The sequence below is a fragment of the Triticum dicoccoides genome, chromosome 5A, assembly GCF_002162155.2.
Source record: "Triticum dicoccoides isolate Atlit2015 ecotype Zavitan chromosome 5A, WEW_v2.0, whole genome shotgun sequence".
NCBI classification, from domain to species: Eukaryota; Viridiplantae; Streptophyta; class Magnoliopsida; order Poales; family Poaceae; genus Triticum; species Triticum dicoccoides.
In genome coordinates, this window is record NC_041388.1 from 671,335,821 (window position 1) to 671,407,909 (window position 72,089).

Consider the following 72,089-nt stretch of genomic DNA (forward strand, 5'->3'; position numbering starts at 1 on the left):
AGATTCTCGCGGAGTGCACTGTACGTCTGTCCGCCACCACCCACACCAGGGGCGGCGCCGTCGCACCGTGTAATTTATCCATGCAATCTGTCGAACACAACACTGTGCTCAAAATTCAGGCACACGATCAAAACGTGCGTGCGTGTCCTTATACTCCTTGTATGTCAGCACCCGCAGGCTAAATCGCATGAATGCTGGAATAGCTGGTGTGGTTAATTAGCCCTGAAATTTTAGTTGGGTGGATTCAAGCAAATCAGACCATTTTGATATTGATATCCGCGTGTCTGTTCAGGTACGTACCGTGCCATTTCAGGGCAGCACAAAGATTAATTAATGCGTAACGGAAGCAAAAACATGACGCTTAACTAAAACGAAAGCTCTGCCCAAGCTTGCAGCGGCCTGAAAGATTAGGTCAGGACTTAAGTGCATGCTAAATTAAGCCCTAGCGTGCAGCATCAAGCGATCGATCGATGCTAATTGAGGGTGCAACATGTGTAGCCGTGCAGTGCGATCGGTGGGGCGCGGTGCTAAAAATTTGATTAAAGACGGACGAGGAAACGAGGCTGCAGGAATGGAGTGCGAGTGAGACGCCGAGCCGGCCCAGCGGCGTGATTCGCTGTCGCTTCACGGCCGATGTTTCAGTTGCGAGTTGAGTATTATCCTTCGCCTGGACTTTTGCTATCGTGTGTTTAATACTTGTATACATATTACCGTGTGCGCCTTTGACGACAGTGACTCCATCGGGTCTCTGTACTTCTCGCGAGTGATCCAAATGGACAACTGATTTTAATCCACTACTAACTTATTTATGGCCGGTTCTTAGTTTCTTACTATGTCTCTTGTACTCTTGCTGTTCCCAGACGCACGCAGAGTATATGCTGATGTACAAGTGTAGCTCCGGTAGGTAGTCCAGCGAAATGGTTAGCACATGTAAACTGCTAAATTAAGGGCAGTTGCAAAGTGTTTTCCTTGGTCACATCACGATCGAGTTCAGACGTGAGACGTTCGAGAAGATGGAGCCAGGGCAAAAACTAATCAAGGGCGTACGTACGTGTCTGCAGGTTCGCTGCACCCAACTGCACAGCTGATCAATGCCCTGATTCTGTTTCTTTTTCATTAGATTAGATAAGCAGATATGCTTAAGGTCGTAGTCGTGTGTGTATTTTATGTAGGCTCATTATATCTCCCAGCCTCTTATCCGTTGGGCCTGTGACAGGTCAGCTAACTAAACGGAGGGTCAGCCTCCATGATGGGTTGATTTATTTGTTTGAGAGACGTACGTGAGCTCCATCTTGGTGAGTGACCAACCCTAAACCCAACGGTCTTGCCATCGTGCGTCAGGCTTAGCTGCAGAAATCAAATAGGTTAAGAACTAACAGACATAGCAAGACAGTAACATGGTTCCAAGATCTTTTGGATTGCTGGTTGTTCACTTTCTTTGGACAGACGAGTCACAAACGCATTCACAGGCAGTCTGTATGTAGTTTACTGTGTACAATCATATCTGCCTGCCGACGTAGTTGTAGTATTCATGCACAAGTTTGCGGAGATGCTAGTATATGATGCAAAAGACAACATAATACTAGTATTTGAGCATCTCCAGCCGTTTGGCCCCAGGAGTTTGAAATAGCGCCGCCTGGGGGCAACCAGCGATAAAATCGGTGTAAGGGCGGTCGGGTTCCCAACCATGACCCCGGGTAGGCCCCCAGACGCCGTTATTAGAACTAAAATTCGGCTAGAATTAGACGAAAAAGACACGAATTCGGCTAATATTCGGCGGTTTTCATTCATATTTATACATACTTAAAGAAGACATAATAAAACACACAAAAACTATGCCGCCCGCCGCCGTGCGAGCCTTCTACATGCCGAGGAGCCTGTAGAAGTTGATGTAGTCGCCGCTGTCGTTGTCGCCGCCGTCTTGCATGCCGTCACCGTCCTTGCTGCACCCCTACCCTAGGTCACCGTGGCGGACGGGGTCGGACGGCCCGGGCGTCTCGTCATTGCTATCGTCGAGGATGACGACGCCGCCCTCCTCGCGGCGGCGGCGCCGGGCGTCGATCTCCTCGAGGGCGTGGCGCTGGCGCTCCATCTCCTGCCGGACGTAGTCGTCCCGCACCCATTTGAGGCCGGTCTCCTCGTCGGTGGCCATGGCCTCATGCTCCTTCTTCACGGGAAGGAGCACCGGCTCGGTCTTCGGCTTGACGAGGCGGGAGGAGGGAGGAGAAGGGCCACGGCCGCCCTCGTTGATGATGAGGGCGCCGACACGGGTGCACCGCCCGACCGGCTTCTCCCTCGGCTCTAACTTGACGGGGAGGAGCGTCGGCGCCCTGGAGGAGTGGGAGCCTGACGAGGACGACGACGACGACGACGTCTCCATCCGCCTCGGCGTCCAGGAGTTGCCGCAGCGGCGAGAGAAGGAGGGGGCGTCGGGTACTCCAGTCGCGGCGAGTTGCCGCCCTCAATGTACTCGAGGATAATTTCGAGGGTCCGCCCGGGAATGCTCCACCATTGGCGCCGCCCCTCGGAGTTGAGGTGCCCGCGGGGTTTGACGCCGTTCGTGGCAGCCAGCTGGTCGGCGTGGCGGTGGTCGAAGTACGCCGTCCACAGTGTGTGGCTGTCACGGGGCGTACCTCGGCTGCTGCCGCGCGTGCTCCGGCAGCGATGATCGGATGCGCGCGATCTCCGCGCGCCATTCTGCACAGAAGGGCGGCAGTGGACCGGGACGCCGCCGGTGCTCAGCCTCCATGAGCCCGACACCCGCATGTCCGGCGGCGCCGGGTAGTCCGCCTTGTATAGGAGGTGGGCTTCCGCCTCGTGCAGGTGGTGGCGACCTAAGCCATTGGCCGCCGCTCCGTCGCCGGGGTAGCACTCGGCTGTTGTCACGGAGAGAGGAAAGAGAGAGGAGAGGGGCGCCGTCGGCGAGAGGGCGAGAGGGGCGTCAACGACGAGAGGGGCGTCAACAGCGAGAGGAAGAGAGGGGCTGTGGCGAGGGAGTGTCCGGCCACCGGCGAGGGAGGGTGGCTTTTATAGCTGTGGGTGGGCGGCGAGCGGGCGGCAGCCGTGTGTACGTGACGAGCATCGGCGCGCCTTCACTACGCCGCCCATGAGAAATCAATGGAAGGCTAACCGGCGGCAGCCTTCGCATTGTTTCCTGCGGGCAACCGAGGCGATGAGGACGACGAAACCGTTTCCCCCGACGCCCCCGCCGGGTTTGGCCTGGGTTCGCCGGCGCCAAATTCGGCCCTAACCGGCGAAAAATGTGCTTCTGGGGTGCGACTGGGCCAATTTGTTCACGCCAGCGATAAAAAAGAGGCTTGAGGGGGGGGTGGGGGGGGGGGGTTACAATGCTTCACAGCAAGAAAAGAAGAAAAGTTAAGACCATGTTCATTTAATAATAGCAAGATTTTACAATCCCGAAAGACAACAAAAGTGCCTACCACCCGAGAAATATTACAGAAATGTTTTGCCCCATTCTTTCGCCTCGCTGCAGATTTTAAAGATGATGATGTGGGGAGGTATAGAAATGTTATTGAACACTGCCTTTGTTTTTTAATATAAAATGTTTTGCAGTTCAATTTAAACCGCAAAACATCTTAACATTTAGGAACAAAGGGTGTACTTTTGAATTGCGCTCGTTCCAGAGCTCCCAAGAGACTAACATGATGCGGGAAGGCGTCGCTTTAAAATCTGCCATGGCTGCTGTGCACCGTGCCGATCCACCAAGTTTTGACGTCCTTGAAGCCACGTCAAGAATTTAGCGCAATCGCTTTCGCGCTATCTGTTGCTTGTTTCAGTCCCTTGAGAAAGAGCGGATTCAAACTAACAGTCGTTAATCGTATGTGTAAGTGCCTATTTGAATTCCTGTCTGAGATATTGACCCACTGAACTCACTCAAGAAGTGGAGACAGCCCAATAAAAACAGTTTTTTATTAAAGATATGTCCGCGGCACAAAGTTTTGTGAGAAAAGTCTTTTTATTTTGTCACTGTAAAAAGGATAAATTTTAGTGCTTTTAAATAGCGTTCCGCGACACAATGTTTTATCTTTTTTGCGCAGGCCACAATCAAAGTTGTTTTTCCGTGAAATTTTGTGCACGCACATAGAATATGGAGATGTCCACGCGCACCTTTTTCCAAAGCCTCTTTCCCTCATAAAGAAATGCACCACTTCTACTAACAAAAGAAGAGCCATCAAAAAGAAAGTCCAGGTGGTAGCGAAATCTTCGAACATGCATCAACTGCGAAATCAGACAAATTAGACAGTTCTTCGGTAACAAAAGAGGGCTGCATCAAGGCGAATCTATCTCTCCCCTCCTTTTCGACATTGTGGTTGATGCCTTATCATCCATGCTTTCAAACATTTGAAAAGATGGAACCAGAACGAAAACTAGTTCAAGGACGTGTTTGGTTCAGTGCACCCAACTGCGTTGCTGATCAATGCTCCTGATTCTGTTTTAGATAAGCAGATATGCTTAGGGTCGGAGTCATGAGTATTATATGTGCAGACCTCCGTGCCTCTTATCCGTTAACACAGGGCAGCTAACTAAGCAGCGGGGACAAGTACTAATGTACCATCCATGCATCGGCCTCGGTCGTGAGTTGATTTATTCCAGAGACGCGAGCTCCCTCTTGGTGACCAACCCTAACCCAGCGGTCACGCTAATGTGGAATGAGTGTTGCTACGCGTACGATGACATTCATCCGAAGTTGTGTACGATAAGACTGATCTGGGTTCATGGGTCACATCAGATTGAACCAAGCTTCTCTCTTGTCGTACAGAATCGGATGAGAGAAGATCATATGTAAGGCAATTCCGATGTGAAATCGTGAGTTCTGATAGTACTATCTTAGTGCATAGCCAATATTAGGTAATCTTTTTTTTGCGTCATGGTTAGTAGCAGAAATCAGATAATTGTACGACTAAAAAAGAGTTAGTAAGACAGTAACATAGTTCCAAGATATTTTTGGTTCACTTTTGTGTAGCAGACGAGTCACGGACGCACATGCAATATATACGTAGTTTAGTGGGCCTGCCGACGTGGTTGTAGTATTCAGGCACAAGTTTGCCAAGATGCTAAATGACATAAGGATATGATAACAACGTTACTGTATTAGTTAGACTATTGAGGGGATTGATGCTTGATATATATATAAGAAAAGGAGAGCGGTGATGCCTCTTTTTGAAGGACACGATCTACATACCGCGAGTCACTATTCTTCCAAGAACAATAAGTTGGTGGCTACTGTTTTTAACAAATGAACCATTTTCTTTTGTTGCGAACATTTAACAAACGAACCTAGAAGGAGAGCAAGAATATATGACAACACGGGAACAGAGTACTACCATGTCAGCGTCAGCAAACCGAGAAAATAACGCGATGATTCAGAAGAAACGAAAACGCAAGTTTGAAAAGTGTGTACCATTTTCCTTTTTGAAGTTTCAATGTTGCTCAAACGATTCCTATGACGACACGTGTGACCACACGGTGGTTTTATGTTCAGACCCTTTTCGATGTTCATAGCTTGTTTGAGTGATACTGGTGATGTAAAAGTGTCAATTTTCTGTTATGCAAATACATGCATGATCACATGATTCTAGCTAGGTCCGTAGGCAACGGCAAACTGTATGCAAGGCATTGTGAAAGTTCATTCTTATTCATACGTGTACATCACTGACGCGCCATTATTGCATAGTCATCACATCATAGCATCTTCTTCGCCGGAGCAACTAGTTAACGGGTACCCCGCGGGAGCAACTAGTCAACATTATATGTTCATACCCTTCTCAATGTATCAAGCGGTGCGTCTCGGTGTCGCATGTTGGATGTGCCCTGCACGAGAGTTTTTTTCCTGGCTTTTTTTCACTTTCCTGTTTTTTTTTCATTCCTTGGTTTTTTTTTTTTTAGTTTTTTCTTCTTCTCTGCATGCAAGGTGTGCTCTCCCGTGGATCGTGGGTGTGCTTCACTTGACAGCACATGTGTGCTCCCGTGGGTGTGCTTCACTTGACAGCACATGTGTGCTCCCGTGGGGAGTATAGGAGTGTGATTCCTTGTGAAGCACATTTCTGCTTCACCCATGCTTCTTTTGGGAGCACTGCACGTAAGGAGATAGGTTAGAGTTAGGTAGAAGTACACGTGTTAGTGCTAGTTGAAAGCACACGTTGGAAAACACAGCTTAGTTCAAATTGAAAGCACATGTTAGTGCTGGAATTTTGTCTACTTTGGACCTAGCCCAATAGCAGTTTCAGAAATTCTTAATAAATCCTAAAGGCCCACGCAGCCCATTCGTGCAAGAAAGAGGTGAAACTAAAGTTTAGTCCCACAATGCTAGTTTAGAGGGAGTTGGACCTCTTTATAAGGGAGGTTCTTTCCCCACTTGTATGAGCATGAGAACAAGAGGGACATCCACGCACGTTCCTCCGCCGCCGCCCGCCTCGCCACGCCTCGCCACGACGTGCCGCGCCACGCCGCGGAAATGAGCCGATGTCTAAATTTTTGCCACGCACTACGGGTATACGAAAGGTCACACGGAAGCTGAAAAGATTTTTGCGAAAGTGGAGTTCGAATGCGAACGGTGCAGCCCTTCGGCTGCTGGCTGTTCGCTTCATCTCCGTCTCTTCGTTTCACCTCCCATCGCTGCCCTCTCGCCTCCTTCTCTTGCGCCTATAAAAGGGAGGTCGCTCCTCCCAGAGAGACGCACCAGAACTACTCCTTCCCTCGCCATCGGTTCCATCTCTGAGCTGCTGCTGTCTTCCTCATCCCGGCTTGCGGCGTGCATCGCACGTCGGGACAGTAGGCCTCCGAAACCGCACCTTTTGAGTCCTGTACGGGAGAAGGGTGATAAGGTTTTTGGGGAGCGCTCAGCGCGACTACTGACTGCTTCATCACGGACGATCCAGTCGCCGACGACTACTTCCCCGACGACGACTTCTTCCCCGACGTCCACGACCTCCTCGACGACATGGCAGGCGAGGACACCGACCCCAAGTCCAACGCTTCTGCTGCTGCTGTCCCGTACGTGTTCTTCTCCTTTCTATTAGAGGTCCTGCTACAGTTCCTTGTTCTAGTATTTGCTCTAGATATGTTAGACTCTATTTCATATATGCAACTTGCTATACTGTCTGCTCTACATATATTTAGTTACAGTTCATATATGAAGATATTGTTTACCTTCTCTTTGTCAAATCGCATGGCTTGTTTTATCACTACTATACTGGTCATGCTTTATCTAGTATTTCTGTTAATAAAATCATTCGGTAAATTGCTCATATTTCCAACAGTTAGTACTAGCTAGCTGAGAGCATAGAGTTGTTGGATTTTATTTTTGTTGTAACCTATCAAAATGCATCATAGGTCCTAAAACCACTGGAGGCGTATCAGAGTCCTATAACTTTGAAACTGTAGTTTTTGGTCCTAAAACTATTGAAGGTGTGTCATTTTAGTCCTATAACTTCGAAACTGCAGTTTTGAGTCCCAAAACTATTGGAGGTGTGTCAGTTCAGTCCTATAACTTCGAAACTGCAACTTTGGACGCCAAAACTTAGTAAGTTTGTTCATCTCAGATCCTAAGCTTGCATGCCAGCATCTATGATGCATTTTTTTTCAAATGAGCCCTTTATATGTGTTTACTTCCCCAAAAGTGGTATATACCTTCCACGGCGCAGTGTGTGTTGCAACCAGCACACCCACCACCTGCATGGCCATGAGAAACAGGGCAGCCTTGCTGAGTGGTTTGGTGCGGCCGTCGGGGAGACCCCGGTCCAGTCGGCATGGAGGATGACATCCCTCTCCCTCTGTGTCGCCGCTGGGGAGACCCCGGGCCAATCGGGATGGAAGGCACACTTCTCTCTCTCTCTCTCTCCCACTCACACACACACAGACACACACATGACATCGTCGTTGCCCTACACCCTTCCATAGAGCCCGTCGTGTAAGTTCTTGTTTGGGCATGACCATGACCACAAGTGAGGAATTGTCGTTGTCGTCGGACGATGTAGAGAAGTGTGCGAAAACTAGGAAGCCGATGCAAAGGTCGGCGAGAATGACACCACCCCAGTACCAGCCCGTGATAGCTTGGCTTATTAGGGATGATAGACTACTCATATCAATAAGGAATTCCTTCTTTTCCGGAAGCCCATTCGGAAAGAACTCCAAAGTTAAGCGTCCTCAGCTTGGAGTAATTTTAGGATGGGTGACCGACCGGAAAGTTGCTCTCGGATGCGCACGAGTGAGGCCAAAGTGCGCAGAAAAGACTAGTATTGATTTGTGGGGCCAGTCTAGATCCCGCCAGGAGTAACGACCACCGGCGGGTGTGTCCGGGGCGTTACACAGCCACATGTAGGTAGCAATTGGACGTTGTGCGATATATCATTCTGCTACTGTGGGGTGAGGCTGAGATGACCTATCTACTCTTCTCGCTGGAGCTCAAGCCATCATGCCACTGCTGGCCTGTTGTTTCGAAGTAATAGGACTAAACTGACATACCTTCAATAGTTTTAGGACCTAAACTGCAGTTTCAAAGTTGTAAGACTAAACTGATACACCTCCAATAGTATTAGGATCAAAAAGTGCAGTTTCAAAGTTATAGGACTAAACTGACGCACCTCTTATAGTTTTAGGACTTATGATGCATTTTACTCTTTTAAAAATTTCGATGCGAAGTACACAAAGATAAAAACAGTTAGTAATTTGAATGCATGGGAGATATTTTTTTTTGATAAAAGATCTATGGAAAAGCACAAATAAACCTACCAATTCCTCCTGCACAGGAAACCAAAACTTCTAGATGTAACTCAAGAAGACGAGACGGCGGCGGCTTCTTGAAGATGGGATAAGGTTCTCCTTGCCTAGCCCCCATCTTAAGTGTGTCTAGCATCGTCGGAGGGCGTGTGGAGGTGTGTCTTCGGCGGATCTCGCGAGATTTGGTCGGTGATTGTCTTTGGTCGATCCAGTCGGATCCGTTCCTTGTTTGTCTTTGTTCATGTGTCTTCAGGTTGGATCCTTTCGATCTAAAAATCTCTTCATCGGCGGCGGTTGCTGTTCTGAGACGTTGGTCCTATGGGATCTTAGCATGACGACTTCCTGACTGTCTACTACAACAAGTTGTGTACGGCTCCGACGAGAGAGGGGCAATGACGGCGGCACGCCTTCGCCTCGCTTTAGTGCTTGTAGTCGTCGCTAGGTGGTCTATGAGTCTGGATGTAATTTTTATTATTTCTGGTGTTTGTTGTACTTCCATGATTGAAGATGAATAGATCAACAATTTTCCATAAAAAAACTTCTAGATGTAACTAATGGCACATATGCAGTACAACATTTTTCACCACGGTAAAGGGTAAGAGTGACCACTAGTGATTTCGTTTTTTTTTTGAGACAATCTCTCGCGAGGCCCATAAGCGCTAGTGGGCCAAATGGTGGTGAAGGATTGCAAGCATGCGCTGTGTGGGGTGCTCCCCTACCAATGTTTTAAATGGCCACTGGATCTCGTTTTTCACAGAGAGTGACTATTGTGGTCTTCAGAGCTCTATATGTCCAGGACATTGGCAGGTGTTCTTATCCCTTATTGTCTATTTAGTGTGTTTTTCAAGCTTTGGTGCACGACGAGCTAGCGAAGAAAGATGATGGACAATATGATTTCAATGTAATTTTATTTTTTATAGGTTGTTTTGTGTATTGTCCTCGATTGTACTGTCTACTCTATTTCTTGATAAATATTACATACGAGATGCCCTTTGGGTGTCTCTTTTCAAAAAAAATATGCAAAAAATGTTCAGATACTTAAATATACATGATTATAGTTTGAAATAAAATGTTTATCGCATATACAAAATATATTTTAATATACGGAGAAAATATCGATGTGTTTTCAAAAAAACATACATATCTTTTGGAAAAAAAGTGTTCATACATGCCAAACTATAAAGTCGTTGTACCATTGTACGTGCCAGAGTATAAAGTCGTTGTACAGTAACGATATCATGATGAACACGTGACTAGACGTACGACAACGATATACGAATTACTTTTGTGCAACTTAAGCTACTGGTGTGCGCGTGGGCTCGTGTAGAATTTCACAAATTGAACTAGCACACTACTCTCCAGCTACACCCAAGTTTCATCTATTTTGAATAGGATGCGGGCCAGGTCGGGCGCCACTCTGCACCGATGCATCGATTCTGACGGGAGGATGGATGGGTGCGACTTTGAGACCGGGATGGCTGGAGCCGGAAGTGAAGTGGAGGTGAAGTGTCGTAGGGGTAGAGACAAAGGTGGCGGAACATTCACATAGCTGCATCTTATATGTTTTCCTATTAAAAACATGCGCAGGTATGTTGATTTGAATGGAACTAAGCTAGGATCCAGCATGCATGGCTCCATGTTACGGTGCATTCAGCATTGATCATTCGTCCTAGACTACTTAATATAGATGTCTGACCCACCCCGCGCGTGAGAAAGATGCGTTGACCTACAGCAAACCCTATGTTAAAGTCGGTATCGTCTCACGCAAACATAACGTGACTAAGAGCATCTGAGAAAAAGGGTTTTCCCCGGCTTTGTATTACAAAGCAACCATGCGATACAACCAACGATAGATGCTGGGGCGGAAGCAGCACAATCACGTCCAAAAGAAAAGAAAGAGAAAAAAGAAAAGAAACAAATGCCGATAACGGTGGACCGACAAAAACGACGAAGCCTCGCGGCCGCTGCGTCCACCGGAAATCGCCCCCCAAGCTCCGAGACTCCGAAGCGCCGGTACCCATCAACACCTCCAAGAAGGGACGCGACGATGACGACGCTGCTGCCAAGGGTTTCCCCCAGTACGCGGTGAGGAAAGAGGAGGGGTAACCCCGACGCCCTCCAGGAAGGTCCGGTGGTACCCTCAGGCGCCACCGCGTCGGTGTTGGCCAAGCCAACAGGGATTTCTCCCGATCCCATCCTCCACTTCAGGCACTCCGGAGCTCGCCACCAAACCGACCACCACCCTGCGCCAACACGGACACGAAGCTTCCCACGCTGTCTCACCACGGCACCGCGAAGATGGCCTGCACAACGAAGAAGGGGAGCCGGGACTTGGGCAGCCGCACCGTCAGCATACTGGAGGGCCCCACCTCCATCATCCACGACGGTAGCCAACCGGACGCCAAAGCAGGAGCCTACCGGGCCCGTGGCCCCACAGGACCGGCCGGACCCTCAGAGGCCCAGACAACTCCCGCCTCTGCGCCGTAGCTGGCATGCCGTCAGCGTCGCTGCCCGCCGTTCGAGCTGCTCCTCCTCCTCACCACACAGACGACGACGAAGCCACGCCGTGGGCCGGCCCGCAAGGACCCAGATGGGGCCCGCGGGCCCCGGTCTGGGCCGGGGGCGCGCCACCAGCCAACCTGCGCCACCACGCCGTCACGCCGCCAAGGAGCCGCACCACCACCGCGTGTGCCGCCGGCCACCGCAGCCGGGACGCCGGGCCGTCATCAAGCCGAGGAGCACCGCCGCCGCCAACACCACCTGGCCAGCGCCGAGGGCGCCCGTCGACGGCGGCAGGGAGGGGAGGAGAAACGGGGGCGGCCAAAGGAGGGGGCGGGGCTCGCGCCGCCCCGGCCACCTCCCAGGGAGGCGGCACGGAGCGGATCCGGGGAAGGGAGAGGGGGGAAGGAGGGAGGAGGGGAGGGGGCGGGGACGGCCGGTGGTGGCGGCAGGGCCTAGGAAGGCCGGCGGCGGCGGGGAGGGGGGAGGGAGGAACCCTAGAGGGAGGGGCCCATCACTAAGAGTATCTCCAGTCGTTGGCCCCCCCAGGAGGCATAAAAATCGCCCACTGGGGGCAAGCCGGCAATACAATCGGCGCTGGGGGCGGTTGGGCGTCCAGTCGTCGCCCCCGGGCGCTGAGATTGGCCCAGTTTTCGGCCCACTTTCGATGAATAAAGGCCTCATATGGACGATAATCGGCCCATATTCGGCGTGGTTACCGTGGCTCGGCGTTCAATTATGAACATAAATATATTTTTATCACATAGTTCATCACAAAAAATCAAATAGTTCAACAAAATAGTGCAACAACAAATAGTTCAATACAAATTATATATTTCAACAAATAAAAACTCATATTTCATCACATGTCGAGCCCAGCGTCGCCCTTGAGCCTCCATAGGTGCTCCACCAGATCCTGTTGTAGTTGATGATACACTTGTGGGTCTCGGGTCTCCTGACGCATACTGAGATAGGCAGTCCAGTTTGCCGGTAGTTGGTGATCACTTCGGCTAGAGGACCCTGTCAGTAGTATGGTTCAGTGTCAAACACTTGCTCTTCCTGCTCGCTTTCAATGATCATGTTATGCAAGATGACACAGCAAGTCATGATCTCCCATATTTGATCTTTTGACCAGATCTGAGAAGGATAGCGGACAACAGCAAATCGAGATTGGCGCACACCAAAAACCCGCTCGACATCCTTCCTACAAGCCTCCCGCACCTTGGCAAAGTGGGACTTCTTGCCTCCTGGCACAGCGTTTGAGATAGTCTTCACAAATATAGACCATCTCGGATAGATGCCATCAGCTAGGTAGTACCCCTTGTTGTAGTGCCGCCCATTGACCTCGAAGTTCACCGGAGGAGAAAGACCTTCAACAAGCTTGGCAAAGACAGGGGAGCACTATAGCATGTTGATGTCATTGGGACTGGCATACCAAAGAAGGAGTGCCAAATCCAGAGGTCCTGTGTGGCCACCGCCTCAAGTATCACACTGCAACCGCCTTTGGCGCCTTTGTACATCCCCTGCCAAGCAAATGGGTAGTTCTTCCATTTTCAATGCATGCAGTCGATGCTTCCAAGCATCCCAGGAAATCCTCTTGCTGCATTCTATGCTAGGATCCGAGCAGTGTCTTCCGCATTGGGTGTTTGCAAGTATTGCGGTCCAAACACTGCCACGACTGCCCGACAGAACTTGTAGAAACACTCAATGGTGGTGGACTCGGCCATGCGCCCATAGTCATCTAGAGAATCACCGGGAGTATGCAAGCATCCTCATCGCTGTCGTGCACTTCTGGATCGAGGTGAATCCAAGTTTGTCGGTGCAATCCTTCTTGCACTTGAAGTAGCTGTCGAACTCCCGGATGGAATTCACAATCCCGAGGAAAAGCTTTCGGCTCATCCGATAATGGTGTCGAAATGTGTTGTCGCCGCGCAGTGGGGCGTCGGCGAAGTAGTCGGAGTAGAGCATGCAGTAGCCTTCGAGACGATGCCGGTTCTTTGCTTTCACCCGCCCCGGCGCCGAGCCACCTCGCCGCGGCTTTTCATTGCTCACCAGCAGCTGGGCGAGGGCGGCGAGCACCATGAGATGCTCTTCTTCCTGGATGTCGGCCTCGGCTTCCTTCTCCGGCGGCGCGGCGAGCGCTTCCTCGTCATCCGAGTCCATCTCGCCGAGGCAGGCAAATCGCCGAACACCTTGCGCCCGGCGGGCGTGTACCCGCCGCTAAACTGTCCCTCCTCGGCCGGAAACGCCCAGCTGCTGGTGGAGGGGCTGCCTCGGCGAACCTCTGCTATTTTTCCGGCGAGGATTGGCTATCTAGCGGTGAAGGGCGGCAGGCGGCGCCGGGATCCAACTAGTGGCGGCCGAGGGCGCGGTGGGTGGGAGGCGAGTCGGGAAGAAAAACTTGACTTTTCACCTGACGGTATGGGCCAGCCGTGCTTTTCCCTTGCGTCGAAGCCCCCGATCGCCTCCCGGTGCGCCGGGTTCGGCCTGCAACCGCCGAGCCCAAAAACGGACCGAACAGGCGCTTTTCGACGTTCTAGGGGCGTGACTAGGAATTTTTTTTTACGTCGGCACTCAAAAAATGGCCTGGAAGGCATGTTAGAGGCGCAACTAGAGATGCTCTAAGCTTTGAGTCTCCTAAGCTTTCCAGCTGGAATACGCGTGCATGTGAATTTCATCGAGGAACAACGTACTTACGTATTATCTTCATCTTGGTTCATTGCTTACCTTCGTATTTAGTGTTAAATTTTAATTATAGATTTAATTAACAAAATATCAATACATGTCATAAAAAATTATTTCATGATAAACTATGTTCAAATATGTATCCAACGATACAGTGGCGGAGCCAGCTCGGCCGGCGAGCCGGGGCAAAGTACACGGAGCTGCTGTCTATCAGTTGTTTACCCCTATAATATGATGATTAGCTCTCCATTTACTGCTATTATTCAAACTAGAGTGCATGGCTGAGCCCGGGCAGCTGCCCCGGGTAGCCGGGAGGTGGCTCCGCCACTGCAACGATATAATCTTTGGTGACATGAATTAACATTTTGTTAGTTAATGTACAATAAAAAATTAACATAAAATATGAAAGGGGCCAATAAATCAGGACGAAGATAGTACATAGCTAATCAGGTGTTCTTTCTTGCTGTCCAGATGGGCTGGGATGTCGTTCTTTTTCAGAGGTGACACAGCCCCTTCCTCTTTCAGTCTTTCTTGCGTCTGCTTATGCCATCCCTGCCCACAATCTTGTAGGCTTCGTCGTAATTTGATCCTTTGCAGCATATACCTCCACTACTTTCACTCTTCCTACCAGCAAAGCTTTTGCTTATTCGTGAAAAAAAACAAATACTCAAACTTGATCTTTACTGCTAGTCGGCTACAGTATATATTAACTACAACTAGGACTTGTAATCCATGGTACTTACGGAGTTAATTACGCTCAGACAGTTTTAGCATTCTAGACTCAGTGGCCCGTTACTATACATGTCATTTCCGACAGTTCTCAAGTCTGAACAGCGTGGTCTTGAGCTATCATTTGTTCAACTAGATCGATCTTCCTGCAAAAAAAAAAAAAAAAACACTAGATCGATCTGATACTTGGTTAATTCATCCATCTTGATGCGCTCCCATTGATACCTAATCGGCAATGATGCTGAATGGATTTATTGGTCCATTTCATTTGCTTTTTGTTGAGTCAATTTCTGACTTGTTCACCCTCAGGCGATCTAGCTCCTGAGATATATATGGTTTTCTTTATTCATATCTTTTTTTGGTCTTCTCGGCTGCAAAATTATAAGGACGCCGATAAGTGCCACACGTGTGGGCGTTAGGGAGTCCGCCCACACATTTTGTGTGGTATATAAGAGGAACAACCCACACACCTACGTGTGGGCAAAACAATTAGCGCCCACACGTTTCTTTTTTTTTCCTCCCGATCCCTCTCACATGCGTGCGTGTGGGCGAAGTTGATAACGCCCACACGCCCGTATGTCAGGCCTCGTACCTCCTGGCCCCGCACGCCACGCGTGACGGTCACCGCGCGCCCGCAGTTGCCATGGTCCAGACCCTCGTCCATGTTCGTTTAATTGCAGTTGCCATGTCGCTGAACTACGGTTGCCATGTCGGACAACTGCAGTTGCCATGGTTGCTCAACTGCAGTTGCCATGTATGGTCTGATCTAATGTAGTTGCCATGATTTTATAACTTTAGGAGTTGCCACATACTAACACTAGGCAGTTGAGAGAGTTGCCATGTGCTCACAAACATGCTAGGGCAGTTGCCATTTAAAAAGGAAGAGTTGCCATCTGCTTACGTGCACGTTAGGGCAGTTGCCATGTACATGCACGTTAGGGCAGTTGCCATGTAAAAAGGAAGAGTTGCCATCTGCTTACGTGCACGTTAAGGCAGTTGCCATGTACATGCACGTTAGGGCAGTTGCCATGTACCATGCAAAAACATATGGCAACTCGGTAAAAGAGAGTTGTCATCTGCTTACGTGCACACTAGACAGTTGCCGTGTACCCTGCAAAACACATGGCAAACTCGGGTAAAAAAGAGAGTTGCCACCTGCTTATAAACACACACTAGGGACAGTTGCCATGTGCAGTGCAAAAACACATGGCAACTAGCAGCTTGGGTGTGGGAGAGAAGAAGGGTGTGTGGGCAAGATGCCAAATGCCCACACACTAGCCCTTGTGTGTGCGTGCAAAGTAGCGTGTGGGCGAACTGCTGAACGTTCACACACCAGCCCTTCCTGTGTGGTGAAACGGCCGTGTGGACGACCGGCTGAACGCCCACATACCAGACCAGTCCTACGTGGCACTAGAAACATGATAAGATTCGTGCGCTCACGAACGGATGCGGATCCACGCGTGTAGGCAAGATGCAAATACCCACACGTGTGGGCGTTAACATTTGCGAACTATAAAGATTGTGTCCCGAACCAAAGACTATATGTCACACCCGAGAATACATCGAGGAACGGCGGACACTTCCAATACAGGCAGCTGCTCCGGATGAAGCAATTGTCGCAGCTTCTATTCTGCCAGAACAACAAATAGGTATCCACTCCGCCTCTTTTAGACAAGAAGCCTACTATAGTGAAAACTCATGGTCAAGGGTAAGTTTAGAAGACTGTGTCAGTATAAAAGAGACGTGTATTGTGATACAGAGGAAGTGCTAGATTAGTGTAGGAGGACAAACGAAAGACTAAAGATTAATTTGCACATGGCATCACATTAACATAAAACCTAGACAACACCGTAGCACCATTACAGTTTATTACGCCATAGTTAATTCCATTGTTTTTCCAGAAGGCAGCAGCTTTGGACACAAAATGATGCTAAACATTACAATTTTCACATATTATTTCTAGGCCAATCATTATGCCGATTACATTAACAGATCGATAGAGTCTTGAGGAACAATTTAGTTGGCCTTTACAATGACCATGGAGATGTTGGCATTACGACCGAACCTAGGGACCTTGCAGTCGGTGGCGAAGATGTCGGATGAGACAAAGCTTGCTACACCCCCATTACCGGCATGCTAGAACTCACGTTGAACTTGTTTACATAGTCGGGGCGGTAGGTTTGGCCGAGAACAACGTGAACATCACCTGTCAGGTCGTAGAACTTGAACCCAATGTCCAGATGCGCGAGACTATCATCCTCTGTCACACCGTAATTGTGAGCACGTGAGTCTTCCTTCGTGACGGGCACCACTTTAGTCATGATGTCGAACACACCCTTAAGCTCAACCCTGGCCTTCGACGGAGCACCGATTGACGTTGCTGGTGACATCGGTGCACAGTGGCAGTCCACTGATGTGCATGGCCTGACCGTCACGAGGACCTCCATGACCAAGAACGTCATTGTTCCCCTTGGCGGTCTTCTTGGCACCCACGTAGAGGCGGTGGTCCACGAAGTGGACACCTATGGCTTGTATCCATGTGAAGTCGCGGCTCATGGAGGGGTTGCGTTTGCCGATGAAGTGGGCGTTGATATTGTTGGAAATATGCCCTAGAGGCAATAATAAATTGGTTATTATTAAATTTCCTTGTTCATGATAATCGTTTATTATCCATGTTAGAATTGTAATGATAGGAAACTCAGATACATGTGTGGATACATAGACAACACCATGTCCCTAGTAAGCCTCTAGTTGACTAGCTCGTTGATCAATAGATGGTTACGGTTTCCTGACCATGGACATTGGATGTCGTTGATAACGGGATCACATCATTAGGAGAATGATGTGATGGACAAGACCCAATCCTAAGCCTAGCACAAGATCGTGTAGTTCGTATGCTAAAGCTTTTCTAATGTCAAGTATCATTTCCTTAGACCATGAGATTGTGCAACTCCCTGATACCGTAGGAGTGCTTTGGGTGTGCCAAACGTCACAACGTAACTTGGTGGCTATAAAGGTGCACTACGGGTATCTCCGAAAGTGTCTGTTGGGTTGGCACGAATCGAGACTGGGATTTGTCACTCCGTGTAACGGAGAGGTATCTCTGGGCCCACTCGGTAGGACATCATCATAATGTGCACAATGTGACCAAGGAGTTTATCACGGGATGATGTGTTACGGAACGAGTAAAGAGACTTGCGGGTAACAAGATTGAACAAGGTATCGGGATACCGACGATCGAATCTCGGGCAAGTATCGTACTGATAAACAAAGGGAATTGTATACGGAATTGATTGAATCCTTGACATCGTGGTTCATCCGATGAGATCATCGTGGAGCATGTGGGAACCAACATGGGTATCCAGATCCCGCTGTTGGTTATTGACCGGAGAGTTGTCTCGGCCATGTCTGCATAACTCCCGAGCCCGTAGGGTCTACACACTTAAGGTTCGATGACACTAGGATTATAGGGAATAGATGTACGTGGTTACCGAATGTTATTCGGAGTCCCGGATGAGATCCCGGACGTCACGAGGAGTTCCGAAATGGTCCGGAGGTAAAGATATATATATGGGAAGTCATCATACGGTCACCGGAATAATTCGGGGGGTTACCGGTATTGTACCGGGACCACCGAAGGGGTTCCGGGGGTCCACCGGGAGGGTCCACCTGCCCCGGAGGGCCCTATGGGCTGTGTGTGGAGAGGGACCAGCCCCTTAGTGGGCTGGGCGCCTCCCCCCCTAGGGCCCATGCGCCTAGGGTTTAGGGGGAACCCTAAAGGGGGGCCCCCTTGCCTTGGGGGGCAAGGCAACCCCCCTGGCCGCCGCCCCCTCCTCAGATTGGATCTGAGGGGGCCGGCCCCCCTCTCCCTTGCCCCTATATATATATGTGGGGGGTGGGAGGGCAACCGGACCCAAGTTCTGGCGCAGCCCTTCCCCTCTCCCAAGTCCTCCTCTTCTCCCGCGGTGCTTGGCGAAGCCCTGCAGGATTGCCACGCTCCTCCTTCACCACCACGCCGTCGTGCTGCTGCTGGATGGAGTCTTCCCCAACCTCTCCTTCTCCCCTTGCTGGATCAAGGCGTGGGAGACGTCACTGGGCTGCACGTGTGTTGAACACGGAGGCGCCGTTGTTCGGCGCTTAGATTGGAATCAACCGCGATCTGAATCACTGTGAGTACGACTCCTTCTTCCGCGTTCTTGCAATGCTTCCGCTTAATGATCTACAAGGGTACGTAGATGCACTCCCCTTCCCCTTGTTGCTAGATTACTCCATAGATTGATCTTGGTGATGTGTAGAAAATTTTAAATTTCTTCTATGATCCCCAACAGTGGCATCATGAGCTAGGTCTATGCGTAGTTTCTATGCACGAGTAGAACACAAGTTGTTGTGGGCGTTATTTTGTCAATTTACTTGCCGTTACTAGTCTTATCTTGATTCGGCGGCATCGTGGGATGAAGCGGCCCGGACCGACCTTACACGTACTCTTGCGTGAGACAGGTTCCACCGACTGACATGCACTAGTTGCATAAGGTGGCTAGCGGGTGTCTGTCTCTCCCACTTTAGTCGGATCGGATTCGATGAAAAGGGTTCTTATGAAGGGTAAATAGAAATTGGCATATCACGTTGTGGTTTTGGCGTAGGTAGGAAACGTTCTTGCTATAAACCTATAGCAGCCACGTAAAAATTTGCAACAACAATTAGAGGACGTCTAACTTGTTTTTGCGGCATATGCCTTGTGATGTGATATGGCCAAAAGGATGTGATGAATGATATATGTGATGTATGAGATTGATCATGTTCTTGTAATAGGAATCATGACTTGCATGTCGATGAGTATGACAACCGGAAGGAGCCATAGGAGTTGACTTAATTTATTTATGACCTGCGTGTCAACTTAAACGGCATGTAATTAATTTACTTTATTGCTAAACCGTTAGCCATAGTAGTAGAAGTAATAGTTGATGAGACGACTTCATGAAGACACGATGATGGAGATCATGGTGTCATGCCGGTGACGATGATGATCATGGCGCCCCGAAGATGGAGATCAAAAGGAGCAAAATGATATTGGCCATATCATGTCACTATTTGATTGCATGTGATGTTTATCATGTTTTACATCTTATTTGCTTAGAACGACGGTAGCTTAAATAAGATGATCCCTCGCAATAATTTCAAGAAAGTGTTCCCCCTAACTGTGCACCGTTGTGAAGGTTCGTTGTTTCGAAGCACCACATGATGATCGGGTGTGATAGATTCTAATGTTCGAATACAACGGGTGTAAGCCAGATTTATACACGCAATACACTTAGGTTGACTTGACGAGCCTAGCATGTACAAACATGGCCTCAGAACACGGAAGACCGAAAGGTCGAACATGAGTCGTATAGAAGATACGATCAACATGAAGATGTTCACCGATGATGACTAGTCCGTCTCACGTGATGATCAGACACGGCCTAGTTGACTCGGATCATGTATCACTTAGATGACTAGAGGGATGTCTATCTGAGTGGGAGTTCATTAAATAATTTGATTAGATGAACTTAATTATCATGAACATAGTCTAAATTGTCTTTGCAAATATGTTGTAGATAAATAGCTCACATTGTAGCTCCCTGTTTCAATATGTTTCTAGAGAAAGACTAAGTTGAAAGATATTGTAAGCAATGATGCGGACTGGGTCCGTAGTCCGAGGAGTGTCCTCACTGCTACACAGAAGGCTTACGTCTTTGATGCACCTCTCGATGTGCAAACCCCTACAACGTCGTCTGTGGATGTTGTGAACACCTGACAGACACATCCTGATGACTACTTGATAGTTTAGTGCACCATACTTTACAGCTTAGAATCGGGATTCCAATGACGTTTTGAACGCCATAATACATATGAGATGTTCCAAGAGCTGAAATTGGGATTTCAGGCTCATGCCCGTGTTGAGAGGTATGAGACCACTGACAAATTCTTTTGCCAACAAGATGGAGGAGAATAGCTCAGCTAGTGAGCATGTGCTCAGAATGTCTGGGTGCTACAATCACTTAAATCAGGTGGGAGCTAAACTTCCAGATAAGATAGTGATTGATAGAGTTCTCTAGCCACTATCACTAAGCTACTAGATCTTCGTGATGAACTATGACATGCAAGGGATGGAGTTGATCCCGGAGCTGTTCGCGGTGCTTAAGACCGCAAAAGGTAGAAATCAAGAAGGAGCATCAAGTGTTGATGGTTTAACAAGACCACTAGTTTCAAGAAGGGCAGGGGCTAGAAGGGAAACTTCATGGATGGCAAACCAGTTGCCGCTCCAGTGAAGGAACCCAAGGTTGAACCCAAACCCGAGACTAAGTGCTTCTATTGTAAGGGGAACGGTCACTGGTAGCAGAATTACCCCAAATGCATGGTAGATAAGAAGGCTGGCAACTTCAACAAAGTATATACGTGTTATTAATGTGTACCTCACTAGTACTCCTGGTAGCACCTGGGTATTGGATACCGGTTCAGTTGCTATTATTGGTGACTTTAAGCAAAAGCTACGGACTAAACGGAGACTGGCTAAGGGTGAGGTGACGATGTGTGTTGGAAGTGTTTCCAAAGTTGATGAGATCACCATCGCACGCTCCATCTGCCTTCGGGATTAGTATTGAACCTAGATAAATGTTATCAGGTGTCTACGTTGAGCATGAATATGATTAGATCATGTTCATTGCAATATGGTTATTCATTTAAGTTAGAGAATAATGGTTATTCTGTTTACATGAATAATACCTTTCATGGTCATGCACCCTATGTGAATGGTTCATTGAATCTCGGTCGTGGTAATACGCATGTTCACGCCAGAAGATGTAGAGTTAATAATGATAGTACCACTTTCTTGTGGCACTGCCGCTTAGGTCATATTGGCGTAAGATGCATGAAGAAACTCCATGTCGATGGATGTTTGGAGTCACTTGATTTTGAATCGCTTGACACATGCGAGCCATGCCTCATGGGCAGGATGACTAAGACCCCGTTTTCAGGTACAATGAAACGGGCAAGTGACTTGTTGGAAATCATACATGCTGATGCGTGTGATCCAATGAGAATTGAAGCATGCGGTGGATATCGCTATTTTCTCATCTTCACTGACGATTTGAGTAGATATAGGTATATTTACTTAATGAAGCACAAGTCTGAAACGTTTGAAAAGTTCGAGCGATTTTAGAGTGAAATTAAGAATCATCATAACGAGAAGATCATGTTCCTATGATCTGATCAAAGGGGGATTTTCTGAGTTATGAGTTTGGCAATCACTTAAGACATTGTGGAATTGTTTCACAATTGAAGCCACCTGGAACACCACAGCGTAATGGTGTATCCGAACGTCATAATCGAACCTTATGAGATATGGTGCGATCTATGATGTCTCTTACCGATCTACCGCTATTATTTTGAGGTTATGCATTAGAGACAGCTGCATTCACTTTAGATAGGACACCATATAAGTCCGTTGAGACGACGTCGTATGAACATTGGTTTGGCAAGAAACAAAAGTTGTCGTTTCTTAATGTTTGGGGCTACGATACTTAAGGTTCAGCCGGAAAGGCTCGAACCCAAAAACGGACAAATACATCTTCATAGGATACCCAAAGGTAGCAGTTGGGTATACCTTCTACCTCAGATCCGAGGGTAAATTGTTTGTCGCTAAGAAAGGGTCCTTTCTCGAGAAGGAGTTTCTCTCGAAAGAATTGAGTGGGAGGAAGATAGAACTTGATGAGGTTGTCGAACCTTTACTTCAACCAAAGAGTGATGCAACACAGAAAGATGTTTTCTGTGGCACCTACGTCTGTTGAAGAGCATGTTAATGATAGTGATCATGAAGCTTCAGGTCAAGTTTCTATCGAACCTCATAGGTCGACAAGGATATGTACTACTCCTGAGTGGTACGGTAATCCTGTCTTAGATATCATGTTGTTGGACAACAATGAACCTACGAACTATGGAGAAGCAATGGTGGGCCCGTATTCCAACAAATGGTTAGAAGCCATGAAATCCAAGATAGGATCCATGTATCAGAACAAAGCATGGACTTTGGTGGACTTGCCCAATGATCGGCAAGTCATTGATATAAATGGATCTTTAAGAAGAAGCCAGACGTGGACGGTAATGTTACCGTCTATGAAGCTCGACTTGTGGAAAAGAGTCTTTTCACAAGTTCAAGGAGTTGACTACGATGAGATTTTCTCACCCGTAGCGATGTTTAAGTCAGTCGGAATCATGTTAGCATTAGCTGTATTTTTTTATTATGAAATGTGACAGATGGATGTCAAAACAAGTTTTCTTACCAGTTTTCGTAAGAAAAAGTTGTATGTGATACAATAAAAGGTTTTGTCGATCCTAAGGATGCTAAAAGGTATGCTGGCTCCAGCAATCCTTCTATGGACTAGAGCAAGCATCTCGGAGTCGGAATATATGCTTTGATGGAGTGATCAAAGCTTTTAGGTTTATACAATGTTTGCTAGAAACTTGTATTTACAAGAAAGTGAGTGGGAGCACTACAACATTTCTGATAAGTATATGTGGATGACATATTGTTGATTCGAAATAATGTAGAATTTCTGGAAAGCATAAACGGTTGTTTGAAGAGTGATTTTCAAAGGAAGAGCTGGATAAAGCTGCTTACATATTGGGCATCAAGATCTATAGAGATAGATCAAGACGCCTGATGATACTTTCAAAGAACGCACACCTTGACATGTTTTTGAAGGAGTTCAAAATAGATCAGTCAAAGAAGGGATTCTTACCTGAGTTGTAAGGTGTTAAGTTGAGTAAGACTCAAAGATTGACCACGGTAGAAGAAAGAGGAAGGACGAAGGTTGTCCCCTATGCTTTTGTCATAGACTCTATACGGTATGCCATGCTGCGTACCGCACCAGGTGTGTGCCTTGCCACATGTCTGGCAAGAGGGTACAAAGGTGATCGAGGAGTGGATCACCAGATAGCGGTCAAAATTATCCTTAGAGGAATAAGGAAATGTTTCTCGGTTATGGAGGTGATAAAGAGTTCGATGTAAAGAGTTACGTCGATGCAAGCTTAACACCTATCCGGATAGCTCTAAGTAGAGATACCGGATACGTATAATGGAGCAACAATTTGGAATAGCTCCAAGTGGAACGTGGTAGCAGCATCTATGATATGACATAAAGTTTTGCGAAATACATAGGGATCTAAATATTGCAGACCCGTTGACTACAACCTCTCTCACAAGCATAACATGATCAAACCCGGAACTCATTGAGTGTTAATCACATAGTGATGTGAACTAGATTATTGAGTCTAGTAAACTCTTTGGATGTTGGTCACATGGAGATGTGACCTGTGAGTGTTAATCACATGGCGATGTGAACTAGATTATTGACTCTAGTGCAAGTGGGAGACTGTTGGAAATATGCCCTACAGGAAATAATAAATTGGTTATTATTATATTTCCTTGTTCATGATAATCGTTTATTATCCATGCTAGAATTGTATTGATAGGAAACTCAGATACATGTGTGGATACATAGACAACACCATGTCCCTAGTAAGCCTCTAGTTGACTAGCTCGTTGATCAATAGATGGTTACGGTTTCCTGACCATGGACATTGGATGTCGTTGATAACGGGATCACATCATTAGGAGAATGATGTGATGGACAAGACCCAATCCTAAGCCTAGCACAAGATCGTGTAGTTCGTATGCTAAAGCTTTTCTAATGTCAAGTATCATTTCCTTAGACCATGAGATTGTGCAACTCCCGGATACCGTAGGAGTGCTTTGGGTGTGCCAAACGTCACAATGTAACTGGGTGGCTATAAAGGTGCACTACGGGTATCTCCGAAAGTGTCTGTTGGGTTGGCACGAATCGAGACTGGGATTTGTTACTCCGTGTAACGGAGAGGTATCTCTGGGCCCACTTGGTAGGACATCATCATAATGTGCACAATGTGACCAAGGAGTTGATCACGGGATGATTTGTTATGGAACGAGTAAAGAGACTTACCGGTAACGAGATTGAACAAGGTATCGGGATACCGACGATCGAATCTCGGGCAAGTATCGTACCGATAGACAAAGGGAATTGTATACAGGATTGATTGAATCCTTGACATCGTGGTTCATCCGATGAGATCATCGTGGAGCATGTGGGAACCAACATGGGTATCCAGATCCCGCTGTTGGTTATTGACCGGAGAGTTGTCTCGGCCATGTCTGCATGACTCCCGAGCCCGTAGGGTCTACACACTTAAGGTTCAATAACACTAGGATTATAGGGAATAGATGTACGTGGTTACCGAATGTTATTCAAAGTCCCGGATGAGATCTCGGACGTCACGAGGAGTTACGGAATGGTCCGGAGGTAAAGATTTATATATGGGAAGTCATCATACGGTCACCGAAATAATTCGGGGGGTTACCGGTATTGTACCGGGACCACCGAAGGGGTTCCGGGGTCCACCGGGAGGGTCCACCTGCCCCGGAGGGCCCTATGGGCTGTGTGTGGAGAGGGACCAGCCCCTTAGTGGGCTAGGCGCCTCCCCCCTAGGGCCCATGCACCTAGGGTTTAGGGGGAACCCTAAAGGAGGGCTCCCCCTTGCCTTGGGGGGCAAGGCAACCCCCCTGGCTGCCGCCCCCTCCTCAGATTGGATCTGAGGGGGGCGGCCCCCTCTCCCTTGCCCCTATATATATGTGGGGGGTGGGAGGGCAACCGGACCCAAGTTCTGGCGCAGCCCTTCCCCTCTCCCAAGTCCTCCTCTTCTCCCGCGGTGCTTGGCGAAGCCCTGCAGGATTGCCACGCTCCTCCTTCACCACCATGCCATCGTGCTGCTGCTGGATGGAGTCTTCCCCAACCTCTCCTTCTCCCCTTGCTGGATCAAGGCATGGGAGACGTCACCGGGTTGCACGTGTGTTGAATGCGGAGGCGCCGTTGTTCGGCGCTTAGATCGGAATCAACCGCGATCTGAATCGCTGCGAGTACGACTCCTTCATCCGCGTTCTTGCAACACTTCCGCTTAGCGATCTACAAGGGTATGTAGATGCACTCCCTTTCCCCTCGTTGCTAGATTACTCCATAGATTGATCTTGGTGATGCATAGAAAATTTTAAATGTCTGCTATGATCCCCAACAGATATGGAGGTCGACATCAGAGACGACACAGAAATCATGGTCCTTCTTGTCGTGGAAGTAGAAGTTATTGCCATTAGCGCCATTGAAGCGGGGGTCACCGCAGATAAACCCAGGGAAGATTTCACACACTTGAAGAAGGTTTTGTCATTAGTATCATCAAAAAGGACGTCACTGCCGGTCTAGAGCATTACAATTGCAATTATTCAATGTCGTGCATCTTTAGATAGATGGAGAAGTCTAAGGTCGAATTGTCATCGATCTACCATGCATCACTTAAAGAAAAGGGCATGCATGGCTTGAGACTAGGGCAAGATTGTGGATGTCTTACAACAGTATGTCTTGCAGCTAGTGTAGACGACAAGGCACTCCTCGGGGCAACTCTTGGGGCAGGTGGCCACGCAGGGGGCACTCTTGTCGGTGGGGTGGCGCAGGTGAGAGTCTGCGCCCTCTTGCCGAACCGTCCATGGTGGATCACGACGGAGTTCGGCGGCAGCGGGCGGCGCGGCTGCGCGGCCGCAGAGGACACGGCGGCGCACAGCACCAGCACGGTGGCGAATGTTCCCATGCACGACGCTGGCTTGGCCATTTCTGCATACCTGGGGCCTGCCTGTGCTAGTATGTAGTAGGCCGATTACATTAACCGATTTTGTGTTGAGCAATAGTTTAGTTAGCCCTGACTGTGATCATGGAGATGCCACCATTATGGCCGAACCTAGCGACCTTGCAGTCGATGGCGAAGATGTCGAAGGAGACATAGCTTGCTACACCACCCATCACCGGCATTCTAGAACTCACGTTGAGCTTGTTGACGTAGTTGGAGCGGTAGTTTGGCCTAGAATGTCATGAACATTGTCGGTGAGGCCATAGAACTTGAACCCAATGACCAAATGCGCGAGGCTGTTATCCTCTGTCACATCATGGTTGTGGATGCGGGAGTCCTCCTCCGTGATGGGCACTACTTTAGTCATGATGTCAAACACACCCTCAAGCTTGACCCTCGCACCATTGGTCATGGAGGTCCTCGTGACGGTAAGGGCAGGCAAAGTGTTGGATTGCCACTATGTGCTAATGTCAGTAGCGATGTTGATCGATGCTCCATCGAAGGTCAACTCGAGGCGATCGACGTCATTACTCCACTTGGAGGTCTTCTAGGCACCAAAGTAGAGGTGGTGGTCTGCGAAGCGGATCCCAAGGCCTGGATCCATGTGAAGTCTCGGCTCATGGAGGGGTTGCGTTTGCCGATGAAGTGGGCGTTGATATGGAGGTCAGTATCAGAGACGACACATAAGTCTTGGTCCTTCTTGCCATGGAAGTAGAAGTTGTTGCCATCAGCGCCAGTGAAGCGGGGGTCACCGCGGGACATTCCAGGGTAGAAGTCACACACTTCAAGAAGATTTTGTGATTAGTATTGAGGTAGCTGATCTAAAGCATTAGTACCATTGCATTCATTGGGCTTTGTGCATCTTCAAAAATATAGGGAGGTGTCTTTGATCGTGTGTCACTTAAAAAGTTAAAAAAGAAGGGCATGTATGGCTTGAGACTAGGGAAAGATTGGTGATGTATATATGCGTACAGCAGTATGTCTTGCAGCTGGGGCAGAGGATGAGGCACTCGTTGGGGTAGCTCTTGTCACAGGTGGCCATGTAGGGGTTCCTCTTGTCCTTGGTGTTGTCACAGGTGAGAGTCCACGTCTTCTTGCCGAACTGTCTAGGGTGGATCACCCGGGAGTTCAGCGGCAGCGGGCGACACGGCTGCGCGACCGCAAAGGACACGTCGGCACACGGCACCACCAGTATGATGGCGACCACTCCCAAGTAGGATGCCGACCTGGCCATTGCTACATACCTGAGGCCTGCCTGTGCTAGCTTAATCCGCCGATCTGTGTGTTCAGTATGTGGGCAGCTCGGTGTGAGTTTGGTAAGATGTATGGCTGTGTTGCATGGGAATTTATAGGATGCGCGGGAAGAGGTGACTAATCTTTTTTTGAAAGGACCAGTTGGTGGCTGGCATATATTGATTAATAGTAGGAAGTAGATGACAAAACAAAAGGTGGTGTTCGATATTGCGATCAAGGAAGGAAAAAGAAGAGATAAAAACAACAATAACCGAAGGGCTAGACCACTGAGTTAACTACTCATGGTGGATCCCAGAACGGGTGCTCTAGGTGGGTTGCTCCTGCCTGGCGCCATAAGTCAGAAGTTCTTCTAATGCTTGCCATGGTTTCGATCAGGTTGGTTATCTTGTGCCTGAAGGTGCATTCGTTGCGCAGATGCCAGATGTCCCCTAACACCATGATGATCATTGTTTTGATTGCCTTTTTGTGCTCGGGTCTTGCTCCATTTATCATTTCTGCTATGATCTCCACAGCTTTGGTCTTGTCCCGCCATTTTGCAGGGTGTAAGGAGCTACAGCCGTTGCCTTGAGCAGTTCTTGTCCAGACTGGAGATGAAAAGGGGCACTTCCAAAACAGATGTTCAGAGGTTTCCAAGTTTATGAAGCAAAACTGACAAAAATATTCATTTGGCCATACTCTTCTCTGTAGCCGATTGTTACACCAGAGCCTGTTCTTTAACAGCAGCCAAACCATAAACTTTAGCCGAGCCGGTGCCCACGCATGCCATGGCATCTTTCTGAAGTTTGTCTTGATAATCCCTTGAAACTGGCAGTTGTATGCCGAGCTGGTGGAGAAGGATTCCAAGGCCTCGTGCTTCCACTGAATTGTGTCTCGGAGCTGGTCGTTGAGGTTTATGTTCTTCGAGATGAACCATCTGTTCACGCGGATCACCTCGGGCCAGAGATGTTGCGTGTTCCCATGCGCAAGATCCGCAATCCAAGTGTCATTCAGAAGTGCTGCTTGGACTATCATGTTCTTTCTTCTTGTGTGCTTGTGGAGCTCCGGAAACTCCATTTTCAGCATTCCTGCACCAGTCTAGGAGCAGTCCCAGAAGTTGGCTGTTTTCCCATCACCAAGGGTTACAATTGTTGAGGCGTTGAAAATATCTCTGTCTCCTTGGTCGCATGTGTAAGGGCATATTTATCCCTAAGGTGTTTTGGTGATTGATGACAATGTTTTTGCGGACTAATCGTGTGCCTTGAGTATTTCGGACATTTCACCATTAGGCACAAGACGGTTTGGTGCCCCTCGATGACTATTGAAGATGGTGTTTTTCTACGTTTCTTTTTGGTGGATTTGATTCGTAGGAAATCCGTAATATTAAGAGGGGGTCCGCTTTGGAATGGTTTGGGTGGAATCATCACGTACAGGTTTACTACTTTTGCACCGCCTTTCCATTAGCACAATGTAGCATGCTCCGTTTTTTCGTGTATATGCAAAAAGAAGGATTCCTAGTGTTGCTGTTCTGGGGCATGCAGTAGTACTGCTCTTCGGAGCGGTAGTACTGCAGGCCCCTGCGGTATTACCGCTCCTTGGGAGCCGTAGTACCGTGAGTCCTGGCATGGCACAACAACATGAGCGGAGGTAGGGGCGGATGTAATTTTTTACATCCGCTCCCTGCATGGTAGTACCGCGTGCCAAGTGCGATAGTACCGTGTCGGATTTTTGCACTGTTTGAAACTCAGCGGAAGTTGCCACTGATGTATTTTTATTTGTCTGCGCCCTTCCCAGGCTAGTCCAATCCTGCCTTGTGGTAGTACCGCAAGGGGGAGCGATAGTACCGCGCCAGCGGCAGTACCGCCCCCAGCTTCTATGCTACAGGCCTGGGCTAGCTCCTGCCGTGGCAGCGGTAGTACCGCGGTTCGTCGCGGTAGTACCGCTAGTTTGGTGCGGTAGTACTGCGGATCGCGGGCTGGTTAAGTGGATAACGGTTGGATTTGTCTCTCCACTATATAAGGGGTGTCTTCATCTTCTTCGAGTTGACCACCTCTTCCAATCCTAAGCTCCATTGTTGCTCCAAGCTCCATTTTTGCCCGATCTCTCTCCCTAGCCAATCAAACTTGTTGATTTTCTAGGGATTGGTTGAGAAAGCCCCGATCTACACTTCCACCAAGGGAAATTTGATTCCCCCCACTAATACCTTGCGGATCTTGTTACTCTTGGGTGTTTGAGCACCCTAGACAGCCGAGGTCACCGCGGAGCCATATTCCATTGTGGTGAAGCTTCGTGGTGTCGTTGGGAGCCTCCAATTTAGTTGTGGAGATTGCCCCAACCTTGTTTGTAAAGGTCCGGTCGCTGCCTCCAAGGGCACCAATAGTGGAATCACGGCATCTCGCATTGTGTGAGGGCGTGAGGAGAACACGGTGGCCCTAGTGGCTTCTTGGGGAGCATTGTGCCTCCACACCGCTCCAACGGAGACTTACTTCCCCTTAAAAGGAAGGAACTTTGGTAACACATCCTCGTCTTCACCGGCTCCACTCTTGGTTATCTCGTGCCTTTACTTGTGCAAGCTTATTTGTGTTATATCCCTTGCTTGCTTGTGTGCTTGTTCTTTTTGCATCATATAGGTTGCTCACATAGTTGCATATTGATACGTCTCCGTCGTATCTACTTTTCCAAACTCTTTTGCCCTTGTTTTGGACTCCAACTTGTATGATTTGAATGCAACTAACCCGGAGTGACGCTGTTTTCAGCAGAATTACCATGGTGTTGTTTTATGTGCAGAAAACAAATATTCTCGGAATGACTTGAAACTCCACGGAACATCTTAGAAAAAACAATAAAAAATCCTCATCAAAGATGAAGATCAGGGGGCCCACACCCTTCTCACGAGGGTGGGGGGCGCGCTCCCCACCCTAGGGCACGCCCCTACCTCGTGGGCCCCCTGGTGCGTCTCCGACTCCAACTCCACCTCCATATATTGAGTTTCGATGAGAAAAAAATCAGAGAGAAGAAATCATCGCGTTTTACGATACGGAGCCGCCGCCAAGCCCTAAAACCTCTTGGGAGGGCTGATCTGGAGTCCGTTCTATGCTCCGGAGAGGGGGATTCGTCGATGTCGTCATCATCAACCATCCTCCATCACCAATTTCATGATGCTCACCGCCGTGCGTGAGTAATTCCATCGTAGGCTTGCTGGACGGTGATGGGTTGGATGAGATTTATCATGTAATCGAGTTAGTTTTGTTAGGGTTTGATCCCTAGTATCCATTATGTTCTGAGATTGATGTTGCTATGACTTTGCTATGCTTAATGCTTGTCACTAGGGCCCGAGTTCCATGATTTCAGATCTGAACCTATTATGTTTTCATGAATATATGTGAGTTCTTGATCCTATCTTGCAAGTCTATAGTCACCTACTATGTGCTATGATCCGGCAACCCCGAAGTGACAATAATCGGGACCACTCCCGGTGATGACCCTAGTTTGAGGATTTCATGTATTCACTAGGTGCTAATGCTTTGTTCCGGTTCTCTATTAAAAGGAGGCCTTAATATCCCTTAGTTTCCAATAGGACCCCGCTGCCACGGGAGGGTAGGACAAAATATGGCATGCAAGTTCTTTTCCATAAGCACGTATGACTATTTACGGAATACATGCCTACATTACATTGATGAATTGGAGCTAGTTCTGTGTCACCCTATGTTATGACTGTTACATGATGAACCGCATCCGGCATAATTATCCATCACTGATCCGGTGCCTACGAGTTTTCCATATACTGGTTTACGCTTATTTACTTTCCCGCTGCTACTGTTACAATCACTACAAAAATACCAAAAACATTACTTTTGCTGTCTTTACTTTTGTTGCCGCTACCACCACTATCATATTACTTTGCTACTAAACACTTTGCTGCAGATACTAAGTTTCCAGGTGTGGTTGAATTGACAACTCATCTGCTAATACTTGAGAATATTCTTTGGCTCCCCTTGTGTCGAATTAATAAATTTGGGTTGAATACTCTACCCTCGAAAGTTATTGCGATCCCCTATACTTGTGGGTTATCAATACTAATTTCTGGCGCCGTTGCCGGGGAGCATAGCTCTATTCTTTGAGTCACTTGGGATTTATATCTGCTGGACACTATGAAGAACTTGAGAGATCCAAAAACCAAGATCTATCCCTCAACTATGAGGGGAGGTAAGGAACTGCCATCTAGCTCTGCACTTGATTCACCTTCTGTTATGAGTAAGTTTGCGACACCTACATCTGCTTCTGCTATTCGTTCTGATATGTCGCATGTTATTGATGATGCCACTTCTGCTATGCATGATACTTATGATGAAACTGCTTCTATGACTGATACTACTGTGCCCCTTAGTGAATTTCTTGATGAACAAATTGCTAGGGCTAGAGAAAAAGAAATTATTGAATCTGAATACGATGATGATAGTGATGATGAAAATATGCCTGTTATTCCTGAGGGCTATCTTTTTGATACGGAATCTTCTACCGCTATTTTTGCTTGTAAAGATAGATATGAGCTTAAGAGGTTATTAATTAAATGAAACAAAGAATCACTTAGAGATAAAATAAGACCTGACCCTGCTTTTGCTACTTCACCTATATGTGTTCCTGATAAGAATTATGAATTCTCTGTTGATCCTGATATAATTACTTTAGTTGAATCTGATCCGTTTTATGGCTATGAATCTGAAACAGTTATGGCACATCTTACTAAGTTAAATGATATAGATGCCCTATTCACTAATGATGAGAGATCGCGTTACTTTTATATACTCAAAACATTTCTATTCTCATTAAAGGGTGATGCTAAGATATGGTTTAATTCTCTTGATCCTAGTTGTGTGCGTAGTCCCCAGGATATGATTTATTACTTCTCTGCTAAATATTTCCCTGCTCATAAGAAACAAGCTGCTTTGAGGGAAATATACAACTTTGTGCAAATTAAAGAAGAGAGTCTCCCACAAGCTTGGGGGAGGCTTCTCAAGTTACTTAATTCTTTGCCTGATCATCCTCTTAAGAAACCTGAAATACTTGATATCTTTTATAATGGACTAACCGATGCTTCCAGAGATTACCTGGATAGTTATGCTGGTTCTCTTTTCAGGGAAAGAATACCGGATGAAGATGAAATTCTATTGAATAATATGTTGACAAATTAAAATAATTGGAAACCTCCTGAGCCAGCTCCTGAGCCAGCTCCTGAGCCATCTCCTGCTCCAATTACTGAGCCTATTCCTAAACCAACTCCGAAGAAGAGAGGGGTTTTATTTCTCAGTCCCGAAGATATGCAAGAGGCAAAGAAATCTATGAAAGAAAAAGGTATTAAAGCTGAAGACGTTAAGAATTTACCTCCTATTGAAGAAATACATGGTCTTAATATACCGCCTGTTGAAGAAACATATGATCTTAATTATTTATTCACTGAAGAACCTCTTGATCCCGATATCCCGACACAGGTAGTAAAGGTAAATTCTCTCTATAGATATGATAAAGCTGAAGTCCCTCCTACTAAAATTGCTAGTCAATGCTTGGATGAGTTTGATAATTTTATGTATAAGCAAGACGACTTCAATGCTTATTTTGGTAGACAATTAAAAGAAAATGCTTATATGATTAGACGCTTGGGTGAATATATGGCTAATATTAAAGGTGAACTTAAACTTGTTAGCAAACATGCTTCTATGGTTACCACTCAAGTAGAACAAGTACTTAAGGCTCAAAAAGAAGTGCTTAATGAAATTAATAGAAAGAAAAATGATTATGCTGTTAGAGTGGCTACTAGAACTGGTAGAATGACCCAGGAACCTTTGTATCCTGAAGGCCACCCTAAGAGAATCGAGCAAGATTCTCAAAGAAATAATATTGATGTTCCTAGCTCTTCTAAAAAGAAGAAAAGGAAAAATGATAGAACTATGCAAACTTCTAGTGAACCTATTACTGAACCACCTGATAATCCAAATGATATTTCTATGTCTGATGCTGAAACACAATCTGGTAATGAACATGAACCTAGTAAAAATATTAATGATGATGTTCATGATGATGCTCAACCTAGTAATGATAATGATGTAGAAATTGAACCTGCTGTTGATCTTAATAACCCACAATCAAAGAATCAACGTTATGATAAAAGAGACTTTGTTGCTAGGAAACATGGTAAAGAAAGGGGACCTTGGGTTCAGAAACCCATGCCTTTTCCTCCGAAACCATCCAAGAAAAAGGATGATGAGGATTTCGAGCGCTTTGCTGAAATGATTAGGCCTATCTTTTTGCGTATGCGATTAACTGATGTGCTCAAAACAAATCCTTATGCTAAATATATGAAGGATATCATTACTAATAAAAGAAAGATACCGGAAGCTGAAATTTCCACCATGCTTGCTAATTATACTTTTAAGGGTGGAATACCAAAGAAACTTGGAGACCTCGGAGTACCTACTATACCTTGCTCTGTTAAAAGAAATTATATCAAAACTGCTTTATGTGATCTTGGAGCCGGTGTTAGTGTTATGCCTCTCTCTTTATATCGTAGACTTGACTTGAATAAGCTGACACCAACTGAAATATCTTTGTAAATGGTTGATAAATCAACTGCTATACCTGTCGGTATTTGTGAGGATGTGCCCGTTGTGGTTGCAAACGTTACTATTTTAACGGACTTTGTTATTCTTGATATTCCCGAGGATGATAGTATGTCTATTATTCTTGGAAGACCTTTTCTTAATACTACAGGGGCTGTTATTGATTGCAACAAAGGCAATGTCACTTTTCGTGTTAATGGTAATGAGCATACTGTACACTTTCCGAGGAAACAACCTCAAGTTCATAGTATCAACTCTATTGGAAAAATTCCATCGATTATATTTGGAGGTTTTGAATTTCCTCTTCCTACTGTCAAAAAGAAATATGATATTCTTATTATTGGGGATGTGCATATCCCTGTTGAGGTAACTTAGTGTTATTCGAAATTTCTCCGGTTTCATGATTATCGAAATGAGTTTGTTAACAAGACTTGATCAACCTTGTTAGTGGATTCTTTTTGATGAGCATGAGATGGATGAAACTAGAAGCACAAGCTTCTGTACCCTCTCTATATTTTCTGTTATTTAGATTAAATAAAGTAAAAATAGTATTTTCTGTCTGTTTCCTGACTTATCTGTGCAATATAAAAATATCCCGAAAATAAAAGTCCTCAGAATGCCATGCCAATTTAATATGATTTTTTCAGCAATATTTGAGGATTTACTATGCAAAAATTACCGCGGGAGGAGCTGCCACCTGGCCACGAGGGTGGTGGGTGCCCCCCCCCCTATAGGGCGTTCCCCCTGCCTTGTGGGCCCACGGTGGCCCTCCTCCACTTATCCCAGCACCCATCTTCTTCATCTATCTCACACAAACCTGAAAAACCAACTCAAGCATGAGTTCCAGCCACTTTTGCTGCGATTTTCGATCTCCTTGCTCAAATCACCTCTCGCAAAACTGCTTGGGGAGATTGTTCCTTGGTATGTGACTCCTCCATTGGTCCAATTAGTTTTTGTTCTAGTGCTTTATTCTTTGCAAATTTGTGCTGCATAGGTGGCCATGTTCTTGAGCTTGCATGTCAAATTTATATGGTTCCAAGTAGTTCTAATGCTTGATTTAGGCTCTAGGCACTTGTAGGAGTAGTTGCTATCAGTTTTATTGAGTTTGGTTCATTTTTGTTTGAAGTTACTAAAAATTTCAGAATTTTTCAGAGAAAATCAATATGTTTAGAAAGATATTCCAAGGTGGTTCCTCTAAGAAGCAAGGACCTAGGATTGCTATGCGCGATGCTGACGAGGATCCACCAAGAGACGCTCCAGTACGGCCTTGCGAATGGCCGTCGGAAAATTTTATGGACCGTGCGGGAATTAAAGAAGAATTCAAAGCATATTTGCGCAATGCTGGTCTTGAGGATGTTGAGGCTAACAAATGCCCCCAGTATCATGATCTCACAAGTTCATTTGTGAGGAGGTTTGAGTATTCATCTTCGCGTAATTCTCCTTCAGTCAGGTTTGATCTTTATGACAAATCTTATACCATGGACCTAGAGGATTTCACTTCTGCTTGTGAACTTCCATCATGGGGCAGTATTAGGGATCCCCCTAAATCTGAATTTAGAAACTTTCTTGCTAGTATAACTGTGGGGGAATCTAGAGATATAACGCAGGCTACCATAGGGAGCATTCACTTTCCTGCTATACATTATTTTGCTCTCTTCATCGGTAGATGCATAAATGCTAAGGATGAAGCATGTCACATGTGTGTCCCTGATCTTAGCATTCTTAGGAGTGCTGTGTTAGGAGACCAATCTTATAATATGGGAGCCATTGTAGCTCGTAGGTTGCATCACAATAGGCATAATGGAGATTTCTTTGGAGGAATTTATGCAACCTGCTTAGCTCATTTTCTTGAGATAGACAATCGTGAGGGTGATATGGAGTTGCCTCCTGCATATTTAGATTATGACTCTATGTCCTTGCACCAGTTTGTCGAGAGGCCTGAATCACCTCTCTTATATCATTTAATTTTTGATAAACGACGTGTTTTCCGTATTACTCTCCCTGCTCCTACATTCTTTGATTCGCAGACAAAAGGAAGATATGTTATTACCAGAGAGGAGGCAGAAGAGTACGAGAGGAGAGCGGAGGCAGCTCAACTCCACGCTGCAGCACAGCATGCGATAACCGCTTCACATCAGTATGATCCCAACTATTCCTCCTCATCACAGTACGACCCCAACAACTATTATTATGGATATCCGCCAGGCCAGCCGTGGCCATAGACCAACTTAGGCCAAAAGCCTAAGCTTGGGGGAGTACGTATTTCTCACCGACATTACATTTATGTTCACACACACTCATTGCTAGATGTCGGTGCTCATACTTTTTCACTATAATATCCATGCTAGTTTATTTTCTTTTTCCTGCTTTCTTCTTGTGTGTTTGTTAAACCTTAAGAAAAACCAAAAAAATTTAGTAGTTGTTTATTTTTTTGCTGTAGTAGTAATAATTAAAAAGAAAACCCAAAATATTTCATGTTCTTCTTTTGCTTGTTGGGAGCTTTCCCGTGTAAATAGTTTTATTTCTTTTCTTTTCTTTGGGGGTCAGTAGGAGAAGACCATAATTAAATTGTTGAAGTGGCTCTTATATGCATTATTGTTGATTTAACCAAGAGCCCATATTGCCTTGTCTTCTCCTGTTTATTGAATGCTCGCAGATTCCAGCTTAGTCCAATGCACGTGCACTCTTATTATTATTCACACCATTCGGTCGTGCAAGTGAAAGGCAATTATGATGATATATGATGGACTGACTGAGATGAGAAAAGCTGGTATGAACTCGACCTCTTTTGTTTTTGTAAATATGATGAGCCCGTCGTTCTTGATTCAGCTTATTATGAATAAACATGTTTGCAATAACAATTAGAGATCAGAGTTGCTTGTGCCATGCTTGATTAGCTATGAGCTATAATGATTTACCTTGTGTGCCAACATGCTATTGAGATGATTATGATGTGGTATGATGGGGTGGTATCCTCTTTTGAATGATTTAAGTGACTTGACTTGGCACATGTTCACGCATGTAGTTGAAACAAATCAACATAGCCTTCATGATATTTATGTTCATGGTGGATTATATCCTACTCATGCTTGCATCCAATGTTTATTAATTTTAATGCATGTACATGGCTGTTGTCGCTCTCTAGTTGGTCGCTTCCCAGTCTTTTGCTAGCCTTCACTTGTATTAAGCGGGAATACTGCTTGTGCATCCAATCCCTTAAACCCCAAAGTTATTCCAGATGAGTCCACCATACCTTCCTATATGCGATATCTACCTGCCGTTCCAAGTAAATTTGTATGTGCCAAACTCTAAACATTCAAATAAACATTCTGTTTTGTATGCTCGAATAGCTCATGTATCAACAAAGGCTGTCCTTATCTTCCGTGTTAGGCGGGTTATTCTCAAGAAGAGTGGACTTCGCTCCTCACTCACGAGAAAATGGCTGGTCACCGGGATGCCCAGTCCCATGCTTTATGCAAACTAAATCAAAATTAATTGCAAACAAAACTCCCCCTGGGACCTGATGTATGTTGGAGGCACTTGTTGTTTCGAGCAAGCCATGGATTGATGCTTGTTGGTAGAGGGGGGGGTATAAACTTTACCATTCTGTTTGGGAACCGCCTATAATGTGTTTAGCATGGAAGATATCGCCATCTCTTAGTTGTTACGTTGACAATGAAAGTATACCGCTCAAAATACAATTTATCTCTATTTCAAAACCGAGCTCTAGCACCTCTACGAATCCCTGATTCCCTCTACGAAGGGCCTATCCATTTACTTTTATGTCGAGTCATCACCCTCTTATTAAAAAGCACTAGTTGGAGAGCACAGCTGTCATTTGCATTCATCACTGTTAATTTATATTGGGTATGACTATGATTGGATCTTTTTTACCATGAATTACAATGTCTAGTCAGTCCTTGATCTTTAAAGGTGCTCTGCATTTATGTTTTGCAGTCTCAGAAAGGGCTAGCGAGATACCATCTTATTATATCATATTATGATTGTTTTGAGAAAGTGTTGTCATCCGAGATTTATTATTATGACTTGCTAGTTGATTATGCTATTGATATGAGTAATGATGAGACCTGAAAATTACTGCAAGTGTGGTTAGTTATGATCTATGTTGAAAACTTGAATGCTGGCTTGACATAGTTACAACAACAAGAGCAACCAGAGTTTGTAAAAGTTTTTCTTTCTTTCTTTTAGTTTGTCAACTAAATTGCTTGAGGACAAGCAAGGGTTTAAGCTTGGGGGAGTTGATACGTCTCCGTCGTATCTACTTTTCCAAACTCTTTTGCCCTTGTCTTGGACTCTAACTTGTATGATTTGAATGGAACTAACCTGGACTGACGCTGTTTTCAGCAGAATTACCATGGTGTTGTTTTATGTGCAGAAAACAAATATTCTCAGAATGATCTGAAACTCCACGGAACATCTTAGAAAAAACAATAAAAAATCCTCGCCAAAGATGAAGACCAGGGGGCCCACACCCTTCTCACGAGGGTGGGGGGCGCACCCCTCCCCTAGGGCACGCCCCCCTGCCTCGTGGGCCCCTGTTGCGTCTCCGACTCCAACTCCACCTCCATAGATTGAGTTCCGATGAGGAAAAAACAGAGAGAAGAAATCATTGCGTTTTACGATACGGAGCCGCCGCCAAGCCCTAAAACCTCTCGGGAGGGCTGATCTGGAGTCCATTCTGGGCTCCGGAGAGGGGGATTCGTCGCCTTCGTCATCATCAACCATCCTCCATCACCAATTTCATGATGCTCACCACCGTGCGTGAGTAATTCCATCGTAGGCTTGCTGGACGGTGATGGGTTGGATGAGATTTATCATGTAATCGAGTTAGTTTTGTTAGGGTTTGATCCCTAGTATCCATTATGTTCTGAGATTGATGTTGCTATGACTTTGCTATGCTTAATGCTTGTCACTAGGGCCCGAGTGCCATGATTTCAGATCTGAACCTATTATGTTTTCATGAATATATGTGAGTTCTTGATCCTATCTTGCAAGTCTATAGTCACCTACTATGTGCTATGATCCGGCAACCCTGAAGTGACAATAATCGGGACCACTCCCGGTGATGACCCTAGTTTGAGGAGTTCATGTATTCACTATGTGCTAATTCTTTGTTCCGGTTCTCTATTAAAAGGAGGCCTTAATATCCCTTAGTTTCCAATAGGACCCCGCTATCACGGGAGGGTAGGACAAAAGATGTCATGCAAGTTCTTTTCCATAAGCACGTATGACTATTTACGGAGTACATGCCTCATCTCTTTATTAAGGACTTTGACGTCCGAAGAGTATGGTTGACACCGTAGACGGTGTGGAGGAGCACTCCGGTGTGAATCTGATCTCGTCTACGGCCGATGGGGGAACCGCGGTCTCTCGTGAGGAATTCAATGTGGCTTTGGACACATTGAAAACCTCCATGACGACCGAGGTTGAAAGCATGTTTAATAAGTTCCTAGAAGGGCTTAAACTATCCACCGCACCGTTGAAAGTGGGTGATCTCACTAACAAGGTGACGGATGCTAACTGCGACAAGAGGGAAGCGCAAGCATTCAACGCCTGCAACTATGAAGTGGTGCAAGATGAAGCCGATGAGTTAGCAATGAAAGAAGATGAAGAACCTCATGAGCTTTATCAGAGAGTAACCAAACTCGTGGTCTCACTCTAAGATCATGGGAGCAAGGACACGGATGACAATTGGATCAAGCATAAATTCCTCAAGGCAATGATGCCTTACCACGAGGCCATGTTCTCCGTCATTCGTCAAAGGCCGTACTTCCACACCTTGTCCTCAAGTGAAGTGTTGGATGAGTTTGTGGCTATGAGAATCTTGGACAAGACCGTCGACAATGCGGTGCTACGTTCTCAAACAGCAAAGAAGCCCAACCTTGCATTAAAGGCCAAGGTTAGTGTGGAAGAAGAGGACGAAGAGGAAGAAGAGGAGAGCAACCCCGAAGATACAAAGTATGCCTATCATGAACACATGGCTCTTGCTTCAAGGCAATTTTGGAGCAAGAAGAACTCAAGGACCAACTTCAACAAGAACAACTCAAGTGGCGCGAAGGTCAAGCAACGTGTGAGGACTTGCTATAATTGTGGCAATGTGATCCATTTTGTTGCGGGATGCCCTTATGAGAAGGGGGAAGACAATGGTGGCAAGCTCATCCGAAAGGACAAAGCCAAGTCTTTCCCCAACAAGAGCAACTTCATCAAGAAGACTCCTCCCAAGGCGTTGGTGGTACAAGAAGAGTACAATGAGGATGATGATGATGATGATGAAGATGGTGAGCCAATTTCCATGGCCTCCATAACCATTGCGACAACTCCACGGGTGTCACTCTTCGACTCACCCAATGAGAGCATCACCGCCAAGTGCCTCGTGGCTAAAGCCACCAACAAGGTAACCCACAAGATCAAAACTACCATCATTAATAATCCTTCTTTGACGGATTGCATTGATGAACATGAGGGATCTAATGTGAAGGAGAATGAGTTTGAGTGCTCTATGGGTAAACTCAAGGGTAAATCCAAGAAGCACTTCGTTGCTCTCTTGGAACAACTTGGTGAAGCCAATGCCATGATCGAGGCTCACGAAGATACCATCTCCAAGATGGAGGGGCATAGTCGTGACTATGTCGATGAGATTATGGATCTTTCCAATGCTCTTGAGGAAGAGTGTGGTCTTTGTTTGGCTCTTGAGGAGTCACACAACGATGATCATGCTAAGTTAAAGAAAGATCTTGATCATGCTCTTGTTGTTTCTCGTGTGCTAAACTCCGAGAAGGCCAAGCTTGGGGTTGATCTTGCTAGACTCAAAGAGGAGTTTGACTTACTTGACAAGGCTCACAAGGTCTTGAAGGGTGCTCATGCTAGCCTCAAAGAGTCTCATGATCAACTTCAAGTAAAGCTAACCAAGGAGAAAGCCACATTTCCTCATATGATGTTAATTGATAATGCAAATGCTACCAACCCGTATTGTGAGCATGTGCATCTTGTTGATGAGAATGCTAAGTAGAAAGAGTAACTTGAGAAAGGCCTTGTGTCTTGCATACAAGGCGAGAAGAACCTCAACGACCTTTTGAGCAATCAAAAGGAAGTTGTGGCCAAGGAAGGGATTGGGTACGCGCCCAAGTCCAAGAACAAGAAGAAGAATGACAAGGCCAATCGACCTTCCCCTCTCAAGCAAACCTTTGTGAAGGAGGGAGAGGGTGCTACTAAGGAGAAGAAGAAGAACACCATGAAGGGTAGTGATGCCAAGAAGGGAAACACTTCCCTTCCCAACAAAGCCGATGACTTTAACCCTTCTTATGTGTTGTGACGTGCTAGTGATGGGCATGTTTATGCCAAATTTGTTGGTTCTCCTTATGAGTACATTGGATGGTCTATTTGGGTTCCTAAGACCCTTGTTACTAACATCAAAGGACCCATTACAAAATGGGTACCTAAAACCAAGCATTGATCTCTTGTAGGTGTTTTCTTCCGGTGGGGGATCATGGTTGCTCGATAGTGGAGCCACTAATCATATGATCGGAAGCAAGGACTTGGTGGTGGATGTTCACAAGATTCCACCTATGCCCACCAATGTTGAGTGTGGTGATGCCTCGTCCTCTAAGGTATTGGGGCTTGGCAAGGTTGTCATTTCTCATGATCTCACGATTGAGAAGGTCATGCTTGTAGAGTCCCTTGCATACAATCTACTTTCCGTTCGTCAACTTGCACTCATGGGATTTGCCACTTTCTTTGATGTTGATACCCTGGCCCTCTTGTAGAGCAAGACTCTTAAAGTAGCCTTTGTTGGGCATGTCGAGAACGGTCTCTATGTGATTAACTTTTCGGAGCAACCCACTAAGATCACGACATGCCTAATGGCTAAAGTTGATGTGGGATGGCTTTGGCATCGCCGTTTAGCCCATGTCAATATGAGATATTTGCAAAGTCTTCTCAAGGGGGACCATGTCCGTGGACTAACCAATGTTAGTTTTGCCAAAGATCGTGCTTGCAGTGCTTGTATCGAAGGAAAGCTTCATGAAAAGGCTCACCCTCCCACAACTATCATTTACTCGAAGAGGCCTTTGGAGCTCCTTCACTTGGATCTCTTTGGGCCTCCATCCTTTGATAGCCTTGGGGGTATAAAGTATTGCTTAGTGATTGTGGATTATTATTCAAGATACACCTGGGTATACTTCTTCAAGAGGAAGAGCGAGACCCAACAAACCGTCATTGACTTTGCAAATGAAGCCCAACGACAACACAATGCAAAGATCTTGACAATAAGAAGCGACAACGGCACCGAGTTCAAGAACTACACCTTGGAAGAGTTTCTTAGTGATGAGGGGATCAAGCATCAATATTCCGCACCATACACCCCTCAACAAAATGGTGTAGTGGAGAGGAAGAACCGGACGTTGATGGATGCGGCAAGGACCATGATGGTGGAGTTCAAGTCTCCATACAAGTTTTGGGCCGAAGCCATCAACACCACATGTCATGCAAGAACTTGACTCCATATGAGATTCTCACCGGTAACAAGCCCAACCTCAAGTACTTCCGGGTGTTCGGGTGTAAGTGTTTCATTCTCAAGAAAGGTGTTCGGTTGTCTAAATTTGAGGCTAGAGCTTATGAGGGCATATTTTTTGGTTATGCTACAAACTCTCATGCTTACCGTGTCCTCAATAAGTCCACTGGACTTATTGAGAAGACGTGTAACATGGAGTTTGATGAGAATAACGGCTCCCAAGTGGAGCAAAGTGGCACTTGTGATGTAGGTGATGAAATTCCTCCCCAATCCATAAGAAGAATGTGAGTTGGTTTTATCCTACCCATTGAGGAACCCCTTGTGGCCGAAGGAGAAGGACAATTCTACACTCACGTGGAGCCATCACCAACCCAAGGCCCACACGCTTCCGAAGAACAAAGTGAAGGCCCTCAACCTCATGAACAAGACCAAGGGCAAAACCTATCTCAAGACGGTGTCGTATCTCCAAGTGATGCCCAAGGTCAAGTTCTCTTCTCCGAGCAAGTTAAAGATCAAGAGCAACCTCAAGATCAAGGAAAAGCTCAAGATGACGCTCAAGATGATCAAGTGACCGCACCTCAGCTCACCCCAAGGAGGAATTGGAGCGTCGTGCCGCCAAGATCGCTTCCAAGCTCACAACCAAGGGCCATCTCATGAGAAATGTGCTTGGAAGCATTTGAAAGGGGGTAAGCACTCGTAGACAATTGGCAAACTATTGTGAACATCACGCATTTGTCTCTTGTGTTGAACCCCAAAAGGTCTATGAGGTGCTCGAAGATCCGGATTGGCTCAATGCCATGCATGAAGAACTCAACAACTTCGAATACAACAAGGTGTGGAGATTGGTGCCAAGGCCAACGGGGAACCACAATGTCATTGGAACCAAGTGGATATTCAAGAACAAGCAAGATGCTCATGGAATTATCATTGCAACAAGGCTCGGTTGGTAGCACAAGGCTACTGCCAAGTCAAGGGTATCGACTATGGTGAAACCTTTGCTCCCGTTGCTCGCCTTGAATCCATTCACATGTTGATTGCTTATGCTTCTCATCATAACTTTAAGTTGCAACAAATGGATGTGAAGAGTGCTTTTCTTAATGGTCCTATTAATGAGCCGGTGTATGTCAAACAACCCCCCGGGTTTGAGGATCCCTACTTCCCAGATCATGTGCATCAACTCGATAAGGCACTCTATGGCCTTAAACAAACCCCATGTGCATGGTATGACCACCTTACCGAGTTGTTGCAAGATTGTGGCTTTGAAGTTGGGAAAATCGACCCCACTCTTTTTACTAAGAAGGTCAAAGGGGAGTTGTTTGTGTGCCAACTATATGTTGATGATATTATCTTTGGTTCCCCTAACAAAGCTTTCAATGAGGAATTTGCCGCTCTCATGACCTCAAAATTCAAGATGTCTTCGATGGGAGAGTTGAAGTTCTTTCTCAGTTTTGAAGTCAAGCAAAGAAGAGAATGAACCTTGATCAACCAAGCCAAATATACTCAAGACATGCTCAAGAGGTTCAAGCTAAGTGATGTCAAGCTGACCTCCACTCCAATGCCCGTCAAATGCCAACTTGACATCGATCCCAGTGGTAAAGCAGTGGATCAAAAGGTATATCGCTCCATGATTGGCTCCTTGCTTTACCTTTGTGCATCTAGACAGGATATCATGTTGAGTGTGGAAATTTGTGCATGGTTTTAAGCCGCACCTAAGGAAAGCCACTTTGTGGCGATCAAGCGAATCTTTCGATATTTGGCTCATACCCCAAACTTTGGCTTATGGTACCCAAGAGGAGAAAACTTCAAGCTTGTAGGTTATTCGGACTCCGATTGGGCGGGAGACAAAGTGGATAGGAAGTCCACTTCCGGAGGGTGCCAATTTCTTGGTTGCTCTTTGGTGAGTTGTGTTGGGAATGTAGTAATTTCAAAAAAATTCCTAAGCACATGCAAGATCATGGTGATGCATAGCAACGAGAGGGGAGAGTGTTGTCCATGTACCCTCGTAGACCGAAAGCGGAAGTGTTAGCACAACGCGGTTGATGTAGTCGTACGTCTTCACGATCCGACCGATCAAGTACCGAACGCACGGCACCTCCGAGTTTAGCACACGTTCAGCCCGATGACGTCCCTCGAACTCCGATCCAGCCGAGTGTTGAGGGAGAGTTTCGTCAGCACGACGGCGTGGTGACGATGTTGATGTTCTACCGACGCAGGGCTTCGCCTAAGCACCGCTACGATATTATCGAGGTGGACTATGGTGGAGGGGGGCACCGCACACGGCTAAAAGATCAACTTGATCAATTGTTGTGTCTCTGGGGTGCCCCCTTGCCCCCGTATATAAAGGAGCAAGGGGGTGCGGCCGGCCAGGGAGAGGGAGCGTCATGAGGAGTCCTACTCCCACCGGGAGTAGGACTCTCCCAATTCCTATTTGGAATAGGATTCGGGAGGGGGAAAGAGGAGGGAGAGAAGGAAGGAGGGGCGTCGGCCCCCTCTCCTTGTCCTATTCAAACTAGGGGGGAGGGGCGCGCGGCCCACCCCTGGCCGCCTCTTCTCTTCTCCGTAAAGGCCCACTAAGGCCCATTTACCTCCCGGGGGGTTCCGGTAACCTCCCGGTACTCCGGTAAAATCCCGATTTCACCCGGAACACTTCCGATATCCAAACATAGGCTTCCAATATATCAATCTTCATGTCTCGACCATTTCGAGACTCCTCGTCATGTCTGTGATCACATCCGGGACTCCGAACAACCATCGGTACATCAAAACATATAAACTCATAATAAATGTCATCGTAATGTTAAGCGTGCAGACCCTACGGGTTCGAGAACTATGTAGACATGACCGAGACACGTCTCCGGTCAATAAACAATAGCGGAACCTGGATGCTCATATTGACTCCCACATATTCTACGAAGATCTTTATCGGTCAGACCGCATAACAACATACGTTGTTCCTTTTGTCATCTGTATGTTACTTGCCCGAGATTCGATCGTCGGTATCTTAATACCTAGTTCAATCTCATTAGCGGCAAGTCTCTTTACTCGTTCTGTAATACATCATCCCACAACTAACTCATTAGTTGCAATGCTTGCAAGGCTTAAGTGATGTGCATTACCGAGAGGGCCCAGAGATACCTCTCCGACAATCGAAGTGACAAATCCTAATCTCGAAATACGCCAACCCAACAAGTACCTTCGGAGACACCTGTAGAGCACCTTTATAATCACCCAGTTACGTTGTGACGTTTGGTAGCACACAAAGTGTTCCTCCGGTAAACGAGAGTTGCATAATCTCATAGTCATAGGAACATGTATAAGTCATGAAGAAAGCAATAGCAACATACTAAACGACCGTGTGCTAAGCTAACGGAATGGGTCATGTCAACCACATCATTCTCCTAATGATGTGATCTCGTTAATCAAATGACAACTCATGTCTATGGCTAGGAAACATAACCATCTTTGATCAACAAGCTAGTCAAGTAAAGGCATAGTAGAGACACTTTGTTTGTCTATGTATTCACACATGTATTATGTTTCCGGTTAATACAATTCTAGCATGAATAATAAACATTTATCATGATATAAGGAAATAAATAATAACTTTATTATTGCCTCTAGGGCATATTTCCTTCAGTCTCCCACTTGCAATAGAGTCAATAATCTAGATTACACTGTAATGATTCTAACACCCATGGAGCCTTGGTGCTGATCATGTTTTGCTCGTGGAAGAGGCTTAGTCAACGGGTCTGCAACATTCAGATCCGTATGTATCTTGCCAATTTCTATGTCTCCCTCCTGGACTAAATCCCGGATGGAATTGAAGCGTCTCTTGATATGCTTGGTTCTCTTGTGAAATCTGGATTCCTTCGCCAAGGCTATTGCTCCAGTATTGTCACAAAAGATTTTCATTGGACCCGATGCACTAGGTATGACACCTAGATAGGATATGAACTCCTTCATCCAGACTCCTTCATTTGCTGCTTCCGAAGTAGCTATGTACTCTGCTTCACATGTAGATCCCGCCACAATGCTTTGTTTAGAACTGCACCAACTGACAGCTCCATCGTTTAATGTAAACACGTATCTGGTTTGCGATTTAGAATCGTTTGGATCAGTGTCAAAGCATGCATCAACGTAACCGTTTACGATGAGCTCTTTGTTACCTCCATAAACGAGAAACATATCCTTAGTCCTTTTCAGGTACTTCAGGATGTTCTTGACCGCTGTCCAGTGATCCACTCCTGGATTACTTTGGTACCTCCCTACTAGACTTATAGCAAGGCACACATCAGGTCTGGTACATAGCATTGCATACATGATAGAGCCTATGGCTGAAGCATAGGGAACATCTTTCATTTTCTTTCTATCTTCTGCAGTGGTCGGGCATTGAGTCTTACTCAACTTCACACCTTGTAATACAGGCAAGAACCCTTTCTTTGCTTGATCCATTTTGAACTTCTTCAAAACTTTGTCAAGGTATGTGCTTTGTGAAAGTCCAATTAAGCGTTTTGATCTATCTCTATAGATCTTAATGCCTAATATGTAAGCAGCTTCACCGAGGTCTTTCATTGAAAAACTCTTATTCAAGTATCCCTTTATGCTATCCAGAAATTCTATATCATTTTCAATCAGTAATATGTCATCCACATATAATATCAGAAATGCTACAGAGCTCCCACTCACTTTCTTGTAAATACATGCTTCTCCAAAAGTCTGTACAAAACCAAATGCTTTAATCACACTATCAAAGCGTTTATTCCAACTCCGAGAGGCTTGCACCAGTCCATAAATGGATCGCTGGAGCTTGTACACTTTATTAGCTCCCTTTGGATCAACAAAACCTTCCGGTTGCATCATATACAACTCTTCTTCCAGAAATCCATTCAGGAATGCAGTTTTGACATCCATTTGCCAAATTTTATAATCATAAAATGCGGCAACTGCTAACATGATTCAGATAGACTTAAGCATCACTACGGGTGAGAAGGTCTCATCGTAGTCAATCCCTTGAACTTGTCGAAAACCTTTTGCAACAAGTCGAGCTTTGTAGACAGTAACATTACCGTCGGCGTCAGTCTTCTTCTTGAAGATCCATTTATTCTCAATTGCTTGCCGATCATCGGGCAAGTCAACCAAAGTCCATACTTTGTTCTCATACATGGATCCCATCTCAGATTTCATGGCTTCAAGCCATTTTGCGGAATCTGGGCTCACCATCGCTTCTTCATACTTCGTAGGTTCATCATGATCTAGTAGCATAACTTCCAAAACAGGATTACCGTACCACTCTGGTGCGGATCTTACTCTATTTGACCTACGCGGTTCAGTAACAACTTGATCTGAAGTTTCATGATCATCATCATTAACTTCCTCACTAATTGGTGTAGGTGTCGCAAAAACCGATTTCTGTGATGAACTACTTTCCAATAAGGGAGCAGGTACAGTTACCTCATCAAGTTCTACTTTCCTCCCACTCACTTCTTTCAAGAGAAACTCCTTCTCTAGAAAAACTCCGAATTTAGCAACAAAAGTCTTGCCTTCGGGTCTGTGATAGAAGGTGTACCCAACAGTCTCCTTTGGGTATCCTATGAAGACACATTTCTCTGATTTGGGTTCGAGCTTATCAGGTTGAAGCTTTTTCACATAAGCATCGCAGCCCCAAACTTTTAGAAACGACAACTTTGGTTTCTTGCCAAACCATAGTTCATAAGGCGTCGTCTCAACAGATTTCGATGGTGCCCTATTTAACGTGAATGCGGCTGTCTCTAAAGCATAACCCCAAAACGATAGCGGTAAATCAGTAAGAGACATCATAGATCGCACCATATCTAGTAAAGTATGATTACGACGTTCGGACACACCATTACGCTGTGGTGTTCCAGGTGGCGTGAGTTGCGAAACTATTCCGCATTGTTTCAAATGAAGACCAATCTCATAACTCAAATATTCTCCTCCACGATCAAATCGTAGAAACTTTATTTTCTTGTTACGATGATTTTCAACTTCACTCTGAAATTCTTTGAATTTTTCAAACGTTTCAGACTTATGCTTCATTAAGTAGATATACCCATATCTGCTTAAATCATCTATGAAGGTGAGAAAATAACGATATCTGCCACGAGCCTCAATATTCATCGGACCACATACATCTGTATGTATGATTTCCAACAAATCTGTTGCTCTCTCCATAGTTCCGGAGAATGCCGTTTTAGTCATCTTGCCCATGAGGCACGGTTCGCAAGTACCAAGTGATTCATAATCAAGTGGTTCCAAAAGTCCATCAGTATGGAGTTTCTTCATGCGCTTTACACCGATATGACCTAAACGGCAGTGCCACAAATAAGTTGCACTATCATTATCAACTCTGCATCTTTTGGCTTCAATATTATGAATATGTGTATCACTACTATCGAGATTCAACAAAAATAGACCATTCTTCAAGGGTGCATGACCATAAAAGATATTACTCATATAAATAGAACAACCATTATTCTCTGATTTAAATGAATAACTGTCTCGCATCAAACAAGATCCAGATATAATGTTCATTCTCAACGCTAGCACCAAATAACAATTATTTAGGTCTAATACTAATCCCGAAGGTAGATGTAGAGGTAGTGTGCCGACCGCGATCACATCGACTTTGGAACCATTTCCCACGCGCATCGTCACCTCGTCCTTAGCCAATCTTCGCTTAATCCGTAGCCCATGTTTCGAGTTGCAAATATTAGCAACAGAACCAGTATCGAATACCCAGGTGCTACTGCGAGCATTAGTAAGGTACACATCAATAACATGTATATCACATATACCTTTGTTCACCTTGCCATCCTTCTTATCTGCCAAATACTTGGGGCAGTTCCGCTTCCAGTGACCAGTCTGCTTGCAGTAGAAGCACTCAGTCTCAGGCTTAGGTCCAGACTTGGGTTTCTTCTCTTGACCAGCAACTTGCTTGTTGTTCTTCTTGAAGTTCCCCTTCTTCTTCCCTTTGCCCTTTTCTTGAAACTGGTGGTCTTATTGACCATCAACACTTGATGCTCCTTCTTGATTTCTACCTCCGCAGCCTTTAGCATTGCGAAGAGCTCGAGAATCGTCTTATCCATCCCTTGCATATTATAGTTCGTCACGAAGCTCTTGTAGCTTGGTGGCAGTGATTGGAGAATTCTGTCAATGACGCTATCATCTAGAAGATTAACTCCAAGTTGAATCAAGTGATTGCAATACCCAGACATTTTGAGTATATGCTCACTGACAGAACTATTCTCCTCCATCTTGCAGCTATAGAACTTATTGGAGACTTCATATCTCTCAACTCGGGCATTTGCTTGAAATATTAACTTCAACTCCTGGAACATCTCATATGCTCCATGACATTCAAAATGTCGTTGAAGTCCCGGTCCTAAGCCGTAAAGCATGGCACATTGAACTATCGAGTAGTCATCAGCTTTGCTCTGCCAGACGTTCTTAACGTCATCAGTTGCATCAGCAGCAGGCCTGGCACCCAGCGGTGCTTCTAGGACGTAATTCTTCTGTGCAGCAATGAGGATAATCCTCAAGTTATGGACCCAGTCCGTGTAATTGCTACCATCATCTTTCAACTTTGCTTTCTCAAGGAACGCATTAAAATTCAATGGAACAATAGCACGGGCCATCTATCTACAATCAACATAGACAAGCAAGATACTATCAGGTACTAAGTTCATGATAAATTTAAGTTCAATTAATCATATTACTTAGAAATCCCACTTAGATAGACATCCCTCTAATCCTCTAAGTGATCACGTGATCCAAATCAACTAAACCATGTCTGATCATCACATGAGATGGAGTAGTTTCAATGGTGAACATCACTATGTTAATCATATCTACTATATGATTCACGCTTGACCTTTCGGTCTCCGTGTTCCGAGGCCATATCTGTTATATGCTAGGCTCGTCAAGTTTAACCTGAGTATTCCGTGTGTGCAACTGTTTTGCACCCGTTGTGTTTGAATGTAGAGCCTATCACACCCGATCATCATGTGGTGTCTCAGCACGAAGAACTTTCGCAACGGTGCATACCCAGGGAGAACACTTATACTTTGACAATTTAGTGAGGGATCATCTTATAATGCTACCGTCAATCAAAGCAAGATAAGATGTATAAAAGATAAACATCACATGCAATCAATATAAGTGATATGATATGGCCATCATCATCTTGTGCTTGTGTTCTCCATCTCCGAAGCACCGTCATGATCACCATCGTCACCGGCGCGACACCTTGATCTCCATCGTAGCATCGTTGTCGTCTCACCAATCTTATGCTTCTACGACTATCGCTACCGCTTAGTGATAAAGTAAAGCATTACAGGGCGATTGCATTGCATACAATAAAGCGACAACCATATGGCTCCTGCCAGTTGCCGATAACTCGGTTACAAAACATGATCATCTCATACAATAAAATTTAGCATCATGTCTTGACCATTCACATCACAACATGCCCTGCAAAAACAAGTTAGACGTCCTCTACTTTGTTGTTGCAAGTTTTACGTGGCTGCTACGGGCTTAGCAAGAACCGTTCTTACCTACGCATCAAAACCACAACGATAGTTTGTCAGGTTGGTGTTGTTTTAACCTTCGCAAGGACCATGCGTAGCCATACTCGGTTCAACTAAAGTTGGAGAAACTGACACCCGCCAGCCACCTGTGTGCAAAGCACGTCGGTAGAACCAGCCTCGCGTAAGCGTACGCGTAATGTCGGTCCGGGCCGCTTCATCCAACAATGCCGCCAAACCAAAGTATGACATGCTGGTAAGCAGGATGACTTATATCGCCCACAACTCACTTGTGTTCTACTCGTGCATATGACATATACGCATAAAACCAGGCTCTGATACCACTGTTGGGAACGTAGTAATTTCAAAAAAATTCCTACACACACACAAGATCATGGTGATGCATAGCGAAGAGAGGGGAGAGTGTTGTCCACGTACCCTCGTAGACCGAAAGCGGAAGCGTTAGCACAACGCGGTTGATGTAGTCGTACGTCTTCACGATCCGACCGATCAAGTACCGAATGCACGGCACCTCCGAGTTTAGCACACATTCAACCCGATGACGTCCCTCAAACTCCGATCCATCCGAGTGTTGAGGGAGAGTTCCGTAAGCACGACGGCGTGCTGACAATGTTGATGTTCTACCGACGCAGGGCTTCGCCTAAACACCGCTATGATATTATCGAGGTGGACTATGGTGGAGGGGGGCACCGCACACGGCTAAACGATCAACTTGATCAATTGTTGTGTCTAGGGTGCCCCTTGCCCCGTATATAAAGGAGCAAGGGGGGTGCGGCCGGCCAGGGAGAGGGAGCGTCAGGAGGAGTCCTACTGCCACCGGGAGTAGGACTCCCCCCCTTTCCTAGTTGGAATAGGATTCGGGAGGGGGAAAGAGGAGGGAGAGAAGGAAGGAGGGGCTCCGCCCCCCTCTCCTTGTCCTATTCGGACTAGGGGGAGGGGCACGCGGCCCAGCCCTGGCCGCCTGTCCTCTTCTCCGTAAAGGCCCACTAAGGCCCATTTACCTCCCAGGTGGTTCCGGTAACCTCCCGGTACTCCGGTAAAATCCCGATTTCACCCGGAACACTTCCGATATCCAAACATAGGCTTCCAATATATCAATCTTCATGTCTCGACCATTTCAAGACTCCTCGTCATGTTCGTGATCACATCCGGGACTCCGAACAAACTTCGGTACATCAAAACATATAAACTCATAATAACTGTCATCGTAACCTTAAGTGTGCGGACCCTACGGGTTCGAGAACTATGTAGACATGACCGAGACACGTCTCCAGTCAATAACCAATAGCGGAACCTGGATGCTCACATTGGCTCCCACATATTCTACGAAGATCTTTATCGGTCAGACCACATAACAACATATGTTGTTCCCTTTGTCATCTGTATGTTACTTGCCCGAGATTCGATCGTCGGTATCTTAATACCTAGTTCAATCTCGTTACCGGCAAGTCTCTTTACTCGTTCTGTAATACATCATCCCGCAACTAACTCATTAGTTGCAATGCTTGCAAGGCTTTAGTGATGTGCATTACCGAGAGGGCCCAGAGATACCTCTCCGACAATCGGAGTGACAAATCCTAATCTCGAAATACGCCAACCCAACAAGTACCTTCAGAGACACCTGTAGAGCACTTTTATAATCACCCAGTTACGTTGTGACGTTTGGTAGCACACAAAGTGTTCCTTCGGTAAACGGGAGTTGCATAATCTCATAGTCATAGGAACATGTGTAAGTCATGAAGAAAGCAATAGCAACATACTAAATGATCGTGTGCTAAGCTAACGGAATGGGTCATGTCAACCACATCATTCTCCTAATGATGTGATCCCGTTAATCAAATGACAACTCATGTCTATGGCTAGGAAACATAACCATCTTTGATCAACAAGCTAGTCAAGTAGAGGCATAGTAGTGACACTTTGTTTTTCTATGTATTCACACATGTATTATGTTTCCGGTTAATACAATTATAGCATGAATAATAAACATTTATCATGATATAAGGAAATAAATAATAACTTTATTATTGCCTCTAGGGCATATTTCCTTCAAGTTGGTCTTCCAAGAAGCAAAGTTGTGTGTCTCTCTCGTCCACCGAGGCGGAGTACGTGGCCGCCGGCAGTTGTTGTGCACAACTTCTTTGGATGAGGCAAACTTTAAAGGATTACAGTTTCATTTGTGACAAAGTGCCTCTTTGGTGTGATAATGAAAGTGCGATCAAGATTTCTCTCAACCTGGTTCAACACTTCAAGACGAAGCATATTGAGATTTAGTATCACTTCATCCGGGATCACATTAGGCGAGGGGAGATCGAGCTCAACTATGTCAACACTCATGATAACCTTGCAGATATTTTCATGAAGCCTTTGGATGAAGCAAGATTTCGCGAGTTAAGGCATGATCTAAATATCATTGATTCGAGCAATGTTGCTTGAGCCCTTGCACACCCCACCATACTCAACTTGTTATCTTGTTTAGGTGTAGGCATGGACATAGGGGGAGTGTTGTTCTCTCAATGAACTCTCCATCCCCCATTATGCATAAATTGATTAACTCTTTCACATTAGCCATTATTGATGGCACTTGTGCTTCAGAGACGAGTTTTGGTCATGGGCCCAAGGATAATTCTCCGCAGTGTCATACCAATTGACTCAAACATAGGTGGCTCCGACCACCGCCCTCTCTTTGGAGAGGTTGTGTTGAGTGTCTTAGTCCTTGTTGTCTCTTGTCTTCCTTTCGTCGTGTCGATCTTGTGTGTTAGTTTGTCCGTTCGCTTGAAGGCTGCCATGCAAAGGCTTTGTTTTCCCTCTTCTTGAAACTTGCATCTTCTTGAGTACACGGTACTACCACGACCTGCCATGGTACTACCGTGTGAGGAGCGCATGGTACTTCCGCACCCAACGCGGCAGTAATTTTTTTACTGGCGCCCGGGGGAGCGGTACTACCGCCCACGGTGCGGTACTTCTGCTCGGGCGGTACTACCGCGATGACGTGCGGTACTACCGCGTTGTTGAGGGCGCGTGGGGGTTAAGAGCGGGCAGGGGGAGTTCCAACTCCCCCATACCCATTCATTAGTTTCTCTCCATGTTCTCTCTCTCTCTCTCTCTCGCTCAAGAACGGCGCCGGAGACCCTCGCCGGATCTCCGTCTCTGGTTGCTCTCCTCGGATTCGACCGGTGGGATCGTTCGCCACCACTTCCTCTTGCCATGGAACAAGGTTTCTCCCCAAATCCCTCTTTACTTTGTTCGTTCTTTTGCTTCTAGGTTTTTGAGGAGATGCATGTTGTTCTTGAGATTTTAGGCCAAATCTTTGCAAGAGTAGGATGTAGGAGAGTAGTGTTACGTAGAAATTGTACTTGATTTGTTGTCCTATGGTAGATTTGATCAACCATAGTACCGCCTCGCTGTCACAGTTGTTCTTAGATTCAATTGATTTGGATCTGACGCCGTGCGGTACTACCGCATCTCAGGTGCGGTACTACCGCTCCCATGGTACTACCGCTCCTCAGGAGCAGTACTACCGCGTGAGACACAGTACTAAAGCTCTACTGCCGCTCCAAGCCCCGGTACTACCGGGCCGCCAAGAGGTACTACCCCGACTAGGAGCGGCACTAAAATTTTAGTACCGCGCAGACAAGCAGTACTACCATTGTTGTCAAATCTTCTTCATGGCAATTAACAAGTGCGCATTCTACTTGTTTCACCTACTCTGTTGTGGTCTTTGCATTGATCCTTCTCGTTTGTCTTGCGTGTTTCGTGTGTGTCTTAGGTGGTGGCTCCGGTGCCCCTGCTCGTCGTTCCAACCCAAGCCGTGACACGGGCTCCAAACGTCTGCACAACCAAGATGATGTTCCAGAGGGCTCCAATGCCCCCAAGCGCAATGTCAAAACCTCTGCTAGCAAGTACAAGGAACCCTTAAAGGGCATGGATGAGATACCTCTTGCTGAGTTTGTCTCTCTAAGGAAGATCAACCCCTATGTGAATCCTCGTGCAAACTTTAGAGGGAATGACCTGTTTTGGACCAAGCAGCAGAATCTTATTTACCTAGATGTGATCAAGGCCAAACAGAACATCTATGTGGACGTGCACTGGATTGACATGAATCACATGAGGGATGCTAAGCACCGTGCCTACTTTGGTGAGGCCTTGGATCTCATGGAGCAGTTTTCCATTGAGGATGTGATCTCTTTCCACCTAGACTATGACCCCGAGCTTGTGGCCCAGTTCTTTGCTTCGGTTCACTTTCATACTGATGAGGACCGTCAGTTGACTGCTACCTGGAAGGACTTCATGGATTTGCTACATGTTCCGGATGAGGGGCTCAACACGCCTATTGGTGTTCGCCCTCATGCCAACGCCGAGTCAGCTAGCAAGGACAAGCTTCAACAGTACTATGTTGGGAAGAAACTGGCCAATAACAAGACGACGTGGTTGTTCAACCCGTTCCTTGACATCATGCACCGGATCTTCTGCAACTCCCTCTTTCCACGCATTGGGGACAAGGACAAGGTGCATGCCTATCTTGTGGACATGATGCTCCTTTGTGAGGAGGCGTGCATTTCTCAAACACAACCACTTGATGTCTCACATATCATGTGGTGCGAGCTTCGGTTCGCGGTGTTCACCCGCAAGGTACCCATCTATGGACCATATCTGTTCCTTTTGATCTTGAAGACTTGGGAGAAGCTCTATCCCATCGAGGAGTTTTTGGCCCCTGACTGGACCCGTCATGACCCCATCAGACTCCGTATCAAGCCCCAGTGGGCTAACACTACTACTCGTGCCGAGGCTGAGGCTGCTAAGATGGTTGTTGATGAGGAGGAAATTGAGGAGGAGGATGCAGATGAGGACCGCTCTGCTGGGTATGCCCCTCCCTCCACTGAGCCCTCATGGGCTAAGAAGCTGAAGGCCAAGATGAAGGCTTTGTTCTGCATGCAGGCAAAGGGGTAGTACCGGACTCACGTTGCCTCCAAGGAGAGTCGCCGCCGCGATAAGAAGATCATGAGGGTTTTTGGAGAGGAAGTTTCTGGCAGCTCCGAGGAGCACATCACTCCAGAGGCCGAATGGATGGTAAAACAAGGCTACAAATGGACTGATTCTGAGGAGGAGCCCATCCCCGCTGCCAAGTCCGACGAAGAGCGTGCGAGTGACTACTCCGCTTGAGCCACCACTTGTGTTGTAGGTGTCCTCTCTGCCTTTTTGGCGTCTCGATGCCAAAGGGGGAGAGAGTGTAGGGATTTGCGAGTCGTGTGTCGTGTTTGTGTTTGCTTTGCTTGTGTTTGTTCCGTTGAACCTTGTTTGCTTTGGTTTGAGCTTGTGAGACTTATCTATCATATGGTGTAAGACATATGCACTCTATCTCTCGCACCTTATTGAGCTTATGATATCTTGTGCTATTTATATTATGCTCATATTTACTATCTTGCTTAGTGTTAGCCTTATTGTTGCAAGATATGCCTTGTCTATAAAATATAGGGGGAGTGTTGATCCTAGTATGTGTGCCGTGTAATCCAAAGCACTTATCTAGATATCACACATCTAGGGGGAGCCAGTCTATATTTTAGAGATGTGTGGTTTGCTCATGTTCTATATTTTCTCCCTTGTGAAAATCCCATATTGTCATCAATCCACCAAAAAGGGGGATATTGTAAGGGCATATTTATCCCTAAGGTGTTTTGGTGATTGGTGACAATGTTTTTGCGGACTAATCGTGTGCCTTGAGTATTTCAAACATTTCATCACTAGGCACAAGACGGTTTGGTGCCCCTCGAAGACTATTGAAGACGACGCTTTTTTATGTTTCTTTTCGGTGGATTTGAGTCGTAGGAAAACCGTACTATTAAGAGGGGGTCCACTTTGGAAAGGTTTGGGTGGAATCATCACGTACACGTTTACTCCTTTTGCACCTCCTTTCCCTTAGCACTATGGAGCATCCTCCATTTTTTTGTGTATATGCAGAAAGAAGGATTCCTAGTGTTGCTGTTCTGGGGCATGCGGTAGTACTGCTCTTCGGAGCGGTAGTACCGCAGGCCCCTGTGGTAGTACCGCAGGCCCCTGTGGTAGTACCGCAGGTCATTGCGGTAGTACCGCAAGTGCTCATGGTAGTACCGCTCCTTGGGAGCCGTAGTACCGTGAGTCCTGGCCTGGCACAGCAACATGAGCGGAAGTAGGGGCGGATGTAATTTTTTACATCCGCTCCCTGCGCGGTAATACTGTGTGCCAAGTGCGGTAGTACCTTGTCGGATTTTTGCACTGTTTGAAACTCAACAAAAGTTGCCACTGATGTATTTTTATCTGTCTGCGCCCTTCCCAGGCTAGTCCAATCCTGCCTTGCGGTAGTACCGCAAGGGGGAGCGGTAGTACTGCGCCAGTGGTAGTACCGCCCCCAGCTTCTATGCTACAGGCCTGGGCTAGCTCCTGCCGTGGCAGCGGTAGTACCGCGAGCCCTTGCGGTAGTACCGCTAGTTTGGTGCGGTAGTACCGCAGGTCGCAGGCTGGTTAAGTGGATAACGGTTGGATTTGTCTCTCCACTATATAAGGGGTGTCTTCTTCTCCGAGTTGACCACCTCTTCCAACCCTAAGCTCCATTGTTGCTCCAAGCTCCATTTTCACCCGATCTCTCTCCCTAGCCACTCAAACTTGTTGATTTTCTAGGGATTGGTTGAGAAGGCCCCGATCTACACTTCCAGCAAGAGAAATTTGATTCCCCCCACTAATCCCTTGCGGATCTTGTTACTCTTAGGTGTTTGAGCACCCTAGACGGTTGAGGTCACCGCGGAGCCATATTCCATTGTGGTGAAGTTTCGTGGTGTCGTTGGGAGCCTCCAATTAAGTTGTGGAGATTGCCCCAACCTTATTTGTAAAGGTCCAGTCACCGCCTCCAAGGGCACCAATAGTGGAATCACGCCATCTCGCATTGTGTGAGGACGTGAGGAGAATACGGTGGCCCTAGTGGCTTCTTGGGGAGCATTGTGCCTCCACACCGCTCCAACAGAGATGTACTTCCCCTCAAAAGGAATGAACTTCGGTAACACATCCTCGTCTTCACCGGCTCCACTCTTGGTTATCTCGTGCCTTTACTTGTGCAAGCTTATTTGTGTTATATCCCTTGCTTGCTTGTGTGCTTGTTGTTGTTGCATCATATAGGTTGCTCACCTAGTTGCATATCTAGACAACCTACTTTGATGCAAAGTTTAATTTGGTAAAGAAAAGCTAAAAATTGTTAGTTGCCTATTCACCCCCCCTCCTCTAGTCAACTATGTCGATCCTTTCAGCATGGCAGCTGCATGCCCACCCAAGGCCTGTTGGGTGTGATCCACGAGAGCCATAGCCACCGGAGTCTGAGTGCATGGCTGAAGCGATGCTAGTCCGGGATGCCCAGGCCACCGTTTTCAATCGGAGTACAAACCACCGGCCAGCTGACTTTGCATTTCCCACCGCCGATTTCCTCCTCTTGGGCCCAAAGATAACGTCGTTTGATATTGTCCACCTCGACTAGCAGTTTTTTCTGGTACCTTCAGCACAGTCAGGGGAAAAGTTAGGAGTGCACTTAGGACGCTTCTGACTAGAACTCTACTCCCCACTATGGACATGAGCCTTCCTTTCCATCCTGCAAGCCGAGCTCTGATCTGGTCAGAGATGAACTGCAGATGAACGATGCGCGGTCTAGAGATGGTCGCAGGCAATCCAAGGTACCGCGGAGGGAACTGGGCTTGCTGTCCTCCAAAATTTTGGAGCACCTGCTGTAGGTCGATGTGGTTGCACCTGATTGCAGCTACTGATGATTTCAGAGGGTTAACTTTCAGTGTTGATGCTTGCTCGAAATCATGAAGAATGGTCATCAGGGTATCGATTTCCTCCTTCACTGGGTTGGCGAAAATGATGGCATCGTCTGCGTACAGGTTGACTTGCAGCGAGAGGTCCCTGCCCGGCAGCGAGTCAAGGTGGCCAAGCTCCATGGCACGTTGGAGGAGACGATGCAGGGGGGTCAATGGCAATGATGAAAAGGAGAGGGGACAGGGGGTCACCCTGCCTGAGACCTCGACAGTGTAGAATTTGGTTCCCCGCCATGCCATTCAGTAGGAAGGAGGAGGTTGACGTCGCCAGCAGCATGGCGATCCAATCATGCTACCTAGCCGAGAAGCCTAGGGCTTATAGTAGCTCGAGCAGATACTCCTAGGAGACATTGTCCAAAGCTTTTGCTATATCTAGTTTGAGCAGTAGCGTTGGCGTGTTTTTTCTGTGCAGCGACCTAACTGTGTTTTGGACATAGAGGAAACTGCCGTGCGTGCTTTTTCTTGATAGGAAGGCTGACTGGGCCGGCAATATTATGGAGTCGATGATGTTGAAGAGCCGCATGGAGAGTACTTTGGTGATCAACTTAGCTATGGAGTGAACTAGGCTAATTGGCCTGAAGTCTGAAACTGTTGCTGCGCCATCCTTCTTTGGGATCAGTACTACTAGGACAGAGTTGAGGGTAGCAAACTTGTCGTCGGCCATGCAGTAGAACTGGTGGAAAGCCTGCATGATATCGTGCTTGATAGTTTGCCAACAACTTCGAAAGAAGATTCCGATGAACCCGTCCGGCCCCGGAGCTTTTTCTGCCGGCGAGGCCTTGATCGCCTCCCAGACCTCGTCTTCAGAGAAGGGATTGTCCAGTCCGCCCCCTCAGATGGTGGGCGGTTGCAGCTGGTGCCAGTCAATGGATCTTGGGCATGCTCCTTTGGAGCCGAGGACGGAGTTGAAGTGCTCGAAGATGACCGCAGCCTTGTCCTCATGTGCTGTGGCGATCCCGTTGCTTGTCTGCAGGCTATGAATGATCCAGATTTATTAGTGCTTTTACCATTTCAGAAGTTGTCATTTCAGAACTCAGTCCACAACTTTATTAGTGCATTTGAAAAAATGTGCACGTAAAAAAATAAATGTTCATGTATTATACCAAACATTCATGTATTTCCTTCGCAAAAAATTGTTCGTGTATTTGTCAATAAAATATTGATATATTTGAAAATAAGGAAAATATTGAAGTACAATCTTTTTTTCTGAGCGGATGTGAAAATACAACTTGTTGTGCCTAGAAGCTGGATTTTTCTAAAGCCTATCACCATCTGGACCGAGCTTTTTTGGAGAAGGCGTTAATTAGGTGGAGTTTCTCTCCAAACTGGATCTCTCCGATTATGGCTTCTGTGACATCAGTGCAATACTTGGTGCAGTTCAATGGAAAGCTCCTAGAATCCTTCACGCCCTCGAGGGCCCCTGCCAAGGTGATCCAGTCTTCCTGTTTTCATTTTTGTTTGTTGCTGGCGCGCTTTCTGGTAGCTCTCACCAACATAAGTCAGTGGCGGAGGATGGTTTGGCAGGTGTCAAGGTTTGCCAACGGGTACCTGTTATTTCTCACCTCTTGTTTGCAATGATTCTTTGCCATTTAGGTCTTAAGTTGAACACTTATGCGTCAACGACAGTCAACTTATTAACCCTGAGAAGTATCTTTTTTTCTGATAACTGTCTGGAGCCTGTTGTGGAGGAAGTGAAGAGGATTTTGAAAATTTTGCAACAAGTTTTTGAACCAAATATATGGGGTTGTCAGTGCCAGAAGGCGGAATGCATAAGGGTAGGGTTGAGACCCTATAAGACAAATTGTGGAAGAGGTTACTGGATTGGAGCGAGCAGTACATGTCGTCGGGTGGCAAATTACTTCTTATTAAATCAGTTTCACAAGCCATCCCCACCTATGTTACCCATGTTTGATGCTGCGGCAGTATTGGTGGGGATGGAGAAGGGGGAATAAAAATGGCATGGTTCAACTGGGATTTCCGCCCTATATCTCCCAAGCATAAATGTCAGTTTAACTGGGCGTTCGACTTGTTTTTATGAACACGGTGCTTGGAACATGCAAAGGTTATATGATGAATTGTCGTCGAGCGATATTCAGGAGATTGTCAAGATCCTTGTGCATGGTTCCCTGAAAAGAATGGGCATTTCTCAGTGAAGAGTGTCTACCGGCTAATAACTACATACAACCATGTTGATGAGTTGCAGGTGGGACGTCCAGTAACAACCTCGAGCGTAAATGTCGGTCTAACTAGGTGTCAGACTTTTTGGATGAACACGGTACTTGGAACGTGCAACGGTTACATGATCCCTTTTGGTTGAGGGATGTTTACGAGATTGTCAAGATCTGTATCTCTCCGCGCAGCTGACAAGATCTTTTTTTCGCATGGTCCTTGAAAAGAATAGACGTTTCTCGGTGAAGGGTGTCTACCGGCTAGCTACATACAAGCATGATGATGAGTTGCAGGTGGGGCGTCCAGTAACAACCCTGTCCCTGATGGAGCCCGACCTATGTCGCGCTGCATTTGGAATGCCTTGGTTCTGCAGAAGAAACAAGATATGATGTGGAAGGGTGTAGAGTCCTGGTGCCCTTGCTACGTAAGTTGTATAGGCATCTGTCAAAGCATGACACTTGTTCTCTCTACGGTATTAAAGTTGAAAGTAGCTTTCGCCCTGATCTCCTGCGACCATGCTACCAAACTATTCAAGCTGATGAGGGTGATTTGGCCGCTCTCTGATAGAAGTGTGCTGATAGACACAGGCAAGGATTGGTTGTTGAATGTGTTGGCGCCTTGGCAGGGTGTAGTGATGTGGAACAATATAGGTTTATCTTGCTTACCTTGTGCATTTGGTAGTTGCGCTCGGACTTGGTGCATGGCAATGATATTCCACCCCGGAGGCGATTGTTATATTCCTTGACAGCCACATGAAATTGCTTATACAGGCAAGGTATTATAGCACAGATGAAATTCTCAAGGGTAATTTGCCAGTGCTGGATGATTACTGAGGCCGACGGTGACCGCACCGACCCTTACATGCCTTGGCTGCTGACGCCGACGGATCGGGTTGCCCTTTCGGTTGATGGGTCCTCCCTTGGTTAGGATGGGACGGCTACAGACAGCATGATTCTTCCACGGCATGAAGAGAGTGTGATCTTTGACGCCTACCGGTTCTTATTCAATTATAATGATGCACTTGAGGCAGAGATCCACACACTCATGCAGGGTATGGCGTTATAACATATATTTAATTTCTTAAATCAATGACCTAAAACTACGCGAATGACTTATTCATCTAGACGAAGGTAGTACTTGTTATATAGAGATCTGACTCTGCGCTCACGCGAGAGTCAGGCGCTGACCTACGACAATCGAGAAACATTAACGTGCACATCATGGGCGTGCCTTTCCGCTCTCCACGTCAGATTAACTATGCGACAAAAGGTTCGCTTCGTCGACGAGAAAGAGCGGAAAAAAATTCTATGCATACCGGCTGTAAACTGCTCTCCCTGCGTACCTTGTGTGAGATGACGCCACGTGGTCCACCTCGCCATCCGACGATCCGCTCCCGTGCGCAGGCTTCCTCGGCTCGAGCACCCCTTCTCGGCTCCTGCAAAACAAGCCCGCAACCTCTCAAACTTCGGCTCGGCTGGACTGGGCACACAATCCCTTACCCCATCTGCACTAGAGTCAGATTCAGGCGCCGCCGCTGCATCCCTTGGCGTAGTCGCCGCCGCCACCCCAGTCGTCTCCGTCGTACGCCACCGGCTGATCATTTGCTTCCACCATCGTCTGCTTCGTCCCCCGCCCGCCCTCGTCCTACACTTGATAGAGGGAGTGCGGCCGGCAGCCAGACGACGCAGGTACGTCTCCGATTCCCTTTCTCTTCTGCTCGCCGCTGCTCCCCTTGTCTCATGTTGATTGATTTTTGTTTCTAATGTCAATCTATTTCACCCCGCGAAAAAAAATGTCAATCTATTTCGTTCTAGCGGAAGTGGTCAGCAATAACATTTAATTAATCACTGTTTAGTACGTAGCTGTCTGGAATCGTTGGTGTGAGCAGAACCACCTTGATGATGTGTGGCAACGCAAAGATTAATATTGTCTCACCCTGGACAAAGTTTCTTCCACGTTTGTCACTTGTGAAGCTGCGATGTCATGGATAGCACATCTGTATACTTCACTGTCTTAACCGAACAAACTTACTAATTCATTTTTTGCAGAAAAATTGGGAACCAATTCAGCATTGGAGAAAAGGAGACTGACAGGAAACCGGAGATGATGCAATCTTTTCTGATTGCTTCTTGTTCGATAATGGTTTTGTCTAATTCACGGGGTGTGGGCTATGGTTTGATAATCCAAGTTCACTTGGGATCTATACAAGCAGCCAGAAGGGCAAATGGAAATAGCATCAGATTGCTTGTCGCTGATCAACAAGATGAAGAGCACAGAGCAAGACCGATCCCATACTAGCTAGCATCACTACTGATGATATCATATGTAAAACCGTGAAATTTTTCTGTAGCTATCGTCATATAAATATGTCTTGTACTGAAGGAGCTCATGTTTTGGCAAAATGAACCAAACTGATGTAGCTTCCTGCTTGTATAATGAGTACCCTGAGATTGTGAGGACCAATTCATGTAAACAATGGAATTTGGAATATCTATCTGACTTCTTGCCAAAAATCTGCATGTGTTATCTGATGTCGCCATAAATCTGCGGTTAACTATTTTATTGTTTCTCTGGTTTCTCTGATTTGCTATTCAACAGTAGCAAAGATGCTACCTCTTTTTGTGTAGGCCTAAACTTCATATGAAGTCAGGCTAATTTTTTATTACGAAATCTGAGAACTTTTTGAGCACAGGCAATTTGGAAAATACTTATATTGCAAATGAATCAGCAAATCCCAAAAATTTGATACTTTACAACAGTTTTGCCTTTGAATAGCTACAACTTTATAGTTGACGATTTTTGCAGGGAAAAATATATAGCTCATGAAAACCTTTGCAACAGGGAGGCTACTCAACCTTCTGCGCGCAGTATGTTCAATAGCACTGAATTCCTTGTAGAAACCTTTGTCTTCCTTGGAGGCGACGTTGTCAGATTCCGCCATGGCCACTCCCAACCTTCTCCCCGGTAGTGCTGCTTCAGATTGCGGCAGAATGGCCCGTGTCGGCCGCGGCTGTCGCTCCGGCCCGAACTGATCATGGGATGGAGATGGAGAGGACGCGTTTCGGACGCCCGGCCGAGATGTTTACCGTTCCGTCCGCTGCAGTAAGCGTTGAGCCGGCGAACTGGCCGTTAGTCCCGTGGCCTAGATGACAATATTCTGGTTGCTCGGCCATGAGAAATTCAGGATAGAATGGCCACTTCCCTGGCTGCATCGAGGAAGCAGAAGCTAGCAATCTTCATGCATATGTTAGGAATCAATCCATGCGTAGCTGACGGGAGCCGGAATCGTACGTACATGGCAAGTTTTGGAGCCGAACGCAAGGGCTGCCGAGCCGAGAAACAACGAACCGAGCATCTGAGCAGTGAATCGTCGGATGGCGAGGTGGACCACGTGGCGTCATCTAATGCAGGGTATGCACGGGGGGAGATTTACAGCCCGTACGCACGGAATTTTTTTCCGAAAGAGCGCCTGCTCGCGATGTCCACATCGTCGACAAAAAAAGAAACGAGAAGCGATTCGTCGGACTAGGAACGCGTTTTCATTGGCCAGCTGCCCCAGGTTTCTCCACACGCAACCTCCTCCTCTGCTCCTTTCTCTTGCTCGGCGCTGCCGGATCTGCTGCACCGAGGGGGCACGGCGCCGCTGAGATGCGGGGCGATGCGCTGCCGCCTACCGCGCCCTTGGCCTTCTCTCATCCCCTGCCCCTCCCTCCTCTACGGCGACGGCGAGCTCTTCGAGTCGGGGGCCTCGCCGCTCGTCTTCCTGCCCTGCTCCTGATCCAGGGCGGCGGCATGAACCTCTCCCGCGTCGACGAGAATCTCCTCAGCTCCGTCTGCTGCGCGCGCTCCCTCGCCCTCCTCCCCCCGACCCCAGCCCCTTCCCGTGTCGAGGTACTGTGTTCCTCCCTTCCTCCCCGCCATCAACCCTTCGTCCTGTGTTGGATCCAACAATAGTGCTTGGTTGCTTATCATTGTGTCGTGCGCCTGTAGGTTCCAGCTCGAGCTGTTGTTGCGGCGACGGCTGGATTTGATGTCACTGAAGTTCTAAAAATTACATGATGGCTTGCTTAATTTTCTTCATTAAGAGCAGAGAAGGAGAGGGAAGAGAAAGACAAAGATATTTAGCTTTCCTTCCAGTTATCATTGCATTACTTTTCTTTAGGGTTTTCGATCATTGGTTCTAAGAAATTAACGCCAAGAAAGGGTGCCTTCTGATGTCTATAAATCTAAGCTTTATCTGTTCTTGGGATCCGATGGAAGCTTGTGATTTAGGATTAATTAGATTATCTGATCACAAAAGTGGCTCCTTTCTTGGTTTGTTCTTGTCCCTGTAAGCTGAGCTTCTGTCCATCCGTCCGTAATAGAAGAAGCTTATTTCCTTCCTAGGCTTGTAGTATCATCTCATGCTCCCTTGTGCTGTGAATTCGTAATGCAATGTATACAAATTGGAGGCAGCCTCCCTGCTTACAGTACTACTTACTACAGTTTTTTCATTAATTAATTGGCTTAACTTGTACTTGCGCCTGCGCTTTTCTGCTAGAATAATGGGCCTTTTGCACTAAATCCATCATTAACAATGCCATTTTTCTAATGCTTGCATGCATCCCTACGAGCAGATTAACGTGCGCCTAAACAATAAAAAAAAGCCGAGATACACATCCTTCTTGCAAGCAGGAAGACATGAAGACGGTGACTTGATCCGCCCAGTCCAGGGGAGGAAAGCAACAGGGAAACCCCGCCTTCTGCCACCAGTATGAGATAACGGCCATGGGACACACGATGCATCCTGGTGCGCTTAACCCACAGCCATCATTTGGTATGCCCAACAGTATTTCTTACTGCCACAACTTGTTGTTTCTAGCAGGATAACGTATTGTTTGTTGTTGTCTTCGTTACTATCCTTACAAAAGTCACTGGTCTAGGTTAATTTTGGCCATTCTTACTGCTGTTTGACTAATGGTTTTCTTATTATATTGTTGGTCGCAAAGCTATCTGGCTACAGATACGCTTTAACCTTTTTTCCCCATGTATTCAGACAGGATTTGACATGGATGATGTAGTAAGAATGTACATCCGATACACACTGAATGGAAAACAATTCAATCCTGATGTGGTTCTGGATCTCATACGTCTTAGGAAAGCATCAATGTTTGAAGATAATGAAGTTGCTGAAATTCTGAATCAGATATCAAGACGAATTGTTCGGGAAAAAGGTATTGTTATTCTTCTTCTGAACTGGTACTCTTAGAGAACACATAGTATTTCCTAACCATTCAAAAGACTCTGTTTTTTGTGAACGCTGCATGATAGTGTTCAAAATATTATGTCTTTCTTATTGTGAACTATTGATTTCCTTGTATTTGGTAGGAATGATAATTTAGTTTGATTCACAACTAAACTTGATGTGTAAGATTATGGTTGCACACTGCTAGAGCACTGGCCGCTGAGGATATTTTGTGTTTTATGATATTGCTGGTCCAATAGTTATGGACTTATCTGGGTTTAGAGAACAAGGTCTCAAGCCTAAGCTTGCTGTCCATACATTGTTCGGAAAAATCATGTACTTATCAGAGGCAAGCTGCTGGTGTCTGTTTTTATCGACTCTCAGTTGCAGCTGAGAATTTTCTTGACTCTAAAACAGAATTAAAATGTTTTAGATGTCATGATGTTGTATTATAATGTATTCAACTCCTTACTTCCCTCATTATAACTGAATATCTGTGAATTATCCAACTCAAAGAATTCTGTTCTCGGGACGATTTGCTTGTTGTCAAAGAAATTTTTGGATTTATAGAGTATGGCTAAATCTTTGTTGTGGATTATCATCACAAATTTTATACCACAACTGGTGCTTACAATACTACTGCCGTAACCATTGTTTCTCATCATGTTTTCATCTGAGCAGTGGATGAGCTCGAGGAGGTGTTCTACGAGGAGGTCGGTGCTGCATTTTCCGACACATGGGTCCTGCCGTCTTGTGTCAGTTGGGTTTGATGCTTTTGATTTTGAATTATGTGAAGGAACTCGACCCCATAAAGTACATTCTGGCAAATATTTTGGAAGAAGCTGGTGATGCCTGCCACCTATTTCGATAAGCAGGTTTAATGATCTACTATCCTAAATTCCTTGCTAAAAACATCATCTGAGAGGAATATTTAGCTTGGATTTCCTCTTGTCATGGTATCAACAACACATCCTTGCCTTTAGCACAGATATTTAACTGGTTAATATATATGCTTTGCTTACTTCATCAGCCTATGTTTGAACATTTTGTATAATATTTTTAACTGGTCAACATACTTGTAGATCTACAATTATTATGTTAGGTGTTAGACCCAATGAATAAGACCGATACCCAGTAATTTGTTAATATCACCAAGTCAGAACCCATACAGGAGGTGGACTGCATACTGCAAGTGCCTCACATTGTTGTATGTACCTAATCCAAAGCAATCCTTTGATATCCTCCTATTTTCCTCTCTAAGATATGCAATATCCTACTAATTTTGTTGGTTTGTTAAGTTATCTTCTTGTACATAGGTCACAGCTGATCTAGAGACGATCTCCACAAAGAAAATATTGGGCGAGTTGACCTTCCACGGGCATGCATATCAGAATCAAATCAAAAGCCGGAAGCTTCAATCTTGCCTTATTCACATAGCTTTTCAAGATCAAATGAGGATTTGCCTGATGTGGCCCATAGCTAGATATTTGCACGTGATAGGTACTTCTTTTTGACTGCTCTAGCTATGTAATACACTATAACAATCTCTAGGATTTTATTTAGCCACCAGTGAAGCCTAGCAGGTAGGTGGGTCAACAGTGAACCTTTTCAATTGTCATTATACCATTGATATCCAAATCTTGGATGAGTTTTTCTTGATTGTTCGGTGACTAAGCGTATGTTGGTTAATATGAATTTGAATTGTACTCTGGATCAAGTGATTTTCTGATATGGTAGTTCATTTCTACAAAAATTGGCCCATTCTAATTGAAAAACAAAGCAGCATTTCTATAACACGTGGGTATAAACTGAAAATTGTATATAGTGACCTATGGAGTAAAAAAACACAAAATGCAAATAGATGAGAAATCTTAGCTTATTCCTTTTGTCCATTTCTATAACAAAAGCTCTTGGCTGGCCTAACAAAGCTGCTGGAATTTCAGAGCGACAGAAAAACTAATTTAATGTCTTCAGATAATTCTCATTTAGGGTAGTATAGTTGTAGCTTTTATGTTCAAAATTGTTGTTTATCGGCACATTTTCTTGAAGACATGTGCCTAGCGCTTCTTTGAATTTATTCCTGAGCCAAGAGCCGACATGGCGACAGAGCAAGATATCTCAAATATAAAGGTTGATCTTAATTTCTTGATATTGTCTATTTCATACTAATAATTGAGAATCATTCCCCAAATTAATTGCTATGTAGCCAACTCTTACTGAATCTATCCATGTCAGCTCATGTTCTCAAATCGGTCAAAAGGTCATTTTCTGGTCAGTTTTATCTACAATTAATTGTTTTGTTCAACCCAACAGTCTTCTCTACGTACATCTAACCACATCGGGAGTTCTTACATGTTTATAGTTGAATTAATCTTCATTCATACGGCAGGTGCACGAGGTACCATGCAAGCAAGCAGGGTGGCCCTGATCATGCTGTAGGGGCTGGGTATATTTCTATCTTTATAAGACCTTTTAAGTCTGACTTAAGACAGCAAGAAGTATGCCTCTACTTTTGGACGCTGCCATGTGCTATCCATTACTTTTGAACCACCATCATCGTTCATGTAACCTCCAGAATACATTCTCTAAGTGTGTTGTTTTTGCATGGCTCCATCTTAAAGTTTCAGTTAAAAACTTGTCGCATACCAGTCCTAATATACATGTACTTTGAGTGTGATGGAATAAACAAGAAAGTGGAAGGGGCGTGCTCCTACCTTGCACCGCCACAACTTACTCTCAGGAGGCCCGCAATGGCGGCCCCCAACCACTAGTCTTACATAAAGCTGGACTGGTCTGACGCAATATAAAGTAGCTGAGCTTTCTAGTCTAGTGAAAAGTTCACACGTGAACATGGTTCCATACACACCCATATGAATAGTAATTTAAAAAAAAATACTACTCCCTTCGATTCAAAAAAAGTTTCATCGCTTTAGTTCAAATTCAGTTAAAGCTCTGAACTAAAGTCACGACACTCTTTTTTGGATCGGAGGCGGTAGAAAAATCAAAATGAAAATTTGGGATATCAAAGTTGATCGACCATTCAACTCATGTATAAAGTTCCGTGAAGGAATGACACCAGGGGTATAGAAAATACAGTCCATCTTACTATTCCTTCAAACAGTGTTTTTGGAGATAGCTTTCATTTTGTTATTTTTACCCAGAATACACTTATGTCATTTCCTCGTGAAACTTAATACTCAAGTATACCAGTCAATCATGTATACAACCAAAAAAACAGTTTTTTTTAGGCTCTTCTATTTGTTTTAAATCTACAATTCATAGTTATACCGAAGGAAAATCAAGAACGGTGTCTTCTGTGTGGGATGCGGAAGAGAAGAAACACTTCATCACCGTTTCTGGTCATGCCCACACTCGGCGCTATTCTGGAACATAATGCGGTCGGAGAAAGGAGTTGCGGTGGCGATCCCACCGTGTTCGGTTGACCCCTCGAGCGCACTATCATCATGACTGCTAGGGTGGTTCGCGGAGGCCTCGGACGGCGAGAGAGAAGCAATGGTGCAGGCCACGTATGTTTTTTTTTTTTTGACTTGAGGGGCATGCCCCCGATTTCATTTCATTGCATGAAAGGAAACCACCACGTATGGGCTATGGCTAGCTAGAAATGAAACAGAGGAAGGAAAGAAAATAGCAGAGCCCCAGGTATTAGCAGCATCTGTTCTGGCCTACATGACCGAATGGTCAGCAGTACATGTGAGGAAACCTTCAGCTACGAACACCAGAGAAATGCATCTCTCTGCTGCTCCGGAGACGGGATGGGTCAAAGCCAACGCCGACGGCACCGTCTCCAGAAACGGGGGCAACGGTGCTGGAGGCCTAGTACTCCGGGGTGACCAAGGCGATTTCCGTGCGGCTGCGTGCAACTTTTTCGCCGGTGTTGCGGACGCCGAGACAACAGAACTTATGGCGTGCCGACGGGCGGTCGAGCTAGCTAGCGAGATCAACGTTGAGAAGCTACATCTGGAGACAGACAGCAAAGTGGTCGCGAGCATGCTGGGAGACACGAACAAGAACCTGTCGGCATCGGGGCCGCTAGTAGAGGAGATTAAGCAGATGCTTAGTTGGTTCAACGATGTGAAAGTGTCATGGGTATGACGGACTGCCAATAACGCCGCACACAAGTTAGCTAAGGTAGGGGTAGAGGAAGAGTTATGTAAGCCTGGGCTAATGGTGTCTTCAGACTTTGTGTTAGATGTGATCTCTGATGAGATCCCAGACTTTACTTAAATAAAGCGGTTTGTGTTACCCTCAAAAAAAAATCTACAATTCATAACGGGTACCCCAGAACCATGTTCCACATATCCGCATTCGATGAAGAGTGCTAGAACAAGAGTTGGAGGACAAAATTAAAGAGTACTTTCCACATGACATCGTGTTAACATAAAACCGCAAAAATAGGGAAGCACCATTACAATTTGCTATGGAAAGCAAATTCCTTTTTTTTTCCACAAGGCCAGTATTTTTTATTGAAAATAATTGTAACATTACAATCCTCACATATTATTACTGGCCAATCAATAGGCCGATTACATTAACCGATGTTGTCTTGAGCAATAGTTTAGTTGGCCCTAGTTGTGACCATGGAGATGCCGCCATTGTGGCCGAACCTAGCGACCTTGCAGTCGGTGGCGAAGATGTCGGAGGAGACATAGCTTGCTACACCACCCATCACAGGCATGTTAGCACTCACGTTGAGTTTGTTGACGTAGTCGGAGCGGTAGGTTTGGCCGAGAATGCCATGAACATTGTCGGTGAGACCGTAGAATTTGAACCCAATGTCCAAATGCGCGAGGCTGTCATCCTCTGTCACATCATAGTTGTGGATGCGGGAGTCCTTCTCCGTGATGGGCACTACTTTAGTCATGATGTCGAACACACCCTTAAGCTCGACCCTCATGCCATTTGTCATGGATGTCCTTGTGACGGTAAGGGCAGGCACGGAGGTGGATTGCCATTGTGCGCCAATGTCAGTAGAGATGTCGATCGGTGCTCCGTCGAAGGCCAACTCAAGGCGATCAACGTCATTATTCCACTGGGAGGTCTTCATGGCACCCAAGTAGAGGCGGTGGTTTGCGAAGCGGATGCCCAAGGCCTGGATCCATGTGAAGTCTCGGCTCATGGAGGGGTTGCGCTTGCTGATGAAGTGGGCGTTGATATGGAGGTCAGCATCAGAGACGACACAAAAGTCCTGGTCCTTCTTGCCGTGGAAGTAGAAGTTGTTGCCATCGGCGCCAGTGAAGCGGGGGTCACCGCAGGACATCCCAGGGTAGAAGTCACACACTTCAAGAAGAAGATTTTGTATTAGTATCGTCAGAAAGGTCGTCGCTGATGGTCTAGACCATTAGCATTGAATTAATATATATGTTGTGCATATTCAGATAGATAGAGAGGTCCATCAAGATCGAATTGTCCTTGATCTTCCATGAGTAGAGTTTCTATCTTCCATCACTTAAAAAGGAATGGAATGCATGGCTTGAGACTGGGAAAGATCGGAGCTGTATGTCTTGCAGC

General features: G+C 46.1%; 1 long non-coding RNA gene and 3 pseudogenes across 6 annotated transcripts; 1 reads left to right on the forward strand and 3 right to left on the reverse strand.

Annotated features, from left to right (window-relative positions):
* Positions 1-16,668: 16,668 nt before the first annotated feature.
* LOC119300406 lies at positions 16,669-26,379 on the reverse strand (annotated as a pseudogene).
* A 77-nt stretch (positions 26,380-26,456) lies between these two features.
* Positions 26,457-27,628, reverse strand: LOC119298379 (annotated as a pseudogene).
* Positions 27,629-64,868: 37,240 nt separating this feature from the next.
* LOC119304000 lies at positions 64,869-69,196 on the forward strand. Of its 6 annotated transcripts, none has more exons than XR_005148043.1 (5): positions 64,869-65,227; positions 65,327-66,152; positions 66,372-66,549; positions 67,242-68,060; positions 68,950-69,196. It is a non-coding gene; the product is annotated as an uncharacterized LOC119304000 (long non-coding RNA). The 6 variants fall into 6 exon arrangements; XR_005148042.1 differs by lacking the exon at positions 68,950-69,196 and having other exon boundaries at positions 67,242-67,767; positions 67,877-68,221; XR_005148044.1 differs by lacking the exon at positions 68,950-69,196 and having other exon boundaries at positions 67,242-67,435; positions 67,643-68,221.
* Positions 69,197-71,136: 1,940 nt separating this feature from the next.
* Positions 71,137-72,089, reverse strand: part of LOC119300407 — a 2,483-nt pseudogene continuing 1,530 nt past the window's right edge.